This window comes from Dendrobates tinctorius, unplaced genomic scaffold, assembly GCF_039654945.1.
Source record: "Dendrobates tinctorius isolate UK_male_01 unplaced genomic scaffold, ASM3965494v1 ptg000097l, whole genome shotgun sequence".
Classification (NCBI taxonomy): Eukaryota; Metazoa; Chordata; class Amphibia; order Anura; family Dendrobatidae; genus Dendrobates; species Dendrobates tinctorius.
In genome coordinates, this window is record NW_027361765.1 from 6,983,021 (window position 1) to 7,055,109 (window position 72,089).

The window sequence follows — 72,089 nt, forward strand, 5'->3', positions numbered from 1 at the left end:
AACATGAATACTGTGAAGTAGATTTTCCTGTGCCCATCCAGTAAAGGCATATTGGTGTGCATATGACTTGGCAGCAGGGCAGGCCTTGCTGTCAATGCATAAGAAAAAAGTATGGGAGTACAAAATTAATAATGTGAAATGGATTTTCCAGTGGCCATCCAGTACGTGGCTTGAAAAGCTTATTGGGGTGCAGGTAACTTTGGGGCAGGCTAGGCCTTGCATTCAATGCAACATTTTTTCAGGAAGCCCTCCTGTACCTCTTGTGAAGGGGGTATTGGGGTGCATCGTGATTCTTGGCAGCCCATCCACTCACTGCATAGACAATAGCAGCATAGGAGACCCACTGTTTAATAATGACCCTTTCAGAAGATTAATGCTGCCTGATGCCCCTGTAAAAATAGACTCTGTGACTTTAAGAGTCCCTCCTTCATAAATGAATCAATATGTGTCTACTTATGAGTCACACACCACATGGCCAGCTAGGGTTGGTAAATGTTACAATAACATTTCCCAGTGAATGCATTTGTATTGGTTGAAAGCAATGCTAAAGTTGCAAAACTCCTCAAAAATGCTGTGCGTGAACATAGCCCAAGTGGTGGAGGAACATTTTTGTTTTGGGTTAATTATTTTGGCTTAGATAAAAGTCGTTAACCTGGAAAGGATGTTCCTTAAAGGGAATCTATCACCCTTTTTTTTTTACTATCAGCTGCCAGCATTGACATCAGGGGCTTATATACAGCATTCTGTAATGCTGTAGATAAGCCCCCAATGTAACCTGAAAGATAAGAAAAACACGTTAGATTATACTCACCGGAGGGGGTGGTCCGGTCAGATGGGTGTCGTGGTCCGGTCCGGCGCCTCCCATCTTCATGCGATACCATCCTCTTCTTCCCTTCCTGTAGTGGCTCTGGCTCTGGCGCAGGCGCACTGCTCTGCCCTGTTGAGGGCAGAGCAGAATCCTGCAGTGCACAGGCATCGGGAGAGGTCTGGCGCCTGCGCACTACAGTATTCTGCTCTGCCCTCAACAGGGCAGAGCAGTGCGCCTGTGTCAGAGCCATTACAGGAAGGGAAGAAGAGGATGGCATCGTATGAAGATGGGAGGCGTCGGACTGGACCGCGACACCCATCGGACCGGACCGCCCCCTCCGATGAGTATAATCTAACGTGTTTTTCTTATCTTTCAGGTTACATTGTGGGCTTATCTACAGCATTACAGAATGCTGTAGATAAGCCCCTGATGTCAATGCCAGCAGCTGATAGTCCAAAAAAGGGTGACAGATTCCCTTTAACATATTTCCCAGCAAAATCCATTTTGTTTTCGTTTTTGTTGGTTTTTTTGGTGCGCCTGTAAAATGGGCGTGAATCTCTGACATTGTTTAGAGCTGTGACATAGGAGTCAGGAATGCTTCCAGGGGCAGTTGCCATGATGTTCCCCTGTCATTTGAGCAGTGTTTCCATCATTATCAGATGTTTTTAGACCTTAAATGGACCCCCGGGGGGGATCGTTGCAGAAATGCTCGGGTCTCCCATAGTCTTACATTGGGCTCATTGTTCTGTCCGAGTACCCAAGTATTCCAATTTGCTCGACCCGAGCAATGAGCACCCGAGCATTTTAGTGCTCGCTCATCACTAGCTATAAACCATAATCATCAAATTAACAGAAATAATCACTTGAAATAGATCACTCTTCTTTGTGATTTGTAGTTGCCTTTTAATATGACAGATTTCATATTTTTTGTGTTCTGTCCTGAACCAGAAATATGTTTAAATAAAACATGTTGTGTCCCACAAATGGGAACAACCTGTAATGTATATTTCTCTGTGTTTAGATTTTCCTTCAATCAGCAAAATTCCCTGTTGTTGCTAGGTAGAATTAGACTGAGAAAATTGTCCCTATGTCCCTCCTGTAGTTGAGCTCTGTATTAGCTTGCTCCTCCCTTATTCTTCAGTTTAGCCTACAGCAGCCATTACTCAAGACGCATGTGTACTCCCCTGTAAAGATTACTCCCTTTTACCTACTTGCCATTGTAAACTAATACAAGATTTTGGAAGAAAACAGCATTGTCTCTCTTGGTCTTTCTACAGTTGCATTGCCAGTGGAGTTAAAACTACTGAGGACGCCTGGTGATGTGAGTACGAGTTATACAATTATCTAAGAAGCTGATAATTGGCACGCTTGGAACTTGCAGTCATCAGGAAGAGTCAGAAAAAGACAATTACTGGGCCTAGATTTATGGCACTTCCAATATCTTAACCAATCCTAAACACAAGCGGAAGCAAATGCCAAATATTTAGAAATAACTTTACATACTTTATTGAACATATGCCGTACAATACATATTAAAATATGGGGATACAAGTACAAAAAACTGCAAGCACATGGTATTAGAATATCTCACCAGATAAATGCTGTATAGGTTTTATACTCTATATAGAAAATATTTGATAATATGTAAATTACATAGAGCATGATAAATAAATAAAAAAGGGTACTACAAAGGAAAAATTAGCTGGCTCATGAGTCAATTATTCAAGTATCAATCATTGGAGTCAATCCCTTATAGGACCCTAGATACAGTATGTCAAAATTACCTCCTAAAAAATAACAAGCTCATATAGTGGCACTAAAATGCTTGATTAGCTTGTTAATGTCCCTTACTTAAAAAGTGCCAAGGTACTCAGTGTAGGTTCAAATACCAAAGCTAGAGAAGGGTAGTACAGCAATGTGCAAATAGGTGGGTATTTAACTATTTAATGTCACCATCATGTTAAAGTGCCATGTGCTTATTATCTGTTCTATACCAAGGTTGGGGAATCAGTAATGATGCAGTGTGCAATATGCTAGTATTCACATAGAGGCACTTAGATTGTTTTATTAGCTTATTTGTCCCAGGTAATAAAGTGCCAAAGCAGGGGAACAAACAATGTTGCAGTGTGCAAGTAACAGGTATTAACTAGTCATTGTCATCAAATTGCTAACGTGCCTTGAGTTCAATGGAAATTCAATAGCCTAGTTGGAGAACAATAATGCAATGTGCAAATAAGAGGTAGTACAAGAAGGAGAAAAGCTTAGGGAGATAAATAATACATGACCTGTGGGTGCAGCACGGAGCCCGACGCGCATTTCGCGCTAGCTTCTTCCTGGGGAGTTTTCTGTGTGAGGAGTGGTTGTTTGTATGGTCCTTTTATATCATGTATACTCAGTGGTGGCAGTGGCTAGGTTGCGCCACATCTCTCATAGTTGTGGTCTATCTATGATGAATTACAGGCCTCTCTCATCATTTTAAGTGGGAGAACTTGCACAATTGGTGGCTGACTAAGGCTACTTTCACACATCCGTCTTTTTAAATCCGGCATGATGCGACGAAAAGTGTGAAAACCGGATCCGGAATCGGATCCGGTTTGTCACATTGAGCGTAATGATCGCCGCATCGTGCCAGATAGACATGCGGCGCTTCATTTTTTTGCCGCAAACGGCAAACATGAGCCACCCGCCGTCAGCAAAAAACGTTCCCTGCAACGTTTTTTTGCAGCGCCAGAACGACTTTTTACACAGCGCATGCCCGGACCCTGTGAGTGTTAACCCCACAAGTGCCCATCTCTCTCTCTCTCTCGCCTGGACACTTGTGGGGTTAACACTCACAGTGTCTGGGCGAGAGAGAGAGAGATCTCTCTCTCGCCCGGACACTGAGTGTTAACCCCACATGTGTCTCTCTCTCTCCACCCCCCCTCCTCTCCCCTCCCTTTCATGGGCTGTCTCTATCATCCCCCGGTGTATATTCCTCCTGCGGCTCCTTTAAATCGTGTCGGAGCCGTATCAGACGCCGCATACACATCCCGTGTCACCGCTGCAGGCCGGATCCGGCGGCCCGGCTTTTCGCCGCACGCCGCCGGACCCCACACACCGGATGTGTGAAAGTAGCCTAAATACTTTTTTCCCCACTGTATATTTAATAAAGTATGTAATGTCTTTCTAAATATTTGGCAGTTGCTTCCGCTTGTTTGTAGGATTGGCACAAATATGTTTAGCTAGCTGCAGGTAGATAGATGAGTCTTTTTCTGTAATTTTGTGACAATGTAACCTTATTCTTGCTTTCAGCTTCTGTACTTTTTCCCCAACAAGGACACCTCAGTAGGACATTTAGTGCACAGAATTAAGATTTAGGACATGTAAATGTCCTTGGAATCTTGTACTCCTGCTGTTCATTGGCATCTGTGTTCTGTTTGTTTTCCCTATGTGAGTGCAAGTTTCACAGATCCATACATTACAAATGTAAGGTACAAGACTGGCCAGTGATTATTTCCATGTCCTAAAAAACCTTTCTATGGTAGCCCTGAAAGTGCTTTGTGGGGACTTGTTGCTTACGTTTTTCTGCCACAAGTGGTATGATGATATGGGGACCTTAACTTCATGTGACAAATCAGGGAAATCAACAACCATTTTAAAAAGTAATTTAGGCCTCCTTCACACATCCTAGTAATTACTGTACAGGAAAATCCAGTACTGGTGAAATCCGTGGTGCGTGTCCCTGTGCCATCCGTAAGTACATATGTGACATCCGTGTATCCATTTGCTGTCTGTGTTTCCATGTTTCACAGCCGTGTGCCATTCGTGTGACCTGTACCAACACCTAAGAAGAAGCAGTTTTCTCTGTTCCCAGGCATTGGCTGCTGAAGGCAGCTCTAATCATTGTCACCTGGACTCCCTTATATCAGCCCGACAAGGCGACAATGATGAGAGTTGTAATCAGCACATGCTCTGTATCTCCTGTGTAAAATACAATATTAAATTTAAAAAATGGAGTGGGCTCCCTCATAACTTTCATAACCAGCAAAGGGAGAGCCCATGGCTGATGCTAATAATCTGGTAAAAGGGACAATATTCCAAAAGGTTTCCAGGTTATTAGTAATAGCTGACAGCTGTTTGCTTAGCCTTTACTGGTGAATTTACAGAAGACCTCAGAAACCAAGTTACATAGGGTCCCCTATAAATTCAAACCAGCAAAGTCTAAGCAGACAGCTGTGGGATGATATTAATAGCCTGGGACTTAGTCTCCTTCTTCCCACTTGCCCTGTTTCATTGGAAAGTGGGGTAATAGTGATGTCACCTTTGTATTCTCAGGTGACATCAAGCCCAATTACTAGTGTTGGGGGAACCCCTGGATCTTCAAGTCCAGTGGGTTCGGATGAACATCTAAAAAAAAGTTCAGTTAACAGAACAGTACCTGAACCTGAAGCTAGTTATATAACAGCGCAACAAGAACAGTCTCTGATTGGTGGTAAGATTATTACTTCTGGTCAGAGGGATGCAGTTCCCATGCTGTCAGATGACAGCATGAGCTAGCAGCTGTTACCGGCGGTAAAAAGTTTCACAGGCTGTCCCACAACCATTACCCCACTTATCATCACCACAGGGCAAGTGAGAAGAGCAGAAGAAAGCCCCAGTATTGGCGCATCTAATAGTTGCGCCTTTTCTGGAGCTTCTTAAAAAAAATGGTATGGGACCCCTCTATTCTTGATAACCAGCCATGACAAAGCTGACAGCTGAGGGTTGCAGCCCAAAGCTGTCAGTTTTGCCTGCGCTGGTTATCTAAAATAGAACATACCACACATCATTTTGTTACTTATTTATTTAGACATAGGTTGAAGGGAGTAGTACTATCTCATCAGTCAATGCCTGTGACCTGCGCTAAACTTTTTACTGCTGGTCACAGCTGCTGGCTCACACTGTCATCTGACAGTGTGGGAGACAGAGCTCTCTGACCGGTGGTAATAATTGTAAAGCCGATCAGAGCCACCGGTGTTTCTTGCATTGTGATCGTAGCGAAGATATTGCCGCGTTAAACCTCATAACGAGTGATGTTTTCCTTCATGGTCCCAAAAAGTCTCCATTTTATTGGAGTGCTGAACCCAAACCGTCACACGAACTTCCTGGAGAAGTTCATGTTTGGTGTCTGTGCACGAACACTAGCTGTTCAGTACGGACCACCAACTTTACTGCTCAGGTTCGCCAGTTTCTACCCATTACTATCCCCATAAGTAAATTTTGAAATAAACACACAGCAAGAATAAAATCCTTTATTTCAACTAAACGCAGCACCCTGCTTTACACATTTATTTAAAAATAGATTTTAGGCATAAAGATGAGAATAACTATCAAAGCCCATGTCGCCTGAAAAAAACTAAAATAATAAACAACCATGCACTTCATCTATCCGATGTAAAGATAGTCCATACTGTCCCACGCTGTAATCCATCTCTGTGACATCTGGTTTTCAAACTGAATAGCGGCATGGTGTTGCCTGTAATGTGTGGCTCACCGCTGTCTGCCAGCTTCGTGCTTCAGAATAAGGTCTAGCAAACACTATGACCAGCAGGTCTCCAGATATTGACTTTTGTGAGTAGCGCCACACAAAAGAGCAGATCTGGATGCACATATAGTGGACGTGGGGGTATAGAGATAAATTAAGTATTGTAATCTGGAGATAGGATGATACTGCTAGCCGGAGGAGTTACTTGAAGCTACATGCAAGAGTATGATAGAAGTGCTTCATGCAGGAATACCAAATCGGGGTAACATGGAAACCTCTGGCTGTAAGTATAGTGCCTCTGTGTGATTTCTGTGGTAAAATTTTGGCTGTCATTATACTGGCAGTAGGGCCTTGTTCACATTTACGTCACTTGATAAGTGGAAAGGTTTTAAATACAAGAGTTAGGACTGTCCCACGGGGGTTGCCTTGACGTGGCGGGATGGCTTCTACATTATTTTGATCAAAATTATGTTAACTAAATACCCTTATTATTACTATTATTACTACCTTCATGCAATTTTTGCAATATATTTTTTACTTTTTTATTCCAGGATATTTGTTTTGTGTTTTGTTTTTGTTTTTTTCTGGCAGTAGGGGCTTTGCCTGTTGCTACTTTGAAGGGTGTGATGAGGGCAGGATGTCACTACTCATCAAGTGGGGAGTATGGACGTTAGAAACTGATATTCTGGCTGCAAAGTATGACCCGGTGCAAGCAACATGATTATGTGATATCAGCATTTTCAACATGCTTCTGAGGGTCTCCAAAATACTTAAAGTAGCCTTTGGCTTATGCAAGCATGTGATGAGGCAGAAGTTACAGTATATTATTCTCTTCTTTGCTACAGCTTTCAGTGATAATCATGTCCTGGGATATGCTGTTGAAAATGTTAGTAGCCTTCTTGTCAAGCTACTATTCATACCATTTATCTGGTGGCAGACACACAGAAGAGGGCTTCTCTGCAAAAACAGTATATGGGCCTATTTTTTGTGTCTCTGACAATGATGTGTCGGCACCTTTTGCACTTCTGAAATAGGATGCAAATTTTACATCAATCAACTGGGCATATACCCTAGAACTTCTCTGCAGGAGTTTGCTTTTTCTTCTTTAAAGTTGGCCAATCAAAACATGACTGTGCCCACAGAGAAATTCTGTTGTAAATGCCCAATTGGAAATGAGGGGCAAAAAGAAGAGTACAAACTGTTCTAGAATTGGAGAAGCAAAACCAATTGAAAGGAACTTAGCTTAAAATAAAAAAAAATCAGTGAGTGGTACTCTTTAAATGAAAAAAATTGTGCAATGTAAAATAATAAATGTTGTCATGTTAACGACAATGTGGTCACACAGAGGTGGTCAAGTAGAACACAATGTGAAGATAAAACACATTAATTCTACCATTAAATTGATTTCATGCATACAGCATTATTATTATTTTTTCCAATTCACATCTAGCACTTATTCCGAACAAAGATTAAATTGAACGGGCTGTATTCGTTTCTGAAGAAGGCTTTGTTTATTATTAAATCACACAATGAATAGGAGACCCTTGAAGCTTGTAAACTTAACTCGAATACAATCTGTACATACATCTTTGCCCTGCAATTGATTTAACAGCAAGTTGCACATTTATTTTGCTCAGTAGGCTCAAACAGTTCTTTAGAGTCTGAGTCTAAAGATGCTTGGTTTATGTAAATTTATTTATTTTTTCTTATATTATACAGATATTAAAACCTGTGCAGGAATTAATGTTGCTTTTTATTTGTCATTGACCGAAAACATACATTACATGTTGTATTTGTACATACAGTAAAGGTACTGTCACACTTAGCGATGTACCAGCGATCCCGACCAGCGATATGATGCGGTCAGGATCGCTGGTAAGTGGTCGCTAGTGAGCTGCCACACAGGCAGATCTCACCAGCGACATCGCTGGGGACGGGGGTCGCTACTTACCTGTCACACTAGGCGATCCTGACATCCTCCCGCCCGTGTCCACGCTCGTCACTCGCCTCTCCACAGGAAGCACCGCAGGAAGCTGACAACGAGAAGCGGTCCAGGACGTTCTCTCGCGATCAGCGATAACCAGCGGAGGAGCGGCTCGTAGGTAAGTATCAGACACAGCGATGTCGCTAGCAATATTGCTATAACATCACAAGTTATAGCGATATTGCTAGCGATATCGCTTAGTGTGACAGTACCTTAAGTCTAAATTCTTGATGAGGGCGCTAGCCTTAGTTATTTGGGACCTGAGTGGTTGCACGAGCCGCTGGATAGCAGACATCAGTAGGGATGACTACCCTTCTCCCTTTATGTCCCTGTTCACTCCTGTCAGCTTGACAGCCTGTACCAGAGAGGTAGGATGCCTGAACTGCACTGCCAAGCTGAAGATAGTGAATGATACCAAGTAGCTACTCCTTTGTGCATTAAAAGGCTTCTACATGTAGGTGTAATGTGTATGTGTGTATTATTTGTTTCATGTATTAGATGTCATATGTGTCATGTATTTAGAACCAAGAGAAAAATAGCATACGGCCCAACAAGGAATAAGTATAGTAACCTAATGTAAAGGGCTAATCTCTCCCTACAAATCGCCCTACCTGTCAGCGTAGGTTGGCACCCTGGTTGTAGATGTGATGCCACCCCCGCTCAACGTCGGTAGCCCTGAAGACCCCAGTGCGCCCTTAACATACTAGACACTGAAAAAACTCAAATCACAGATATGCATAGAAAGTTTTTCATACAAGGTACCCCTAGTATAAAGACCAAATGTTCTCATAGGAGGGTGGATAAATATCACAAAATCTTACATTGCTATAGGCCATCTAAACGGGATGTAGTCGAAGTGTGCAATCATATAAATAACTGTTGGTTAAGGCTGGTTTCACATTAGCGTTAAAACAACGCTGCGCACTGCGTCGGTAAGCCCCGCCCCGATCCGGCTCCCTGCCCTCCCCATCCGGGATCACCGCCTACTTTCGCATTTGCACGCATGCGATCGGCGCACCCTATCTTTAGCATAGGGTGCGCAGATCATGCGCTGCCAGTGTGAAAGTAGCGTGCTGCACACTTTTGATGGAACGCCATGCGTGCCGAAATGCAACATGCTGCATTTCGGCGTGCACGGCGCACCGTCAAAAGTGCGCAGCACGCTACTTTCACACTGGCAGTGCATGATCTGCGCACCCTATACTAAAGATAGGGTGCGCCGATCGCATACGTGCAAATGCGATAGTAGGCGGTGATCCCGGATGGGGAGGGCAGGGAGCCGGATCGGGGCGGGGCTTACCGACGCAGTGCGCAGCGTTGTTTTAACGCTAATGTGAAACCAGCCTATCATCAGTGATGTAACAAAAAAAGGACTTGTATAAATGGTCTAGTTAGATAATAAGTCCTATTTGTCTGAAGATTTGGCCCACTTCTAGCTGAAGTACAAATAACCATTAGATTAGCAGGGAAATAGATGTTTTCCAGGGATCAATGCGGTAGCAATCCAATAACCCTATAGCATAAGCACAAAAAATGGTTCCCTCTTTTTCCCAAACATAGAACAGCAATAATGTGGGTACAATGATAGAAATAAACATCAAATAGCCATAAAGAGGTATCCCACAAAGTTGTAGTACTTATCAGCCATTAGCTCCCTCTTGTTGCCGACGTGTTTCCACCTTAAGAGATGCAAGGGTTCATCAGAGGATCCAGGTTTGAAGGCTTCAATGTCCGTCCTTGGCCGACATCAATGCTGTGTGCGGTATATGTGTCGCGTACAGTGGATAATATATCTATGTCATGAATTATATATAACACATACAGTAGTGTATGTACAGTACAGTAGTGTGCAAAACTTTTAGGCAGATGTGAAAAAAATGCTGCAAAGTAAGAATGTTTCTCAAAAAAAGAAGTGGCAATAGTTTATTATTATCAATTAACAAAATGTTAAGTGAATGAACAAAAGGGAAATTTAAATCAAATCAGTATTTGGCTTGACCACCCTTTTCAAACCAGCATCAATTATTTCAGGTACACTTGCACAGAGTCAGCATAGACAGATTATAATTAGGACAATCTGGGCTACTGCCCTGTGCCCAAGTGTAGTGACTCGGTCCAGATTGGGTATGTCCCTTTAAGTAACCCTGGACCGTGAGTAGCTTTTGTACACTTCAACTCACCCCTAAGTTATCCTTTTACTGTTATATGGTTTAAATGAATCCATTACTCACTAATCTCATATATTCATTATTTATATATTAATCTCACAATGTGAAGTCTGACACCAGAATTGAGAGTTATCCTATTGGTCGGTGACCCTGTCACTAAGGCTCAGTGGGAGGAGCTACCTCCAGTCTTTGTGGAGACAAGACAGGGTTCTGGAAGATTCCCTGAGGAGTCTGGTTCAAGATGTAACCCAGAGCAGACCTCATGTGAGGTGTCTCCTGACCCCCCTCCAGGCTCCAAGCCTGGAGGTTCATCCTTTTCTTCATCTCAAGACTTACACAGTCAGGCCTAATGCCTTGGATCCTCCTCTGACTTCTACTGCCAAGATGGCTGAAGACTTTTAACCTTTTTTTAACCCTGGATCCCTGCTATCTGGTTTAAGGCATGCTTCTACAGCATTAGGTCGCTCTAAAGTGTGCAGAAGAACCTATTGCTCTGCATGTTGAGGAAATTGAGGGTCCCTCCGCCTCATCGCAAATTATCTGTTATTTACTTCAAGTATATTTCTGCACATACTGTGACCAGCTGAGGAAATGAATACCGGATTTCAGGTCTGTACATATTGCCATATATTCCCTCTTCTGCCTTTATGCTACCAAGAGACTTTGCGTTTCTCATAATTAGCTGCAAGTACTGCTCCTAACTAATACAGGTTCTTAAAGCTCCCGAACCTCAATTCTGTGTCAGAATCCAATCCTGAACTGTACTGGTCATGGATTCCTCACGTGAACTGTTACCATAACTCCATGTTATTTCTCCCAGTTCTGCTGAAGTAAAGCAGCTGTTATCCCCAAGACCTGTTGTCTGTGGTTATTCAATCGACTGTGGACACTGCGTTGGGGTGGATATCAGTGAACGGAATGGCCCCATACCAGGGCTGTTGCACAAGTATCCGGGGACCAGATTGCCCTCATTATAATGTTTTGTGCCCCACCATCAGCGGCACATATCTAGCTCGAGGTCACTTTCTTGAAGCTATGCTGCCAGAAGTATACAATGGCTGCGCAACTCCAGTGGAGCTCCCGTCAACTTTTTTGTGATGTGCCTTAGGTGGCACCATCATTCCTGGATATACATGCCGGCCACTAGAAAAAGCTGAACTGCAAAAGATTGTAAGGAGAGGTAAGTATTAGGCTGGAGTCACACTAACCTGCGCAAAATACGGTCCGTAGTTTACTTGCGTAATACGGATGAATACGGTCATCCGTAAGCAAGGTGAGGTCGCGTATTTTGCGCATGTCTGCATCCGTATGTAATCCGTGTGGCATCCGTATGCAATCCATATGGCGAGATTTTCTCGCAGCCTTGCAAAATGGACATTTAACGGTTTTGAGGCCTGCAAACAATTTAAATCATTAGCCTGCACCCTATTTAGACACTCAGAAACAGGTGGCTGCCTACATTCTGTCCATTTGTCACCTTGCTTTCACGAGGTGTGTTGGTGTTCTTTGTGCAGCATGGCAGAGGGTCTGAGATTCAATACAACTGAGCAGGTTCTCTTTACCTGGCTTTTGTCACGGCGCTTTGAGCAACCATATCCTGTGATAGTGGATCCGCGGAGGAGACGCATGTGGGTACATCCACTTTTGAGGCAACGACTCACAAGAGGTCATTTTCACCGCCTCTATTCTTCTCTGCGGGAGCATCCGGAGAAATTTTACCAGTACTGTCGCATGAGCATTTCCCCATTTGATCGACTCTTGGAGACAGTGCGCCCTGGGATAACCTTTCAGGACACAAGGATGCGCAAAGCGATATCTGCAGAGGAGCGACTTCTACTCACAATACGGTATGTACTACACAACCACATTCTCTATGTTCATAATGTGTGTGCTAAATTATGTTTTTTGGCCTTCTTGGACAAAGTTTAATGCCCTCAGCTTACTCCAAATATGTTTGACCTGACACACCAGAATGTTACATCTAATATGTCCTGCATATCACTTAGTCATTGTGCCACCAAATATGTGTGTGTTATTCTCTCTCATTTCTTACCAAGTTTGGTCGGCATGTAACTGATTTTTTTTTACTTTAGCCATTCTAAACTTTACTATTTCTGTTGTTCTACAGCTTCCTGTCCACTGGCCTGTCTTATGCCGCCCTCCACCATGAGTTTCTCATTGGAAAGTCAACCATTTCAGGCATAGTGAGGTCTACATGTGCAGAAATCTGGACAAGACTCCATCAAGTGGTCATGCCCGAGCCCAGGATGGAAGACTGGTTAAGGATATCAAGGGACTTTGAGGAGGACTGCCAGTTTCCAAATTGTATTGGGGCCCTAGATGGCAAACATATCAGGGTGCGTAAGCCGCCGAACTCTGGCTCCCAATTCTTCAATTATAAACAATACTTTTCTGTTGTATTATTGGCTCTGGTAGACCCTCAATACAAGTTTATAATTGTTGACATTGGGGCCTATGGAAGGACGGGAGACTCTAGAGTCTTCAATACTTCCATAATGGCTCGGCGGCTACGCACCAACCAGTTGGATCTACCACCACCACGCCAGCTACCAGGCTCCCCCGAACAATCAGTCCCTTATGTCATTGCGACAGATGAGGCCTTTCAGTTATCGCGCAATGTCATGAGGCCATATCCCCGGCGCAACCTTCACCACAGGCGCAGAATTTTTAACTTGCGCCTATCACGTGCTAGGTGACTGGTGGAGTGTTCCTTTGGGATTCTTGTGCCAAATGGCGGGTACTCCAGTCTGCCATTCAGTTGAGTGAGCAAAATGTGAATGAAGTTGTGAAAGCCTGTGTTGTTCTGCATAACTTCACCAGGATACATGATTGTTCCTCCTCTGATGGTGTTGTGCATAGGCCGGACAATGTGCGCAGGGTGTGGCCACCTATGAACCCTCAACGTAGACCGCTCTCTGGCCTAAAAGTGCGTGATATTTTCACTAATTACTTTATCTCACCAGAGGGGGCAACTTCTTGGCAAGAGCATGCTGTGTCTATGTTATAATTTGTTTCTTTAATTGTGTCTAAATATATATTACTCAAGCCCTTATGATTCTATGAGTGTTTCATTGCATTGGTTGGTGTCTGTTAGTATGTTGTGAGGGATTGTGAAAAATCACACAGAGACGTTAACTAGAGTAGACAAATTTTTAGTTTTGCCTTTTTTTTTTGTTTTGCTTAAAGGCAAACATAATATTGCCATAAGAAAAATTTGGCAATGGCCAAAATGACCCTTTGTGCCTTCTTTAACTTGTTGTAAAATTAACATTACATAACAAAACAGCAACAAAGATTAGGCAATAACAACATTGCTGCATGACTAGATTAAACTAGATTTGCCAACAAAAGGTGAGCTCCATCACCAAAATAAAGGCTACAAGATAACACTCACATTTCCTCATAATGTTATCGAATCATAGAAAGATTCCAACATGACAGGCAAGGCTACCTCACAGCTTTCACACAGATATTTCCTGTCTGTAGAACAGAGAATATTTAAGCATGCTATACTGGAAAGGATGAAAATACAAAACTCACTTGTTAAGACATAGAGAGAGCGTGATATTCTGAATGCTGGTCGCCTTGAATTTTTTTACTAGAGATTGCTAACAAAAAAGGTGACTACTTAACTAAGGCGAACACGCCTTTCCTAGGCGTTAACAAGTGAGTAGTGTATTTTCATCCTTTCATTTTACAGTATAGCGCATTTAAAAATTCTCTTTTCTACACACATGTAATATCTGTCTGAAAGGCGTGAGGTAGCGTTGCCTGTCATGATGGATTGTTTCATATGTTTGGAAAACATTGTTTAAAAATGTGAATGTTAAATTATGTTCTAAATGTTGGTGATGGAGAACACCTGTTTTTTCATGTCTATTAGGAGCACCAGTTAAAACTCACTGGACAACTCCACCCATCAGACTCATAAATCCTCATAGGTTGGGGAAGGGGAACGTGGAAGAACAGCCTGTGGGTGCTGCTGGACATTTTGGCCAACATCGCATTGTGTGGGGCCATACTGTTGCCCATGATGCTGGAATTGTCCTGCCTCCTGGGACTGTTGGGGATACTGGCCAGAGTAATGATGATGGTGAGGGGCTTCTTGTTGGCTCTGGTAGGCACGTGGCTCATACCCACCAAGATAGCCAGATCGTCCCCAACCAGATTGGGACCAGCCTCCAACACTGGGTGGGTACAAGTGGCCATATTGGTGGGGTTGGCTTGAGGAAGACATTTGGGGCTGCGGAATAGAAGGTTGGGTAGGGGGAGGAAGGGGTTGAGGTGTTGGCCCACGTATTAGGGGATGTTCGGACCCTGCTTGAGCAAGCATCTATGTGGATGGTCTCATGCGCATTAAATTTCGTGGTGAGAGCTGCCACCTCTCCAGAAATTCAAATACCTCATATGGGGTATTGGGGGGGTGCTTGCATCAAGCAGGATCTGAATACATCCCCTAATACGGAGCCGGACCTCACGGGTAAGGGCACGGAGATAAAGGGTGAGGCTACGTGCATAGGCCTCCTCCCCATCATCTGTAGTTACTCTAGACAAATAATTGAGCACCCCTGTGTCCACATTGGTCCTGCTCTCTTGAATAGTGACCTGGCGCCTTCTTCTTGTTCGCCGTGATGTTAGAGCGGCCTGTGGAGAGGACCTGATCTGGGCAGTTGGGCTGCTGCCCAAGTTGCTCGGCTCTTCCAGGATGGGTGATGTGGCAGCAGCAGACCGTCCTGGTGGTGTTGTGTGTAGGCCAGCCATTGTGTTGTCTTGTGATGCCTAATCTTCAGCCATCCTTCTTGTAGGGGGAGAAGATGGGCCAGCCACCTCATCCCCTACAGGATCTATAATGGGCTCTGCCTCTGAGGCCGTTCCTCGATCTGTATGGTTGGATTGAGTTCTGTTATGAAATAAAACAGAGGCAAAAATACATCAATATTTTTGTCCCTGTAAAGTATTTGTGTAATGTATTTGTGTAATGTGGTGTGAGGTATGTACTTACGGTCTCAGATCCAGAATTGGGGCGAGGAAGTTCAGCCGGTCATAGAATATGTATTTTCGTTTGACATATCCAGCATCCCCACTCCTGGACCGCTGCTGGCGTTCCCAGCGGAACTGGTCCCGGATGCTTCGCCAGCGTTTCATCACATCTTCCACTGCAATCTGAGAGGAAATATTGTCAAAATCACATATTTGAGAGGTCACATTTTCTAAGTGTAGTCTAGGCATGGGGCCTTCTGGGGTGTGCGTTCTACCCATGGTGGCATATGTAATTGGGCAGATACACAGGGTCTCATTAGCTACACTTAAACTAATTTTATTGGCTAGGAGGATGAGGAGCTTGTGGCCTAACCCCAAATTATGGCTGTGTGAAACCACGTGTCACATCGAAATGTAACGGCCTCATGAGGCTAATAAAAGTACATGCACAGGAAGGGGGGTGCTGATTCTAGATTCATTTTTTTGCGCGCGCTAAGGTTAATGATGTTTTTATGGTTGCACTTACGAATTTTATGCTGCTCATCACGTGGTCTGTCACCAAAGTCATGGTACATCTGGCGACAGATGCGCCTCTATGACGCCTCCTTTCTTGTCCGGTTAGCATAATTTGCATCGCGTGGGTCCCATATTTCGGGACGCTCCTGCACCAGCACAATTAGCATCTCAACATTAATGTGTGTGGACGCCATGCTGCTGCTGTACTCCATAGAGGCGTACTTCCTGGATGTCTGGAGTGCTTTTTGAGCTCATTTGCATGTCTAGGCTTCCTGATGATGGATTGGCCCATTTCCTTTCACCAGCCAAAAGACCTGCGTATTGCTCGCAGGTCACACGTGTGTTCCGTGTGTAATCCGTATTTTTTGTGCACCCATTGACTTGCATTGGCGTACTACGGACGTAGTACGCTGACAATCGCAGAATGCTGCGATTGGCACGGAGCGTAGGATACAGATGAGAAATATACGCCTGGTGCGAGTGACCCCATAGAGAATCATTTGTCTGTGTCTAATGCGTGCTTTTAGCGCCTCTCACTCACCCGTATTCCTCGCCAGTGTGACTCCGGCCTTAAAAAAAATTTTTTTCAGTAAAATAAGTGAAATGGGGGTGGAAGAGAGGAAACTATAATTCATTGAGGGTGGGGTTGGGAGAGTAATTATAATGAATTCAGGTTGGAAAAGGGAGAGACAAAATTATAATGAATTGAAGTGTGAGAGATGATATTATATCATAATGAATTGTGGATGTGGGGTGGGAGACATGAAACTATAATGAGAGAGGACATGACAATTAATTTGGGGAGAAGGGCATGTAGATATAATGAATTGGAGGAGCATGTAATTATAATGAAACAGGGGAGCCAGAAGCGAACAGTGGTGGGGGTTTGAGGACACAGAACAGTGACTGGTAATGCATTAAGAGAAAGCGTAATTTATACGGTTATTTTGTGGGGAAGAAATGAATGGACTTTTCTGAAAGTGGTGACACCACATATGTGTATTTTTTATTACTTAATTTCGTTTTTATGTTTTTTTTATATTTTTAAAAATGTATTATTACTTTTCACTGTTACCAATAGCTAGAGACGAGTGACCTTGTTCGGAAATGGTTCGCCAATCTCAAATTCGGCATGAGCCTTGCACATTCCGATTAGTGTTTGGATTCCCAAGCATTTTCCTCAAATTCGGCCAAAGTTTTGTAAATGATCGAGTTTCCACTAATGCTTTTGTTAGGATTTTGGCTAGAATATTGGTGCTGTATGATGAGTGGGAGGGACATGTTTGATGAGGAGTAAGTCGGAGGAGTGGTGGACTGCTATTCTTCTTTTTTTTTTTTATTAACTTAATGTGTGGAGATTCCGGCAGCCAATCAGGGAGCAGAAACCATTCACAACGTCCAGACACAAGGACTTGTGTCATTGGCTGCCGAAGTCAAGTGTCCCTCTCCATATAAAAAGCAGACATATGGCTTCAGCTCCATTTTGTGAGTGTAACAGCGTAGTGAGGCTGTTGCTGCAAGTAGTCAGATAGTTAGCTAGGAGGTTTATTCTCAGCTTGTTGAGATAGGATTCAGTGTCAAATCGTCCATCCAACATATAGACCTGGATTGCTAATTCTATCGTTCAGCCACAAGTCACCACTTCAGCATATATCCACAGTGCTGCTGATTCTGAGCTAAAGTGACCAGTTGCCACTTCAGCATATAAATCCTAGTGCTGTTGATTCTGTGGTACAGCGAATAGTTGCCACTTCAGTATATAAATCCATTGTGCTGCTGATTCTGTGGTACAGCGACCAGTTGCCATTTCAGAATATAAATCCTTTGTGCTAATTGTGTGGTCCCGCCACCAGTCCTCATTTCAGCATATAAATCCTTTGTGCTAATTGTGTGGTCCCGCCACCGGTCCTCATTACAGCATATAAATCCTTTGTGCTAATTGTGTGGTCCAGCTACAAGTCTACATTTCAGCATCTAAATACTTTGTGTCAGAGGCGTATCTAGGCTTTCTGGCACCTGGGGCAAGAATTCGGTTCGGCGCCCCCCCCCCCCCGCCCAAGTACATATGCGACTTGCACACTTAGCCATGTACCTGCGAGCTGCTCCTCCTAATGCTCTCAATGTTCAGTAAAAAACTGAGAGAAGCAGGAAGAGAAGCTCGTTGTCACAGGACCATACCTATGCAAATCGCATATGAGTGAAGTGTCCATGTGATGACTACGGCAACCTGCAGAGCTGAATCCTGACATTGCAGCTTCTGAATTCTCACAACAAATGCACTGCACACTTTTAGGATTCTCCCTTGCCGATGTACAGCCATGTCAGCACAAGCATGTGATTTATATACTTCTGGCCACATTCCGACTAGACGTGCCCAGCCTCGCTCTGTTCATTTTCATTGAGTGAGGCCACACATGTCTAGTCAGCATGTGACCGCATGTATGTAAATTACCGGCATGAGAGAATCCTAACAGCGTTCAGTGAGCACTGTGAGAATTCAGAAGTCTGCAATCACATAGAATGTCTGCAGACTCAGCACAAACCTGGACAACCCCTATAATGCTCCTAACAAAAACATGAGAATTAGTCAGTATCACAAATAACATTTACATCCAGGTACCTTATAGATGACGTCGTCTCTGCAGTCAGTCACCTTTTCTTCTAGACCCCATGATGAGTTTTCTCATCCACATCTCGTCTCTGTAGACATCCATCTTCTCCGGTCTTCTGCAGCAAATCTCCACACGACGCCCTTAAAGATAGAAGTGTCATTATAATGCTCCTAAATAAAAATATCTGCAATATACTGTCTCCTCACACTATTCCCCTCTAGCTTCCCACCTGTTCACCATACTGTCTCCTCATATATTTACCCCCTCACTCTCTATACTGTCTGCTCACACATATCCCAGACTACCCATACTGTGTCTACTTACATTAACCCATTCGCTCCCCATACTGTCTGCACCAATCCCCCATACTGTTTCCTCATACATACTCTTTATTTTGTGTCCTCAAATCTCCCCACACATTAAATCCCCCATCCCCAATCCCCCACATACATTAAGCACCCCCATCCCCATTCCAAATCCCCCCCACACATTAACACAATCCCCACTCATTAACCCCCATCAGCACTCCAAATACCCCCACACATTAACCCCAACCCCACTCATTAACCCCCGCACACATTAACCCAATCCCCACTCATTAACCCCATCACATTAAATAACCCCCATCTCCACTCCAAATCCCCCCACACATTAACCCCATGGCATCCCCACTCATTAACCCCCACACACATTAACCCCCATCCCCACTCTAAATACCCACACACATTAACCGCCATCCCCTCTACAAATCCCCCCCATCTCCACTCATTAACACCCCCCCATCTCCCATCTTCGGTGGTTTCTTCAGCTCCACAGAGGAGCACACTTACCACCAGCGTTTGCTTTGGCGCCGGGGAGTGACGTCAGCAGCGTGATCACATGACCTGATCACGCTGCTGACGTCGCTCTGGCCCGGCGGTCAGAGCTTCAATTGTACTGGCGTCTGTATAGACGCCAGTACAATTGCTCCCTGGGAGCCGGCACGGCCTCCTTCTCTGCGCCGGCTGTCAGTTTGACAGCTGACACAGAGAACCGCCGACTCTCAGGCGGGGGGCGGCAGAACGCAGCCTCCAGGGAGGACACTGCGGACCGCTGCATTAGGCGGCCCGACTGCGCCCCCCTGCTGGCTGCGCCCGGGGCAACTGCCCCGGCTGCCCCCCCCTAGATACGCCACTGCTTTGTGTTAATTGTGAGGTCCAGCCACTGGTCCACATTTTAACATATAAATCTTTTGTGCTAATTCTGTGGTCCAGCCACACTATCTCAGCAAATAAATACTAATTGTTAATTTAGTGACAGGTGACTGACAGGGTTGTGAAACAGGGTTATGAAACAGCTGGTTAACAGAAGGGAAGGGTACATCCAACATGAATGGGGAAAAAGCAAGGTTATGGTGGAATGGGGAATAGATGAGCTGTTTGAAGGGTAGGTGGGAATTTACTGAAAGCTCCAAACAAACATCTGTGTTTGCCTATCCAAAGACAACTGGCAACTTCTGTTACTCGATGGGCTACCTAACTCCCTTTTATTGGCAGCAGCACAGTGGTATTCCTTGTAGATAATTTTTTGTAATGTGGAGACTCCAATTTGGGTCTCCATCTGGTGGGTTGCCTGAAAGGAAAGGGGTCTCATAGCCCCAGGCCTACACCTGTCATTCATCCCCCTCTTACTGATCAATTTGTAAGCTAGGCCCTGTCCCATCCATCTATACTGTGCCGTTATAACATTTCTACTGTGGGTTAATTAATACCACTTTTCCTGGTGTCTGACCCTAATTTTTTTTAAATGTTTGGACTCCAAGTTCGGTCTCCTTTATGTGCGTTGCATGAGCTTGGCAATGCTCCCAGCACAGCAAGCCTATACTGATCCATCACCCACCTCTTAATTTCAACTTAAATTCAAAGCTGTAAATGCTGGCCCACATCCTGTTTCATTAGTGGCCCATGCCTGACTGCTGCACCATTGTAAAATTTCTACTGTGGGTCAATTAATTCTATTTTTCCTGGTGTCTGCCACTGATTTTTGGAAATGTTTGAACGCCAAGTTGGGACTCCTTCATGTGTGTTGCCTGAATTTTGCGGGGTTCTCAGAGCAGCAGGCCTTCACCTGACACTCATCTACCTGTTACTGATCAATGTTTAAGCTAGAATTGCTGGTCCAAGCACTGTCCCATGCATCCATGCTTTTAAATTATACTATTTCTACTCTGAGTCCACTTTCATGGTGTTTGCCCCCATTTTGAGCTGTTTTGTCAGCCCCCCTGAAGGTGTTGTCTATGTGTTTGTTTTTGCATCCCCATGAATTAAATGGGGTTCCGATAAGTGAATTGCTCGACGAACATCAGAAAGGTTGCCGATCCAAGCGAAGCCAAACCTTAAAACCTTAAAAGTTTTGCTAATCTCTATTAATAGCCCATTTAGGGGACTTAAAGATACAATCATATGTTCACTAGTGCCATTTTTACAGCCAGGCCACAGGCAGAGTTTCAAATGACAAGCATGGAAGTCTTCAATAGACCCCCCCAGTTGTCATAGCAACCCATTGGAGACCTGCCATCATGCTTAAGAGCTATATATTAATGGTGGGTGCGCGTCTATATTCAACAATGCAGTGTGGGGGATTTTCTATTCAGGAAACATGTGTACATGTATGTGACTTTTTTTATTTTCAGGTGTGTAATGATCAGTGCAGTAAATGCGGAGGAAGTTGACATGAATGTTTGAGAAAAGATGAAGAAGAATAAGGCTGTAATCAGAGGAGATGTTCCTTGGTAACTTACTGGATGTACAAATTTACTCTGTGAAGGGTTACTGTATTGGAATACTGTATAGGGGTATGTTTACGTGGACAGACCGGCGGCACTAAACGACCATCAATAGGTAAACTAATAAGAATCAGAAGTTGCTTACTGCTGTCTGACTGCTTAAACAGGATATTAAATTATGTGCACTGACTCTGAGCTATCCCATATTACATACCATCCCCTGTTGTTATATATAGTGTTGTCCCTAATTACATAGCACTCCCTTTTGTTATATATACCTTTGTCACGTATTATACAGAGTCCTCTGGTAATATATAGCACTGTTTCTTATTACATGGTATCCTCTATTATGTACATAAGGGAACAAAAATTTGCACGCTGTGTGCGCCACTGTCTAAGTCCTTTTGCGTTAGCTGATGTGCACCAGAACACCTGTGTTTTAATCACATGACCTATCACATGATCTCTCATGGGATACATTGAGTGCTGGGGAAGGCACATCCTCTAAACTGCCCAGGGCCTTGGCTGCACTTCATCTGCCCCTGAGAATTATGGATATTGTATGACTATAGTCAGGTGTATAAGTAACCAATTATACCAAACATGTGATGTGGTTCATCAATTTCATAAGTTGAACACTGCTATGACCTGAAACAGAAACAGCTGTGTAGGCGGCTAAAGACTGAGTTAAGAGCATCGAAACTCTTCTACAGAGGTGAGTTTGTGGAGGACAGTTTCATGTCACAGGTTATACACCATGGCAAGACTGAGCACATCAAATAGACATAATGTAGTTATACAACATCAGCAAAATATCTCTCAGACAAAGACTTAAAACTAGCCTGGGGTTTCAAGATGTGTTATTCTAGTTCTTTTGAAGAAACTCCAAAAAATGCACAACACTGCAGACAACAGATGCAAAGTATGCCAAGTAAATCTAGAGTAGTATATGAGAGATTCATCATGCTTATTTCCAATGCATCACATGCCAATACTATGCAAATCATTTCCATGTTGTAGGCATGGCTTTTTGGCTACAATTATTCCATGAGGATCACCTCTGGTCAGACTATTGCAAATAGTAGCTCGGCTGGTTGCTGCCATTTCGGAGTGGATGGTACTGCTGGACATCTGATCTTGAAAGGAAGTAAGCATGAGGTATCTTTATTATCCCAAATCCATAACTTTTTTCAAGTGTACCTAAAAGAATTAATGTTGTTTTAAAGAAAAGGGAAGGACTGATGACAACCATTGATTTGATTTTTATTTCTCCTCTTTTTCACACCTGCCTAAAACTTTTGCACACTACTGTATATATACCACAAGCATTATATATACATATATATAAAAATATATATATCGTATATACTCGAGTATAAGCCGACCCGAGTATAAGCTGAGGCCCCCTAATTTTACAAGAAAAAAATGGGAAAGCTTATTGGGAAATGCAGCAGCTACTGGTAAATTTCAAAAATAAAAATAGATATCAATAAAAGTAAAATTAATTGAGACATCAGTAGGTTAAATGTTTTGAATATCCATATTGAATCAGGAGCCCCATATAATGATCCATAAAGTTCATGATGGGCCCCATAGGATGCTCCATAAAGTTCATGATGGGTCCCATAAGATGCTCCATACAAAATATGCCCTATATAATGCTGCACAAAGGTTAATAATGGCCCCATAAGATGCTCCATATTAAAATATGCCCCATATAATGGTGCACAAAGGTTAATGATGGCCCCATAAGATGCTCTATATTAATATATGCCCCATATAATGCTGCATAAAAGGTTAATGATGGCCCCATAAGATGATCCATAGAATAATATGCCCCATATAATGCTCCATAAAGGTTGGTGGCCCCATAAGATGCTCCATAGAATAATATGCCCCATATAATGTGCCTCAAAAGTTGATGGCCCCACAAGATGTTCCATATAATAATATGCCCCATATGCTGCTGCGATTAAAAAAATTACATATTCACCTCTCGTCGTTGGGGGCCAGGTGCCGGTGTCCTGAGCAGGTGGGGACACTGGCGCTCTATGGGGGCCAGGTGCCGGTGTCACCGCTCGCTCAGACCCCAGGTAATTGCGATATTCACCTGTCCCCATTCCCGCCGCATGCCGCTGTGTCTTCCAGGTCTCTGCAGTGACTGTTCAGGCAGAGGGCACACACTAAACACGTCATCATGCCCTCTGGCCTGAATGTCATAGCCAGAGGACGTGGAAGACACAGCCCGGCAGTGGAATGGGGACAGGTGAATATCGCATGGCTTACCCTCCCCCATCATACTCACCATCCTGGCACAATCTCTGCACTTCCCTGCATCTCCGTCATCTCGGGGCCGGCAGCTCCTTCCAGTGCTGAGTGGTTACATGGAACCGCTCATTAAAGTAATGAGTATGCGCTCCACACCTATGGGAGTGGAATCACGTGCATATTCATTACTTTAATGAGCAGTACCACGTGACTGGAAGAGCTGCCGGTGCCAGAGACCATTGGAGAAGCAGGGAAGTGCAGAGACTGCGCCAGGAGGGGGTATGATTTGACAGCCGCCGGCTCCTGCCGCTCCCCCTCCCCTGCTGACTGCCTGGGACAATGACTTGAGTATAAGCCGAGAGGGGCACTTTCAGCCTAAAATATTGGGCTGAAATTCTCAGCTTATACTCGAGTATATATGGTATATATACAGCTCTGGCAAAAATTAAGAGACCACCACTTCAAAACCCTGTCATGGGCAGCCCATTCTCCAGACCTGAACCCCATTGAAAACTTCTGGAATCTCAAGAGGATGATGGATAGTCTCAAATCATCACACAAAGAGGAACTGCTTACATTTTTGCACCAGGAGCAGTGTGAAAGATTGGTGGCAAGCATGCCAAGATGCATGAAAGTTGTTTTTAAAAATCATGGTTATTCCACAAAATATTGATTTCTGAACTCTTCCTGAGTTTAAAAATTAGTATTGTTGTTTCTAAATGATTATGAACTTGTTTTATTTGCATTATTTGAGGTCTGAAAGCACTGTTTGTTTTTTTTTATTTATGACCAATTCTCCTTTTCAGAAAAAAAAGCTAAATTTATTGCTTGGAAATTCGGAGATTTGTTGTCAGAAGTTTATAGACTAAAAGAACAATTTACATTTTACTCAAAAATATACCTATAAAGAGAAAAATCAGACAAACTGAACATTTGGAAGTGGTCTCTCAATTTTTGCCAGAGCTGTATACAGTATATATATATATTTTAGATGTAACATTTGTTGCTAATATTGATGAAAATAGGGTATTGGTACTTCCTTACTGAAAACCAACTGCTTCAAACAGTATACTGGCAGCTACATCTTGCCATCCCCAAAATGTCATCATAAACTTACCTGTTGGTGAGCTCATCAGGATTAAACGCAATAGTTCTGATGACGCTACATATATAAGTGAGAGTAAAAAAGTTTGTAGCAGATTACAAAATCATGGTTACCCCAAGTGGTGTTTCGAAAGAGCCCAATCTATTGTTGGTAACATCAGCAGAGATTCTTTACTTCAACATAAATGTAAGGAAAATTAAACCAAAAATAATATCATTACATTCACCACGGGGTACAGCCCACAATTCAATCAGATCACTAATATCATACGGAAATATTTACCTATTTTACAACAAGATATAATTCTCAGAAAGATCTTGGACAATTACATAGTCCGATTTGTGCCAAAAAGAGCGACTACATTAAAAAACCTTTTGTCTCCTAGCTTATTTGTGGACTTAGAACGAGATCAAAAGAAAAACTGGCTCAGTACCGTCGGTTTCCACAAATGTGGAGCTAATGTGTGCAAATGTTGCCAATATGCCACAAAAGATAAAAAATTTGTCTCCTTTAAAAATAGAAAAGAGTTTCCAATACGCAGTTTTATAAATTGTAATACTGATAATGTCATTTATCTAATTCAATGTAATATTTGTCAACTTCAATATGTAGGTTGTACTATGAACCCTCTGAAAAAATGTATCGGTAAACACTTGTCCGATGCGGTTAACTTACCGCTGGCAGGTTACTCTGCAGTTTCTTGTCATTTTGCTAACAAACATAAAGGAGATCTAAAATCTTTCTCCTTTAAAGGAATAGAGAAAGTGTCCAAACCCACAAACCCACTGGGGGGGGTGCAGTTTACATGAAAAAATCCTGGCAAGGGAAAGTAAGTGGATTTTTTTACTGGAAACTCGAGTGCAGTGCGGTTTGAATAGCTGCATGGACTTGATAACGCAATATTAAACATAAATGGTGATACTACAATAATGGTTTCACAGTAACAGTAATTGATCCAGTATCAAATAATTCCAATATTAACTATTCTTGTGCTGTGGAATATCTGAATGTTTCATATAAATTTCTGTATCTTATAGGTATCGATTGATTTTATTTGTTTTTAATATTGATTTTAATTATTTGTTCTTTTCATGTTAGTGAAGTCCTTGGGGATGGAACAACACCGCAAAGGGTTTCTGCTGGTTATAGGGTTAATTTGGCTGAACTAAATCCACTTGGAATCTCCTATACACACCAGCTAGTTTCTAGAAAGGGTAACACCCAGAAATTCAGTGGTATTTTTCCCTGGCTTCATACTATATATGCGGTTTTGATTCATTCCTCACTTGGACCTGGAGGAAGACACATTTAGTGTTGAATCATGTCGTGCAAAAGGGATTGACTATATGCAAAATTGTTACTGAAGAAACATGGAACCTTTTAAATGGAAAAATAAAAGCTGTATTTTACCCCACCATTGGACTGAATGCTGGAGAAACCATTTCTTTTACATGCAAGGATTTATCCCAATCCGTTTTCCATGTGAACTGCTACCACAGGCTGGCCTTATTCCTGGTTTTCTTCAAAGCGGTGAGCTGGCTGTGCCAAAATTTTTTATATATGTATATATATATATATATATATATATATACTTACATTGTCCTTGGCTTTAATTGCTGCTCCAGATGTCTAGAGTGCAGTTCACTTTGGAGCTCAAAGACAAGTACAGAGAGTGAATTACGCTCTTCTGCATGAGAAAACAAAGATTGGGTTATAATGGTGGCTGGGCATCTTCCAGCAAGGCTCAGTGCAGTCCATTTTTTTCAAAAGCCAGTAAAATCACAAGATAATAAAGCAATGACTGCACCACCACCAACTTGACAAGGGGGGAATTTAGTTGGCAAACCAGCGAATGATAGGAAGCGTGTGATTATTACCTCAATGCAGAATCAGGGATTTGTATTTACCTTTGCGGTAGAAAAGGATTAGGCTGCTTTCATACTTGCGTTTTTTTGCACTGCGCTGCGCATCATGCGTTTTTTAATGAGTTTCCTTGTTTTTTACGCATGGTATTTACAAAAAAAGCATGCGTTTTTAAACGCTGATGTGCGCATGACCATGCGCATGTCAGCGTTCCCATAGACTTCAATGTGTGTTTGGGTGAATTCCGTGCGCATTGCGTGCGCATGCATTTTTTTGAGACAGGTCGGACGCACCAAAAATGCAACAGGTTGCATTTTGTGCGCCTGGGCGCACACTACAAAGAAAGCATGTGCGTACAAACGCATGTCAATGTGCACCCATGTTAAATATGGGGAAAAAACGTATGCGCAAATTTGTTGTAGACTCCCCAGAGAATATATCATTAACAAGGAATGTCCTAACAAACTATTTTAAAGAGAATAACTCCCAGGAGATCACACCTGAAACATTATGGCTGGCACACAAATGTGTCATCAGAGGCCACTTAATTCAGATGGCCTCGAGACAGAAGAGGGCAAGAGAGAGCCAACAGAAAACATTGCTAGAGCAAATCCAAAAATTAGAACACCAAGCCAAGGCAGATAAAAATTTTGCTAAATATAACGAACTATACTCCCTTAGACTAGAACTCAGAAATCTCCTCATAAACTTATATGAGAAAAAGACTCTGTTTAATAGAGCAGGGTTTTATGTAAATAATAATAAACCCTCAAAAAATATGGCAAATAGGTTCAAACCTATAAACAAAAAACATTTAATCAAAAAAATAATCCAAAACTCAAGGAATATAGAAAAGCCAAAAGATATAGCCCTGGCCTTTGAGAATTATTATTCAAAGTTATACAACATAGGAGAAAATGGAGCTAATTCCTCTCCTACAGCAGAGATGATAAATAATTTCCTGGGAAAGGTAAAATTGGGATCTTTGTCTCTAGAGCAGAGGGAATCAAGTGATGCACCCTTTTCTGAAGGTGAGGTCTCTTTTGCAGTAAGCAACCTTAAAAGTGATAAAGCTCCAGGCCCGGACGGCTTTCCCATAGAGTACTATAAAGAATTTCAAAAGGATCTTATCCCACACTTAACAAATGCCCTGAATTTTATAAAATCAAAAGGAACGTGCAATGCAGACATGCTGAGAGCCACAATAGTGGTGATTCCCAAGCCAGACAAGGACCCGACCAAAATTGAAAATTATAGGCCCATTTCCCTCCTAAATGCAGACATCAAGGTTTATGCAAAAATACTGGCAGAAAGAGTGCAGGATGTTATTCCATACCTCATACATCCCGATCAAGTCGGTTTTGTAAAATCTAGACAAACTTCAGATAGTTCTAGAAGTGTTCTGCACCATATACATTCATGTAACAAAAATAAAATTCCCAGCTTGTTTGTGGCTCTTGATGCTGAGAAGGCCTTTGACCGTATTAATTGGGCCTATGCATTCACAGTATTAGAGAGGATGGGCTTTGGTGAGGAGATGTTGAGGAGTATTCGAGCTTTGTACTCTCGGCCGTCTGCCTCTGTACTGGTCAACAGCACGATGTCAGACAAATTCTCCATAACAAATGGGACAAGACAGGGATGTCCTCTGTCCCCAATTATTTTTATCCTGAGTCTGGAGCCTTTGGCTCAATTGATAAGGGACTCTGATGAGGTACACGGTGTACAGCTGAGAGGCTCAGAGCATAAGATAAATCTTTATGCAGATGACATCATACTTACACTAACAAATCCAGTTGACTCACTGAAAAAGATCTGGGACATTATAGATTTGTTTGGCTCTGTCTCATACTACAAACTTAATGCAAAGAAAACTAACGTCTTATCACTTTTTATTTCAGCTTCCATTAAACAGCAATTAAGAGACAAGTATCCCTTTAACTGGGACAGTGCTAAGATCCCATATTTAGGAATTTGGCTTACAGGTAACCCCACACATATTAGTGAGACAAATATAGATCATCTTTTGCAGTCTCTCGACCTTAAGTTGAGGGAACTGTCAAAAACCCCGGTCACATGGATGTGTAAAATAATGTTATACAAAATGTTCTGCCTTCCTAAAGTCCTGTTCCTATATAGGAATGTCCCTCTGCCCATATCCATACAATCCATACAAAAATTAACCCACCAGATGAATAAGTTTATTTGGAATAACCGGAAACCTAGAGTGAAGAAACGTACATTACTCAAATCTAAAGAAAATGGGGGAATAGCTCTTCCAGATCTGGAGGCATACTATTTTGCCACTGTGACTGAATTAACAAAAAGTTGGTTCACGGAACAGACTGAACTGGAATGGCCAAAAATTGAAAGGGATATGATGCCCAACAGGGAACCAATTTTGTTTATATCATACTTTCTTTTGCACAGAAAAGAGATTGTGAATATAGATAATCCAATACTCAGAGCCTCTATGTTGTGTTGGTCACACTTGTGTAAAGGAAAATCTAATGTTTCCCCTTTTTCAACTGAAAAATTGAGACTCCCCTTTTTGTCTCCTGTCAGGACTTCCTTAAGACCTATGTTCGACAGTTGGGCAAAGTTTCCAATCACTTTTGTGGAAGACTTGTTGGATAACAACAGAGTCATGCCCTTTGAGCTGGTTAAGACCAGATTTGGAATTCCTAATACGGAATACATGAAATATCTTTTGCTCAAGGAGGAATACAATAAATATAAGAAATACTTCTGCAGAGTGGTTTTGATTAACCACACTATTTATAATTTTTTATTTAGCATGTCCCCCAGACATGGGAGCTATCTCAGACCTCTGTATAACAGCTTGACTGGCAAGGACACCTTCACTAATGAGGGATGCTTTGAGAAATGGGAAACCACTCTGCAGAGACAGATATATATCCCTCAATGGACTTCATCTCTTAAAATTGCGGTTAAATCTACGAGGTGCATGAACATACTTGAAACACACTACAAGTTAGTTCACAGATATTACCTCACCACAAATAGACTCAGGCACTTTGGAGGGGGGGGTTCTGGAACGTGTTGGCGTGGTTGTGGATCTCAAGCAGATTTACTTCATGTCTTTTGGGGATGTCCTATATTGAAGCTATATTGGCTTAAAGTTTTTGACTTACTTTCACTCATATGTAATTGGCGTATTCAGCCACAGCCTGCTTTAGCTTTGCTACTCATAGACATACAAAGACTTAAAAAGGAAAAGTTCCTGGCCGCTTACATTCTTATGTCCGCAGCTTTCCTCATAGCGAAAGGTTGGAACAGTAAGCAACCTCCAGATATTGTCACGCTTATTATGCTGGTAGATAAACACTGTGTTTATGAGAGGATTCACTACATTAACAATATATCAATAAAGTTATTTGATGAAAGGTGGTATAGATGGGTGGAACTCAAGCCCAAAATAGAAGAAGATTTCATATCCTGAACTTTTATTTTCTTTTTTTTTTTGATTCATGATGTGCCAAAATTTCATATATCTAGGTGCCTAGTGTACTTTTGTAAAGGTTCTTTATTTTTCTTCCTTTTTTTTTTTTTTTTTTGTATTATTATGTTTATTGTTTACCGCACTTATTTCAAGTGTTGATAAGATTGTAATGTCATTACACTGTGATGTCTTGCATTACATCACTCAAAATTCATTTGGATGTGATTGTATAAATGTATGCCTTACATTTTTGCTTATTACTCTGAAACCCTCAATAAAAATATTGTTTAAGAAAAAACGTATGCGCAAAAACGCAGTGCAAAAAAACGCAAGTGTGAAACCAGCCTTAGAAGGAGTCCTCTGAGTACTAAATGCTGAAGTAGTAAATGATAATGATGATGGTAGTGATCATGAAATCAACCAGGTACTACTTTAGAATAAAAAAAAGAACAAACATCAGCTCACTGGTATGAGGAGCACCCTTGTTGAAAGTGCTGTGCACAGAGGTGTCAGGCTTGCTCCTGAGCTAGGAAACTGTGAAAAAGAGAAAATCTAGCAACTGCTAAAAATATATCTGAAATGTTACATTTATTAGAACTATTTAAAAAACAGGAAGAATGGAGAAAATATTAAAATAGTATAGTAACGCTGAGTCTACGCGTTTCAAGCTTTCACAGACTTGATTAAGACTTTTCTCAAGACTAAGACCTGTGAAAGCTCAAAATGAGTAGACTTAGCGTAACTATGTGATTTTAATACTTTCCCCATTCTTCCTGTTTTTTAAATAGTTTAAAAAAAGTGATATTTTTTATTTAGTTTTGGAGTTGCTGAATTTTCTCTTTTTCAATACTTTAGAGTTACGCCTACAGAAATAAAAACATGGTGGGAGGGGGAGGAGGACAAATTGAGATTTTTTTTTATTGCTGTCTGTCCTTGGCCAAATGAGCAAGTGATGTTGCTTCATGTGCTGATGGGAAACCATACTTACTAGTTTATATATGACAGAACATCCACAGCTTATTTTCTTCTTTAATTTACTGATTGGCTGCAGTGGTTGCTTGACATTGTCTTTGTCATGAGACCAGCAAGGGACACGGGGCTTTCAGTAAAGGAGTGGTGGCAAGTGTAGATTTTGTTTATTTTAATTTTTTTGCTGCAAGTAAACCAAACATTTTCTATTAGGATGGAGCCAAGCCATACTCTAGAAAAACATGATATTTTGTGAAAAATGCACAATATGCATACTTGTGGTTAAAGTCTGATCCAAGAAGAGCCTGAGATGTGTGATATGCATAAGAAGACACCATTATACAATCTCTACTTCTTTCAAAAAGGTATGCCTGCCCCATGCTGAGGTCTTGTAGGTTGTCTCTCCTTTTTATAGGAAGAGTTGACATTTTTTGACCTGAAATAACAAAGGTATAAGCCTGCTAGATAAATTACAGAATGCCCACCCCTACCTACATACCCTTTCCTTTCTATGTTTATACCCGAATTATGGATCACTTTGCTGTCCATACTTTAATTAATCTGGTAATAATAAGACAGACTGTCATAGCCTTGGAGAACCGATATCGAGCTTCAGCTATGATATTGTGGATGGTGTCTATAATAATGGAGTCCTTGTCAGTGCATAATGCATGGAGTGGTGTCAGATAAAACAAGGAGCACATATTATTGTTTTAAGCAAACATGACAGTAATTTTAGACATGACTCGGTGTTTGCTGGTAGCAGGTCTTTGGCATCTTTCCCTCCATCTCTACCTTTTTGTTTCCTTGGTAACATCTAAGCTGAAAGGGAACTTGACAATTACTTCTCTGCTCTGTGCTGGGAGCTTCCTTTTCCAGCCGCCTTGTCTTCTATGCATATTTTTCTCATTAGATGACATTTCCTCACTTTGTCCTTCTTCATCAAGTTAAAATAAATCTTTCTGACTGACTGTCATTGTGCATATGTGTCTATCCGGAATTCGGTAATACAATATAACACTGATATTTATAAATTCGTAGACTTATACAGCTTTATTAGTAAGTGCTCAGCAATTTTCCTAAATAGATAGAACAGAAAAATTAACAAGACCAGCACTGTTCACAAATGATAAATAGTAACTGAATTTAGTATGTATTCGCAGTCTGGCTCCAGGAAACTGTAATGTATCAGTTCATTTGACCTGGATTGTTGCTCATAAAATGTAATGGCAAATAGGCTATGGGTAACACTGTTGGATGCCATTAGAGATGAGAGGATCGATCCTTGAAGAATCAAGTTCAAATTTCCTAAAACTCGTGGTTAAAACCAAATTCCGAACACTTTGATATTCAATTCGCAGATTGGGTTAATGTCATTTTAGGTTGCTGTGTGAGGTTATTATACCTTTGTGAGAATCATGTGGGAATAGTGGATGAGGGCAGGTATATCTCGCCCAGATTCCTCTCCTATGTGGCCTAGTCTGGTCAGTATCGCACCTGCTTACTAATGGATAATGGGAGGTGGATATACAGTATAAGGATGCCAGGTGGTTGTGTGAGTGTCTCAGTCTGGGAACACAGAGAGCCTGTCTGTGTGAGAGACTCACACGTGAGTGGAAGCAGTGCCCACTGCAACTGTGGTTTGGCTGGACGGGAGAAGCCCGCCAGTTGGTAGTTAGGTTGTCCATTGTTTAGTTAGTGCCGGACAGGCAAGGATTTGTTTTATGTTTTATTTCCTTTTGCATTGCTTTCACCGTTAATAAACCTGACCCAGGGTCAGTTATACACGAATCCCCGCTCTGCGCCTGAGTTTCATGCTGAATGCACGTGACCTTTGACCCCAGCAAAGGCGATCCCGGAGTGTTTTATCACATTGTGGTGGAGAACGCGGGCATCACGTTGCAAGCATGAGCATGGAGGACGTGGTGAAAGCGCTGGTACAGTCCACCGCCGTCCAGCAAGAAGCAAATCGGGTGATGATGGCCCAGCTGAAGGAGTTGGTGGACATGACAGCTACCGATCGTTCGCTTCTCCAGCAGGTGGCGCAGCGCTTGGCAAGCTTACCTGAGTTTAACCTGGAAGCCGAGTCGAGAGTGATTCACGTGAGTCGGTACTGGCAGAAAATGACGCCTGATGATGACGTCGAGGCATACCTGACCACGTTTGAACGGACGGCGGTGCGAGAAAAATTGCCGAAGGCACGGTGGGCCGGCCTGATTGCCCCGTTTCTTTCCGGTGAGGCCCAAAAGGCGTATTATGACCTGGAACCTGAAGCTGCGCGGGACTTTGACAAATTGAAAGCCGAGATCTTGGCCCGGCTGGGAGTGACGACCGCTGTCCGGGCACAGAGAGTGCATCAATGGACTTATCAGCCGGATAAACCACCGCGGTCCCAGATGTTCGACCTGATCCACGTGACGAAGAAGTGGCTACAACCCGAGGTGTTGACAGCGCCAGAGATAATCCAGAGAGTCGTCCTGGACAAGTACCTGAGAGCTCTAACGCCAGCCCTGAGGAAGTGGGTAAGCCATGGAAATCCTACGACGGCAGATCAACTGGTGGATCTGGTTGAACGTTACTCCGTGGCGGAAGGACTCCGAGACGACGCTACCCCACCTCGTTCTTCATCGTCTCCACGTGGAACCGGTAAGACTGTTCCAGGGAGTAGGGGAGATGGAAAAATCCCTAAGACAGTGGGGGAGGAAAACGGGACTGCCCGCACTGCGAGGCCGAGAGTTACGAACTATGGTCTAAGCAAGGGGCCCGTTAGGTGTTTCCGCTGCCAAGATATGGGACATATTGCTGCGAACTGTCCGGTCACTACTGAACCCATGCAGTGCGACATCACAGACTCTAAAAACCGCATGTCTATGGTTGCACGGGTAGTGAGTGTGAATGCCGGTCAAAAGGATGTGGAAAAACACTTGTGTGATTTAACTGTTGATGGCAAAAATGTGGTGGCATTGTTAGACTAGGGAAGTGTGGTGACTCTGGTGAAGGCCAGTCTGGTGCCAGCCCCGACTGGGCCATCAGACAAATTCTCTGTAACGTGTGTGCATGGAGACACCTGTTCGTACCTCACCACAGTCATATGCATTACAACTTCCTATGGGTCGGGGCAACATAAAGTGGGACTCGTCCCGGCGTTATTGCATGATGTTATCCTGGGCCAGGATTTTCCCCACTTCTGGCAATTGTGGGAGAATCAGTTGATGCCCTCGGGTAATAGTGTACATGATTCTTCTCCCAGGGAGCGTGTGGGTCCCGAACCCCTGGAAGAGGTCTCCCTGGAAGACTCGGGGGAAGAGTCTGCGGGAAATGACCTGCAGTTCCCGTTTTCAGTCATGGCGGGTGATAATGAGGAGACCGGGGAAGAGGAGGAGGCTGACAGCCGTCCACCTCCCCGTTTGCCGGATTTAGAAGTTCAGAAAGATGACTTCCAAAGTGAGCAAATAAAGGATCCTACCCTTTCTCAGGCTAGGACAAATGTGAAAGTGATAAATGGGGTGCCCGTAGAACCTGGCTCTAGGCTGGCATATCCTTAGATGGTTCTGGAGAATGAATTACTCTATCAGATAGAGAAAAAGGGGGAAGATACGGTGCAACTATTAGTCGTGCCAAAACCCTACTGGCGGCAGGTCCTGGACCTGGCCCACGGACATGTGATGGGAGGTCACCTGGGAGTCCAGAAAACCACCGAAAGGATATTACACTGTTTTGTTTGGCCAGGCATGCATCACGATATTCATGTATATTGTGAGTCTTGTCCTGACTGCCAAGCCTCTGCACCTAAGCCCCGGTTCTGTAGCCCTTTGGTACCCCTACCTATTATTGAAGTCCCGTTTGAGAGGATTGGGATGGATTTAGTTGGGCCCCTTCCACGGTCTGCACGTGGACACCAACATATCCTGGTCATCTTGGATTATGCCACTCGTTACCCGGAGGCCATCCCTTTGCGTAACACGGCCACCAAGACGATTGCCAAGGAGCTGGTGCATTTGTTTAGTCGGGTCGGTATACCAAAACAGATACTCACCGACCAGGGGACCCCCTTTATGTCCAGGATAATGAAGGAGCTCTGCCGATTGTTACAAATCGAACCGTTACGCACATCTGTGTATCACCCTCAAACAGACGGGTTGGTCGAACGGTTCAATAAAACTCTGAAGCAGATGCTGAGAAAGGTAATAGACAAGGATGGGAAGAACTGGGACTATTTACTTCCGTATTTGCTTTTTGCCATCAGGGAAGTACCCCAGTCTTCCACGGGATTCTCGCCTTTCGAGTTATTGTACGCCCGACGTCCTCGCGGACTGTTAGACGTTGCAAAAGAAACCTGGGAGGGTCAGGTCACTCCGTTTAAAACGGTGATAGATCACGTCACACAAATGCAGGACCGTATTGCGGCTGTTATGCCTATCGTCAAAGAACACATGACACAGGCTCAAGGAGCCCAAAAAAGAATCTATGATAGGGGCGACAAGATCCGTACGTTTGCACCCGGAGATAGGGTGTTGATCCTGGTCCCCACGGTGGACAGTAAGCTCCTGGCAAAGTGGCAGGGCCCCTTTGAGATCAAGGAAAGAGTTGGTGAAGTAAACTACAAAGTATACCAGGCAGGTAAACGGAAACCTGAGCAGATTTATCATGTAAATCTGATAAAGCCCTGGAAGGATCGGTCTGCCTTGTCAGCGGAGCTGGCCCGTCCTGTCTGCTCGCATACCGTACCGGAGGTACGGGTTGCAGAGACTCTCTCGGAGCGGCAAAAGACGGAAGTCAGGCAGTTTCTACTTCACAACCAAAAGTTTTTCTCAGAAAAACCCGGGCAGACTATGCATAGAAACATGACATCATAACGGAACCTGGTGTCACAGTTCACGTAAAGCCCTACCGAATCCCGGAAGCGCGCCGTGAAGCCGTTTCCCGAGAAGTGAAGGCAATGTTAGAGTTAGGAGTCATTGAGGAATCGCACAGTGCGTGGTCCAGCCCGATTGTGCTAATTCCTAAACCGGACGGCACCATCCGGTTCTGCAATGACTTCAGGAAACTGAATGCGGTCTCAAAATTTGATGCCTACCCTATGCCCCGGGTCGACGAGTTAATAGATCGGTTAGGAAAAGCCCGGTATATTACGACCCTAGACATAACAAAGGGGTATTGGCAGATCCCTCTGGCGGAGGCTGCCAGAGAAAAGACGGCATTTGCTACCCCAGAAGGTCTATTTCAGTATGTGTATATGCCGTTTGGACTGCACGGAGCACCAGCGACCTTCCAGAGACTGATGGATCGAGTCCTGAGGCCACATAGGCGGTACGCTTCGGCCTATTTGGACGACATTGTCATTTACAGCTTGGACTGGGAGACTCATCTTCAGAAAGTACAAGCTGTGATTGACGACCTGTGGGAGGCAGGTCTAACTGCGAACCCCAAGAAATGTCACATCGGGCTAGAAGAAGCCCGGTATTTGGGGTATGTAATTGGGAGGGGTGTTGTTAAACCCCAGGTTGATAAGATTCAGGCGGTTCAGGACTGGCCACAACCTGTCAACAAGAAGCAGGTGCAAGCCTTCCTGGGGATCACCGGTTATTATCGCCGGTTCATACCCAATTTTGCAGCCATCGCTACCCCCCTGACGGATCTTACAAAAGGGAAAGACTCCGTCATGATTAAATGGAGTTTAGTGGCTGAAGAAGCCTTCCATAGCCTAAAACGGGCACTTTGCTCTCAGCCTGTACTGGTGACTCCAGACTTCCGCAGCGAGTTTGTGGTACAAACGGATGCCTCTGATACCGGTATCGGGGCCGTACTCTCACAAGTGAGGGACGGAGTGGAACACCCAGTCCTCTATCTCAGCAGGAAGCTGAATAAACACGAGCAAAGGTATGCAGTCGTGGAAAAAGAGTGCCTAGCCATTAAGTGGGCTCTAGAGGCCCTCAAATATTACCTGGTGGGCCGAAAGTTCAGGCTGATCACTGACCATGCCCCTCTCAAGTGGATGCACTTGAACAAGGAACGGAATAGCCGGGTGACCCGGTGGTTCCTTGCCCTGCAGGCCTACACTTTTACGGTGGAGCACCGCCCAGGGGTACAGATGGGGAATGCAGATGCCCTGTCCCGAGTGCACTGTTTGGCGGGTGTCATTGCTCGACCAGAGTGGTCTGAGCAGAAGGGGGGGATATGTGAGAATCATGTGGGAATAGTGGATGAGGGCAGGTATATCTCGCCCAGATTCCTCTCCTATGTGGCCTAGTCTGGTCAGTATCGCACCTGCTTACTAATGGATAATGGGAGGTGGATATATAAGGATGCCAGGTGGTTGTGTGAGTGTCTCAGTCTGGGAACACAGAGAGCCTGTCTGTGTGAGAGACTCACACGTGAGTGGAAGCAGTGCCCACTGCAACTGTGGTTTGGCTGGACGGGAGAAGCCCGCCAGTTGGTAGTTAGGTTGTCCATTGTTTAGTTAGTGCCGGACAGGCAAGGATTTGTTTTATGCTTTATTTCCTTTTGCATTGCTTTCACCGTTAATAAACCTGACCCAGGGTCAGTTATACACGAATCCCCGCTCTGCGCCTGAGTTTCATGCTGAATGCACGTGACCTTTGACCCCAGCAAAGGCGATCCCGGAGTGTTTTATCACACCTTGTACAGTACAGGGGTGCTCCGTACATGGGCCATCACAGATCACTGGTTCCCAGATGAGAAAAGTTTATACAATAGAGTTGTTATCCATCTCCAAAGTCACTGGGTGAGTCTCTGTTCTAAAGAGTGTAATCTGTTATGGTCAGCAGGGTTCACGCTCTCTCTCTACTCTTCCCAACATGTATTTTTCAAGCAACCACAAGCTTTGCAGTATTAAGATTTGCACACATTTATTTGCCACAAATCAAATTTTAAGGGAAAATTCAGCAAAGTCAGCAAATTCGACCTTCAAAAGATTTTCTCATATCTAGCTTCTTAGAGCAAAAATCCCAACTTTTTTGTTTGTAATGGTACACAAGGTAGCAAATATCAGTTTAATAGATCCCACTTTCTGAAATAATTAACATAACTTAATACACTAGAAGGACAACACTAAATATTAATGATGATTATATGCTTACACCCTTAAAAGGAGTTGTATGATCTCATGATATGGATGACCTATCCATCTTTATGAGATTATTGGAGGTCTGACAACCGGCACCACCACAGATCAGCTGCTGTTTGCTCTGGCAGCTCCCAGATGTAATCATTATGAGACTAATCCCTCAAGACCGGTACAGCGCACAATCATGCTACGCTTATCTTGCTGAAATAGAAGGTGCCAAATTCATTAAGAGGCTCAAGTTTGGTGTCCCTTTTCAGTGGTGTGAGCCTCCATTTGCTGTGCCAGAAATGTTACTTGAGTCACAGATTGGAGTATCATTTCTGGCATAGAGAACGCCTGCATTTTTAATGAAACTGATGGACTGATGCTGTCACATCCCTTCCTTCCCTGCTCCTCCAAATCTCTTTCCGTTCTGGTGGAGTTCAATCAAACTGGCAAAAACTGCCAAAAACTGCCAAAAGTAGAAAAAAATTGCACAACTCCTTGTTAAGCAAAAAATTGTGGATTTTCAAAGCTTATATGACAGTTTTTGGTGTAAAAGCTTTGTTAAATCGGCGCCTTTGAATGGAGCTGCAAAGCGCAGCTCTGTTCAAAGTGTAGTGCTCACTGCTTCGTGTATGTATGGAGTAGGAGCTTTTCTGCAGTGACCATGACCGATGTACAAATGAAGCAATATGTACTTACCTACCCAACCAACACTGCTTCTCCTCTCCAGGCCCTGTGTCCTTAAACAAAGTCATGTGACCGCTGCATAGGTTATCAATATAGGTTGAATGAATAACCCCTTTAAAATTTATTAAAAGTGTAAGCCTTTCTGACAATAAATACCATACTGTGTAATTATAATTACTGTAAGTAATATACAGTACTCGTATTAGCGGAATTGGCTCCACTACAAACAGTTGTGATTTTGCCTCTGGATGGAGAGAAGATAGTTTAGCTGATGTTCTTTATGGAGGTCTTTAGTTTGTTTATAGACTACACGCTAACATTACAAAACAGTCTGTAACCTATTGACAGATGCAGTAAAGAATTCATTTATCTTGCAATCAGCCATCCTGCTCTAGCTGCGGAATGCTTCTAAATGTAGATAGAAAAATTATGTTAGAGATGTTATCTTAGGGAACTTCAGATGATTGAATTAGACAGGTTGTCTACTTTGAAAAGTATAATTGTAGAAACTTGTAGGTTAAACATAGGTGGTTCTAAACTGATAAAAGATCATTATTTTGTATGATTTTTGTTTTAAAGAAAGTAATGTGTAAATTTGTTCTTCTTACTGCAACACTTGTGTAAAACATGGGCATAGCTGGGTACTGGCCAATGAGTTAAAGCATTACGAATAGTGATGAGCGAGTATGCTCGTTACTGGATATTTCCGAGCATGCCCGAGTGTTCTCTGAGTATTTTGGGCTTGCTCGGAGATTTTTTTTGTGTCGCCGCAGCTGCATGATTTGCGGCTGCTAGACACCCTGAATACATGTGAGGATTTCCTAACAAACAGGCATTCCCCACATGTATTCAGGCTGGCTAACAGCCGCAAATCATGCAGCTGCAGCGACACAAACTAAATCTCCAAGCACGCCCAAAATATTCAGAGAACACCCGAGCATGCTCGGAAATCTCGAGTAACGAGCATACTCGCTTATCACTAATCATAATGCTTTAACTTATTGGCCAGCACCCAGCATACTTGCTCATCACTATTTACGATACATGATTTCTATATCCATATTCCATTATCACATGCCAAACAGCACTGGTAGCAAGTATAACAGTAACTTACTTAGAGTCAAAATTTCAACTTTTTTCTAAGAATTTCCACGGTTTTGAGATTAACTTTTTGAACAAGTGTCTTGTATGGGTAAAACAAATCGTTTAAATGCATAAGGTGTACAAGCCATGATGCCACAAATTCCATCACAAAGCCAAAGTAAAAAGGTGCTGGTATTGCTGCTTGGTAATTGGCCAAGTAGTACAATATTGGTGCCATATGACACATCCTAAACTAAAAAAAAAAAATATAAGAAAACATATAATTTTATGTGCTTGTCCTTAAATATAAGTAACTGACTTTTTCCACAGCAGCCAAGTAAAGATGTTGTCCTTCTGATTAGGCATATGATACTTTTGGTAGGTTTTATAATTACTACTGTAGAGGTAATGCATCTAAAATCTAATATTCTTATCTGTAATGAATAAAAAGAAGGAGGACGACCATTCTCTAAGCTGGAAACTGGTCTCAATATTGACAATTACATACGAAAATATCAAATAGGCTTAAAAGGAACCTATCGTTGGATTCATGCTGCCCAAAGCAAGGGCACCATGAATCAGATCCTGGCGGCATGATTACAGGCAGGTATATTTCTCTCTTAATTCTTTCTGAAATGCTCTAGCATTTCAGATGAAATAAACTTTAATGATCCAGCCAGGGACCATAGCTGGAGACAAGATTAATCCTGCTGCTCCCCAGCCACCTGTTCCCTAGGCTTCTGTAGATGATTAACAGCTCTCACCTTTGTGTATACTGTATACAAAGGGAGAGACCTGTCAATCACCTGTAGCAGTGCTGGAAAGAGCTGTCTCGGTGCAGAGCCAGTCTATGCTTGACTCTGGCTCTAGTCCCCGGAAAGATCTTTAAAATCTGTTTTCTCTGAAACGCCGGTGCATTTCAGAGAAGAATATACCTGACTGCAATCGTCCTGCCAGGATCTGATTTACTCTGCCTGTGGTTTGGGCAACATGAATCAAATGACAATTTTCATTAACGTGAAGAACAAGAGCTTCCATTGAAACATGTCAGTGAAAGGATTTTAATGTATTGTTTGCCATGCACTTGGATTAATAAAGTCATAAAGTTGTGAATGCATTGTGCGCTGGAAAATGTTCTATTTTACTACTTACAAGTTACGTGGAAAGCCTGTCTTGTTTGCTGCCTCCATACATCGGATTGCTGCAGTCTTAAGAGAAGTAAAACCTAAAGCCTGGTGAAACGACCATTATTTTTGGGTGCAAAATTACAAACTTGGACCATGGATTTAACTTTAACAATTGCAATGGTGCTCAGGGATACAAGATCTGCTCAAATGGAATGCTTCCTGCTTACAAGAGGAAAACGTAATGGTTTACTTTATAAGGTCTTCATTGTCTAATCTTTCTCTGACACTTCCTGGTAAATTATAGATTAAATGGAATTATACTGTTGTGTGCATTGCTATAGGTCAGTTTCATGTCAACAGTGTATGTAAGTTGTGGGAGGGCTTCCTGACTTTGTATGGAATCCAATGAATTCTTTAATGATCTGTATTTGTGGTGATCCGCCATCTTTGATTCTCTTTAAGTTTGATTTGCTGCTGAAAATATAATTGTGTGTAATTATAAGCCAGAGAGATGTAAAATGCCCTCGACTCACCATAACTCTACACAATAACCAGTGGGTAGCTTTGCAGTGCCGTTGCCCTTGGTTCAAGTGCCACAAGACGCCCACCTGTGCTTGCATTTTCTCTTGGTACTCTAATTTCCTCCCATACTACACATACATGAAATGGCTCTGATGTAGCTCTGATGTCAGTAACCCCTCCCTTCTTCCTCATTCAGTGTATGTCAGCCATGTTACAAGGCTCATGTCTTTCCATCTCTGGTTAGAAATGACTTTTTTTACCTCCTGTGATCATGCATAACTGCAAGAATTCAGCCTGAAAACCTTCTTCTTGATATCTTCATTCATGCCACCTGCAGTCGAGCTAAGCTAATGTGAGTACTGGTTGATAGAGACATCCATAGAAAGTGTCACAAGAGCATCAAACTCACAACCTGATTATGGAGTCAGAATAGGCAGAATGGTGCACTGAGCCTCTTGGCCAAGCCAATTCACGGAGCGCTCTAATTAGTATATTTGAATCAACTTCAATTTCTGTTGAATGGAGGCAGCGATTAGAAAACTAGAGATATGATTTTCATAGCGGCTATACCTCCTACAAGGGTCTGTGCTTAGTTGTTTACGTTGACAATATCCCTTTGAGATTTATGCCATGTAAATAAAGGTAGACTAAGGAAATATTTAATCATGCATTTCAATGAATTTTTATGGCACCTGCCATAGCCTTTAGATAACCAATAAATCCATTTCATTTTAGAGATGTGGAGAAGAGAGAAAAAGCACATTTAATGTTTTTCCTCTGATTTCTGTATTCTTACAGATCCATTTCCGAGAGAAAGCTCTGCTGCATTGGTAATAAAAATGTCATTTTTAATTTACAAAGAATAAAACACAAGGTTATGAGAGCCAGGGAACACTGCATACAGAGCATATAAACATGATATGAGCAGCAGGGGGTTATATTGCTAGATCTCAGCATGGACTAAACATTGCCAGAGTCTGTGTAGTTCCTCAAACAAGTTTCATTTATATGAAGCATATTGTACACAGTAGTCCATGGTGTTAGCGCAATTTACTAATTATTTGTAATGAATTCTCTGAAAAAGGGCCCACTATTAATTAAATTTATGGAACAGCAGTTGGCGGTTTATTACATTGGTCTTCCGAGATTATACCTTTTTAGTTTAAAGAGAAGTCCAAAATAGTCAATGATAATTGAATTATGCATTATTATACTGTGGAGTAAAACTTACAGTACATATATTACTGGGGTCTTTTTATGAAAATTACAGCATGTCTTGATGGTTAACATTGCTACCTTGCAGAGCTGGGGTCCAAGTATAACTTCTAAATGTTTTTCCTGTATCTGTATGGGTATCTTCCAAGTAGTCCTGTAGAAAATCTCAAAAAAATTGACTGTCATAGAGATGTAATTCCAACACAGTTATTGATGGCTGAGAATGAAATAACTTCGTACAAGTGCAAACCACAAGAGGTGGGACAACATGAACGGCTGAGTGCATCTGATCTATATTGTTTCCTTAACTCCCATGCAAATATTTGGGAATGGTATAAACAGCATAACGCACTGAGCTATGCTGTTCTTACATCTCCAGAGTTACAGAAATAGTCTGGCATGCTGTGCTGCCTCATTTCTATTAATTGCATTTATTTCAATGAGAATAACATAACCGCATGTTCTGTAGTCCTTGTTAGCATTAGAGTAAAGCCCCCGTTACACACTGCGATATCGCTAGCAATATCGCTCTAAAGTCACCGATTTTGTGACGTTACAGCGATATTGCTAGCGATATCGCTGCATGTGATACTTACCTCCGACCGGCTCCCCCGCTGGTAATCGCTGATCGTGCGAGAAGCTGCTGGACCATTCCTCGTCGGTCACTTCCTGCGGCGCTTCCTGCTGTGGAGACGAGCGACGCGTGGACGCGGGCAGAGGACGCAGGATCGCCGCGTCTGAAAGGTAAGTAGCGATCCCCGTCCCCAGCAATGTCGCTGGTGAGATCTGCCTGAGTGGCAGCTCACTAGCGACCACCTAGCGATGCACCAGCGATCCTGACCGCGTCATATCGCTAGTCGGGATCGCTGGTGCATCGCTAGGTGTAACGGTCCCCTTAATGCTTTTTCACCCATTTGTAATTTGTATTCTCAGCCCCTGCCCCAGTTATAGGAGTTAATTTAGCTCCAGATACTATATACGTGATTAGATTATGTATTATATTTCATTTCACTCTTTGCTAAAGGTACTGTCACACTTAGCGATGTACCAGCGATCCCGACAAGCGATATGACGCGGTCAGGATCACTGGTACATCGCTAAGTGGTCGCTAGTGAGCTGCCACACAGGCAGATCTCACCAGCGACATCGCTGGGGATGGGGGTCGCTACTTACCTGTCACTCTAGGCGATCCTGACGTCCTCCCGCCCGGCTCCACGCTCGTCGCTCGTCTCTCCACAGGAAGCGCCGCAGGAAGCTGACGACGAGAAACAGTCCTGGACGTTCTCGCGCGATCAGCGATAACCAGCGGGGGAGTGGGTTGTAGGTAAGTATCACAAACAGCGATATCGCTAGCAATATCGCTATAACGTCACAAGTTATAGCGATATTGCTAATGATATCGCTTAGTGTGACAGGCCCTTAAGTCCTTGGATTGATTTGACCTTAGACTGATTAACGTCGCTCATGTCTTTGGATTCAGAGAGCTATATTTTTAACGTCTCTATTGTCTGCTGATTTTGTAACTGTCTTTCTCTTTGTTTGTTTGGTTTACCTGGTTTCATGACCATTATGCTGCCACAATCACTCCATCAGGCAGGAGCTACTCTGTAGACTCCACCCAAGAGCCTTCAGCAAAGGCCAGATGCCTGTACAGGTGTGAAAGGGTAAAAACTGAAGTGTTCCTTTGGGCTTGGTAAGCAAAGTGCAAAGCACAAAGTCTGTCCATGGAAGCCTTGTTAGTAGTTGCTTGATCTCAACAGTCTCAACACAAGTATATGTGTTTGAAAGGTACAACAGGAAGAAGCAAATGCAAGAAATTCTTTTGGGCCCAATGGCTTTGCTTAACACACCATTAACTATCCTTAATGAGAAAAGGCTATGAATAAAAGAAAATGTAAGAATACATTTGTGGAAAATGTGTCTTGTGTATTTTGCATATTTAAATTTTTGCTTTTCAGTGCTATAAGTGGTGATTTTTATGCACAATTATTTAGAGTGAATACATAAAATTTAAGTAAAGCATTTAAAACCTTTTTCATGAACCTTCTTGCAAACTGTTCAATTAAAGTGTAGAATGCAAATGGATTACAATCTGTGTTTTGTTATACATGAATGACAGTGAGCTATTGCACTGTGTATCAGGGCTTAAAAACATACAATTCAATTTCCATTACAAAGAAAACAGAAGGACTCTGTTTAAAATGTTATCTCGACAACTTGACTACATGTTTTACTTTATTGGAATGTCATGATGAAGCTCAATCTCCCCAGTAGTGTCCCTAGAAATTGCTCTCATTCTAACATTCTAAATGCTAGGAGCGGAAAGAACATCTTCTATTGAGAGCTACAATGAAGTTCATCTATTTGGAACCGACATTTGGTGAGTCAAATTGTTCAATTTGCATGTTTATTTCTTTCATTGATTTTTAGTTGATCGAAAGGCAATCACACAGCATAGGCTCAGCCTTCTTGTTGGTTGTAAATATCAAAGTATTTACATGGACTTTTCTACTAGAAAGGACATAAATAAAAGGCAGGGGTAACCAATGCATTTTGGAAAACTCCAGTATGGGGTTACACAATCTAACACTTCTTTCAAAAATCTATTTATTCTCATATGTGAAAAAAATAACTGGATCAGATTTTCACCGACATGTGAATTGCCCCATAGACTATAATGTCTACTAATAATGAGCAAAAGTGCTTGGATAACGTCTTATCCGAGCACGCTCAGGTGTTATCCGAGCAACTGGGAGTGGTTGTTTATTATGTTCAAGTCCCTGCGACTGCATGATTTGGGCCTGATAGTCATCCTGAACACATTGGTTGGGTAACACCAGAGCATGCTCTGATAAGGCATTATCCGAGCAGGTTCACTCATCACTAATGTCTATGTGTAATATCTGTGAAAAACATGGTTAGAATATGTATGTGAATACTGGATATCTAAATGAGGACAAAAACATCCTGGCAACAAATTGCTAAATAAACGTTGGCCCCTAAAGAAAATGTGCCAAAAATTTGATACTACAAATTTGTACTAATGTAATGTAATATTTAGCAATTGGAATTTGGGAATTGTTAAAAGACACAAGCAGTGCTGTCCGGTAATCTTGATGCTGAGCTCAGTTACTGGTAACTATTGGTAAAGCATATTTCGAGACAAAACTAGGATTGGGAAATAAACTTGTCCAGAGAACAGCTGAAAAGCAACAATCTAATGTAGAGAAGAGATAGTGGTACTCAGGTCTAAGCAGCCTTTATTCGGAGACAACGGGAGAGCAAATACCCTTTACTTATAATCAAACTAGTTGTATATGTTAAAAAGTACTTTGTACTTCATTGAAGGCTACAAATTATGTAGTGTCTGCTCCTTATAATCCAATCTATCATTGATTAAAATTTACTTTCTACAGTAGTCTCCTTTTAGCCAATTATCTGGACTCTACTACTGCAATAAATGTTAAGATTTGACATGCACAGTATCTGGTTTCCACACTAGATTTAACTTCCAGGATTGAGATGATGTATTTTCGCTTCCATTTAAAACATTACATTTGTTCATCTTTTTTTCAGGTCACCTGCTGTCACTGGAGATTTTCTTAATCTCCCAACTTTAGCCATCTTACTGATCCACGCTGCATACCAATGAACTGTGAAATAAAGACAACATAATTGAAAGAGATGGACTTGGAAAGGCTGCAATGAATTTATGGAAACCACTGCACAGCTCTGCAGATACAAAGTTATGATACATTTGTTTTTAGGCACAAATAAACCATCCTAAACAAAAACAATTAGTTATATCCACAAAGGCCAAATAGTAGAAAAATGGATAATTCACTGCCTGGTGTGCAATAAATAATCATATTTATGATGTCTTAAAATTTTCAACCCCTCAAATTCTGATTAAAAAATCATGTTAGCCCTCATTCGCACATTTGTTTTTCACGTGTGTTCTGTCTGTTATTTTTCACAAATAAATCCCATGACCCTTTATATATCTTATGGGGCTTTAGCTGACTTTGGTTTTCTTCTAGACCATGTGTAAACAAAAAATTTAGGAGACATGTCCATTTCTAATCTGAGGCAAAGATCAAAAATTATATATGCAAGTATGTGGGACCCAAGAATCAAAGTGTCACGTCGTTCTGTCTGTATCTGCTTGTCGGCGTGACAATTCATGTTTTTTGCTCTAACCCCTTACTCCTTTCCCCCTAATTGAGCGGGGATACTGCTGACTGTTACCTGTATGGAGCCTGCTCGGTTCCCTGCTCTGCTGTGTAGCTGCACATGTGGTGTTGGGTCTTTGCTCTGCTGCTTGACCATTCGCATGTGCAGTCCCTGGTCACCGCTGTGGAAGCTGTCCACAGGTTGTCAGGTCATTTGCAGCTGGTGCATGACTTTCCACGTGTGTCTTGGCTGGCAGCCATGGCCAGGTGCTCTAAGCTGCAGTTCCTGCACTGATTGTGCTGCAATGGTTTCTGTGTGTGCTTAGGGCGTGCGCAGCCACACCTCCCCTGCTTTTATCAGGGTTAGTGTGTGTACTTGAAATGCTTTCCCCAGCCAATTGCTGAAGGGCAGCTCCTTTATAAACTTACTCTGCCCTATGGGCGGGGCCAGAGCTACTCACAATGCTCCTGGACTTTGCTATGTGTGTCTTGTGTCTGTGGACCTCGTCTGTCTCGGTCATGATATCAAATTCCCTGCCTCGATTCCAGCTTTGTCCTGTTCCCTCGCCCTGCCCCGGAGGGGGTATATCCGGGCCTGAATCCCTGATCCTGTACCTGTCCTGTACCTGACCCCGTCTAAATTCACCCTGGCCTGGAGGCGGTGTAGCCAGGCTTGAATCCTTGATCCTGTACCTATCCTGTACCTGACTATGTCTGAACTGTCTGCTATGTTTGTGTTCCTGGAATCCCTCTGTGTTTGGAGCCCTGCACCCAGTGACTCTGAGACTCTTGTAACCGGTGTTCCTGCTGAGCATCTACTATGCTGTGCTCTGACTACCATGCGGTGCTAGTTCCATGCAGGCCCAGCAATCCTGCGGTGTTAGCACCATCACACTTAAGTTTCTTCCTAGGTCCAATGCCCGGAGCCTGACGACCGCATTCTGGAACCAGATGACTGCTGCTTGGAGCCTGGATGACTGCAGTGGTGCCTGTAGGTTGTGTTGGATGTCCGGAACCAAACGACTCCCGTCTGATGTCTGCTGGTGACTCTGATGTCCTGTGGGTGACCCTGATGTCCTGCCTGCGTCTGGATGACCTTGTGTATCCTGATGACCTTGTGTGTCCTGATGTCCTGATGACCTCGTGTGTCCTGATGACCTCGTGTGTCCGGGTTTTGTCTATGTACTGTGACTTTACTGTAAGTAAACTTTACTTTACTCATGCCTGAAGTTGTGTGGTGTCATCAAGTCCTACATGTCCTTGTCCACATGCTCAGCTGCCACAGTATCCCGGTCGCTGCCCTTCCCTAGTTTGGGTAGGCCCGGGTCCCCCTCTGTGGTATAGAGGGTCCATATTGCATCTCCGGGGGACGCACACCCCCTCGCCATGGCGTGGAGGTGCCTGCTGGGCCGCATCTGCGGCTACAGTCATGACACAAAGCTTTCATGCCAAAATTCTCATTTGAAAAGTTGCAAACTTTAGCTGCACCTAAATTTTGTGACTTCTGGAGTCTTCAAGGCCAAATGGGTGGAGCTCGGCAGGGACAATGGCGGTGTTTGCTATGCCAGAAATCTTAGTCCAGCAGGATCTAGAGTACAAGTTGGCGTGAGGTGCAATTGGAGGTGTACTCCACTTGTCCTGTGCTCCTAATTCCTAATACTTCTTGAATCAGGAGCATCTGACTCCAGCACTTCTGCTCATCAAGACCTACCGTATGAGAACAACGCCTGCCCTGATGAATCGGGTCCTGTAAGTCTGTGAAAATTCCATCAGCACACAGATGGTATACAGTATGTCTGCAATCTGTGTACTGTCCATGATTGCAATTGTAATGGCTAGCTGAAGTGTTGTAATTTAATTATTATATCATATGAGAAAATTATTGATGAAACTAATGGAAAAAAGTTGACATGCTAACCAAACATTGATGAAAATCAGATCAAACACTGATGAAACCCAGACAGTTTTTTATGTACCAGAAATTTCACTGCACTGATGTCTGAATGAGTCCTAATTCCGCAAAGCCATAGCCAAGGCTACAATTTTAAACTCTGAAGAGCAAGGGTGATAAGATTAAGATTTTGACCAAAAGGATGATCACATTATATAGCAAATAAATTCAATGTGCAACGTAAAACAATTTAATCAGATGAATACCTTAAAAAAGCAAATTACCATTTCTCAAATACAATGTAAGGTAATAGAATTTGCCATTGTTTGCCCTGGGAATGGCGGTTACCTATGAAATATGAATACACTCAGGCAGAACCCATCTAGTGGCCGTCTAGTGTTTCGAGCGTGGTGGCACCCACTAGACAGTTTCTGCCTGGGAGCATGCATATCGCAAATGTGACCGCAGTTCCCGAAGCAGACAATGGCAGATCCTTGCAGCGCACAGTACAGGCGCTGAGAGGATACATACATCTGCAGTCACACAGAGTGACTGCAGATTTTTCATTTTAGACCTGTAGACCCCTTTAATGTGAATTTGCACAATGTTAAAGAGGAGCAGTCATATTTCGTTTTACTTTTCAGAAATCAATAGTAGGAATGAAAATAGGAAACTTTGTAATATATCTTATCAAAGAAATCTGCTTCTTTCGACTCAAGAATTCAGACACGTACTGAACACAGCATGCAATATACTTACAGTATATCTGTAATCATAAAAGATAGTAAAGTAAGTATCTTGGAAAGTGAGTGATATATAGCTGCTGTACAAGGGAGAATTGAAGACCATTCGGGAATTGTGAAGACCAAAAAGAGGGAAGCCGAACATATAGTCAAAGAAAAAGTGGGACAATAGAAATAAGACTAAAATACCTTTATTAATGAGGGTAGTAAGAAGTAGCACTATATGCATAAAGAGGTGCCGGCACAAGTTAATAAAAATGAAAATGAAACATAAGGTAATGGATGGAAAGATAATTTATAAATATATAAGCATAAATAGCAGAGTAAATAGCAATTATAAGAAATAGCAAAGCCCACAAGGAAAAGTGGCTCACAATAGTGGGGTAACAGAAAATGACTCACAGTATTATTTGTGTGAAGTAGGACAGTTATCTGGATGTAAGAGTGTCAGAGGAAAAAATAACCATTCTATATACAATGAGAGAAAAGTAGATACTACACGGATGTAAATTCATATAGAGGCACAAACAATATGTCACTATATGGTTGTGTAGCATGCCCAAAGTTGGGGAGAGCAAGTGAATAGTAGCAAGAGATGCAAAACCCACAAAAGAGTAGTTGTATTGCAATATATAGATAGGGCAAGTAGCTACAAGGAGGAGGAGGTGCAAAACCTGTGGGGAACAATTAATCTAGAGAGAGATGGAATACTGTTACCATGGACACAATTGAATACCTGTATGGTTTACGGTCCTGGTGTGGCACACACCCGATGTGCGTTTTGGAACATGTCCTTCGTCACCCCATGAGGAGAGAGACTTACTCAGTGACTCTGCAGATGGAAAATGACTGCTGTACAAACTGTGCTACATGGGGAATCGGTGATCTGTGATGTCCCATGTAATGACCACCACTATACAAGGCATCCGTTAGATGTCCCTCATTGGACTTCTTAACTGCACACTTGATTTTAAACCTCAATAAATGTATATTAAATTTCTATATGTGATTTATTAGGTATATCTTAAGAATATGAAAAACGGACTAAGAACTAGCTAATACAAAGCTTGCACTATAAATAATGAATTTATATCAATTGCGCATGTATCCTCAAAAAAGGCTTGTGCCTCATGCAAATGAACAGGTGAAAAGAGCAATGCTAGTTCCCATAATGGTAAAATACCCAGGGAAAGCCGTGCAGATCTCAGATACCATCCCATGCATATGGGGAAAAAGCAAATTAAGTCACATAATAATTACCAAGGGAGACCACTCAGCCCACAGATGCATGGTAATTATTAAGTGACTTAATTTGTTCTCTCTCTCTTTTTTCCTCATATGCATGGGATGGTATCTGAGATCTGCACGGCTTTCCCTGGGTATTTTACCATTACGTGAACTAGCATTGCTCTTTTCACCTGTTCATTTGCATGAGACATAAGCCTTTTTTAAGGATGCATGCGCAATTGATATAAATTCATTATTTATAGTGCAAGCTATTTATTAGCTAGTTCTTAGTCCGCTTTTCATATTATTAAGATATACCTAATAAATCGAAATAGAAATTGAATATACATTTATTGTTATTAGAGAAGAGCGACTTTGGCAAAAGTCGGGTTGAACGAAATCGGCGGATTATCGTGAAAAGTCGGAGGCCGACTGAAACACGAAACCCAATGCAAGTCAATGGGGAAGCAAAGTCGGCAGGGAGAGGAGGACAGGAAACACACCTACAGTGCCCTTTTGAATGCCAAAAACATCAATTCTGATTACTGAAGCTTTTCAACCTTAATTTACTTCATAATACTAGTTACGCACTGAAAAATGGGGGTTATTTGGCTAAATTTGTGGGGGGGTAGGGCTGGCTCCAGGTTTTCATGTGCCCTGGGCCAAAGAGCGCCCCTTTAACACATACCACAACTCATGATGCTCCGATACGGCAGAGAAATAGCGGTATAGTACAATGAAAAATACTTCACTTTTTACATCTCATGACTGATATCCATATTTAACCCCTTTCTGACATCAGACGTACTATCCGTCCATGGGACCAGGGCCCCTATGCCCATGGACGGGATAGTACGTCTAGCGCGATCAGCGGCGCCCACGTGGTGAGCGCCGCTGATCGCGGCCGGGTGTCAGCTGATCATCACAGCTGACACCAGGCACAATGTGTCAGGGGTGGTCACGGACCGCCCCCGACACGTTAACTCCTTGCACACCACGATCAAACATGATCGCGGTGTACCGGGGTTAAAAGGAAGCATCGGCAGGGAGGGGGCTCCCTCCGTGCTTCCCTGAGCCCCCCACAGCAGCGCAATGTGCAGCGCTGCTGCTGGGGGCTCTTTCCCTGCAGGGCCCCGAATCCAAGATGGCGACAGGGGCCTTCGGGGGCCTGCAGGGAGCTGACTTCCTCAGTGCCTGCAAAGCGCAGGCACGAGGAAGTCTACAGCAGTGCCTGTGACAGATCGCTGATCTGTCACAGTGATCTGTGATGTGACAGATCAGCGATCTGACACAGTACAGTGATGTCCCACCTGGGACTATGTAATAAAGTTAAAAAAGAAAGTGTTAAAATAATTTTTAAAAAATCGCCAAATAAATTAGAAAAAAAAAAAAATTCCCCCACTAAATCCATTTTTTGGAAATAAAAAAAAAAACAATAAAAGTACACATATTAGGTATCGCCGCGTCCGTAACGACCCACCCTATAAAACTGTCCCATTAGTTAACCACTTTAGCCAACCCCTTAAAAAATAAAAATAAAAAATGAAGCAAAAAATAATGATTTATTATCATACTGCCAAACAAAAAGTGCAATGACGCGCGATCCAAAAGACGCCTATAAATATCCATGGTACCGCTGAATACGTCATCTTGTCCCGCAAAAAACGAGCTGCCATACAGCATCATCAGTGAAAAAATTAAAAAGTTATAGCTCACAGAATAAAGCGATGCAAAAATAATTATTTTTTATATAAAATAGTTTTCATTGCATAAAACCGCCAAAACATAAAAAAATGACCTAAATGAGGTATTGCTGTAACCATACTGACCCGAAGAATAAAACCGCTTTATCAATTTTACTGCACGTGGAACGGTGTAAATGCACCCCCCAAAAGAAATTCATGAAACGCTGGTTTTTGTTCATTCTGCGTCCCAAAAATTGGAATAAAAAGCGATCAAAAAATGTCACATGCCCGAAAATGGTACTAATAAAAACATCAACTCGTCTCGCAAAAAATAAGACCTAACATGACTCAGTGTGTCAAAATATGGAAAAATTATAGCTCTCAATATGTGGTGATGCAAAAACTATTTTGACAATAAAAAGCGTCTTTTAGCGTATGACAGCTGCCAAAAATAAAACCCGCCATAAATAGTAAATCAAATCCCCCGATATCACCCCCTTAGTTAGGGAAAAATAATAAAATGAAAAGAAAATGTATTTATTTCCATTTTCCCATTAGGGTTAGGGTTAGGGTTAGGGCTAGGGTTAGGACCAGGGCTAGGGCTAGGGTTAGGGCTAGGGCTAGGGTTAGGGCTAGGGTTAGGGTTAGGGTTAGGGCTAGGGTTAGGGCTGAGATTAGGGTTAGGGGTGTGTTGGGGTTCGGGTTGGAGTTAGAATTGGGTGTTTCCACTGTTTGGGCACATCAGGTGCTCTCCAAATGCAACATGGCGTCTGATCTCAATTCCAGCCAATTCTTAGTTGAAAAAGTCAAATGGTGCTCCTTCCCTTCCAAGCTCTGCCATGCGCCCAAACTGTGTTTTACCCCCACATGTAGGGTATCAGCCTACTCAGGACAAATTGCAAAACAACTTTTGGGGTCCAATTTCTCCTGTTACCCTTAGGAAAATAAAAAATTGGGGGCAAAAATAACATTTTTGTGGAAAAAATGATTTTTTTATTTTCATGCCCGAGCGTTATAAACTTCTGTGACGCACTTGGGGGTTCAAAGTGCTCACCACACATCTAGATAAGTTCCGTGGGGGGACTAGTGCCAAAATGGGGTCACTTGTGGGGAGTTTCAATAGTTTAGGTACATCAGGGGCTCTCCTAGCGCACATGACACCCGCAGACGATTCCATCAAAGTCTGCATTCCAAAACGTCACTGCTTCCCTTCCGAGCCCGGACGTATGTCCATACAGTAGTTTTCTCCCACATATGGGGTGTCAGCGTACTCAGGACAAATTGGACAACAACTTTTGGTGTTCAATTTCTCTTGTTACCCTTGGGAAAATAAAAAAATTGGGGACTATTTGATCATGTTTGTGGAAAAAATACAATTTTTTTATTTTCATGCCCGGGCATTATAAACTTCTGTGAAGCCCTTGGGGGTTCAAAGTGCTTACCACACATCCAGATAAGTTCTGTGGGGGGTCTAGTGTCCAAAATGGGGTCATTTGTGGGGAGTTTCAATAGTTTAGGTACATCAGGGGCTCTCCAAACGCACATGACACCCGCAGACCATTCCATCAAAGTCTGCATTCCAAAACGTCACTACTTCCCTTCCGAGCCCCGACGTGTGCCCATACAATAGTTTTCTCCCACATATGGGGTATCAGTGTACTCAGGACAAATTGGACAACAACTTTTGCTGTCCAATTTCTCCTGTTACCCTTGGAAAAATAAAAAAATTGGGGACTAATTGATCATGTTTGTGGAAAAAATACAATTTTTTTATTTTCATGCCCGGGCATTGTAAACTTCTGTGAAGCCCTTGGGGGTTCAAAGTGCTCAATACACATCTAGATATGTTCCTTAGGGGGTCTAGTTTCCAAAATGGGGTCATTTGTGGGGGGTTTCCACTGTTTAGGTACATTAGGGGCTCTCCAAAGGCAACATGACACCCGCAGACCATTCCATCAAAGTCTGCATTCCAAAACATCATTACTTCCCTTTCGAGCCCCGACGTGTGCCCATACAGTAGTTTTCTCCCACATATGGGGTGTCAGCGTACTCAGGACAAATTGGACAACAACTTTTGGGGTTCAATTTCTCCTGTTACCCTTGAGAAAATAAAAAAAATTGGGGACTAATTGATCATGTTTGTGGAAAAAATGAGATTTTTTATTTTCATGCCCGGGCATTATAAACTTCTGTGAAGCTCTTGGGGGTTCAAAGTGCTCACCACACATCTAGATAAGTTCCTTAGGGGGTCTAGTTTCCAAAATGGGGTCATTTGTGGGGGGTTTCCACTGTTTAGGTACATTAGGGGCTCTCCAAAGGCAACATGACACCCGCAGACCATTCCATCAAAGTCTGCATTCCAAAACGTCACTACTTTCCTTCCGAGCCCCGACATGTGCCCATACAGTAGTTTTTTCCCACATATGGGGTATCAGCGTACTCAGGACAAATTGGACAACAAATTTTGGGTTCCAATTTCTCCTGGTACCCTTGGGAAAATAAAAAAAATTGGTGACTTAAAGATCATGTTTGTGGAAAAAATACAAATTTTTTATTTTCACGCCCGGGCGTTATAAACTTCTGTGAAGCACTGGGGGGTTCAAAGTGCTCACCACACACCTAGATAAGTTCCTTGGGGGTCAAGTTTCCAAAATGGTGTCTTCTGTGGGGTGTTTTTACTGTTTTGGTACATCAGGGGCTTTCCAATCGCGACATGGTGTCCGATCTCAATTCCAGCCAAAAACGCCAAATGGCGCTGCTTCCCTTCTGAGCTCTGCCATGCGCCCAAATAGTGGTTTACCCCCACATGTGTAGTATCAGCGTACTCAGGACAAATTGCACAATAACTTTTAGAGTCCTGTTACCCTTGGGAAATTAAAAATTGGGGGTGAAAAGATTTTTGTGGAAAAAATATGATTTTTTAATTGTACCGCTGTACGTTATAAACTTCTGTGAAGCCCTTGTGGGTTCAAAGTTCTTGCCACATATCTAGATAAGTTCCTTAGGGGGTCTAGTTTCCAAAATGGTGTCATTTGTGGGGGGTTTCCACTGTTTTGGTACATCAGGGGTTTTCCAATCGCGACATAGTGTCCGATCTCAGTTCCAGCCAAAAACGTCAAATGGCGCTGCTTCCCTTCCGAGCTCTGCCATGCACCCAAATAGTGGTTTACTCCCACATGTGGGGTATCAGCGTACTCAGGACAAATTGCACAATAACTTTTAGGGTCCTGTTACCCTTGAGAAAATAAAAATTGGGGGTGAAAAGATCATTTTTGTGGAAAAAATATGATTTTTTAATTGTACCGCTGTACGTTATAAACTTCTGTGAAGCTCTTGTGGGTTCAAAGTTCTCACCACATATCTAGATAAGTTCCTTGGGGGGTCACTTGTGGGGGTTTCCACTGTGTAGGTACATCAGGGGCTCTCCAAACGTGACATAGCGTCCGATCTGAATTCCAGCCAATTTTGCATTGAAAAAGTCAAACGGCGCTCCTTCCCTTCTGAGCTCTGCCATGCGCCGAAACAGTGGTTCCCCCCACATATCAGGTATCAGCGTACTCAGGACAAATTGCACAATAACTTTTGCAGTCCAATTTCTCCTGTTACCCTTGGTAAAAGAAAAAAAATTGAACCTGAAGTATTTTTTTTGTGAAAAAAAGTTAGATGTTCATTTTTTTTAAATATTCAAAAAATTCCTGTGACTCACCTAAAGGGTTAATAAACTTCTTGAATGTGGTTTTGAGCACCTTAAGGGGTGCAGTTTTTAGAATGGTGTCACCTTTGGGTATTTTCTATCATATAGACCCCTCAAAGTGGCTTCAAATGTGATGTGGTCCGTAAAAATAAAATGGTGTTGCTAAAATGAGAAATCGCTGGTCAATTTTTAACCCTTATAAATTCCTTACAAAAAATTTTGGTTCCAAAATTGTGCTGATGTAAAGTAAACATGTGGGAAATGTTAGTTATCAAGTTTTTTGTGTGCCGTATCTCTGTGACTTAAGGGCATAAAAATTCAAAGTTGGAAAATTGTGAAAATTTTTTTCACAAATAAACACAAGTTATTTGAATTAAATTTTACCACTATCATGAAGTACAATATGTCCCGAGAAAACACTGTCAGAATCACCGGGATCCATGGAAGCGTTCCAGAGTTATGACCTCATAAAGGGACAGTGGTCAGAATTGTAAATAATTGGCCTGGTCATGAACATGCAAACCACCCTTGGGGGTGAAGGTGTTAATAGCTCCAAAAAAGGACAGTATATTACTCCATACAGTATTATGGACACCGCATAGTGCGCTATACAGAGTAATGAGGCCCATATATTTCTCCATACAGAATCATTGGTCCCATATAATGTTTGAAACAGTATATGATGAGCTCCACATAATGCTACAGTATATGTTGGTCCCCATGGATGAAGCTCCACTGTTTTATGGGCCCAAATAATGCTTCATACATAATGGGCCCCATTTCTAATGCTCTAGTGTATAATATGCCCTGTAAATGCTGCTCCAGTGTCTGATGTCCACCTTTGGAATGCTCCAGTGTATGGTGGGCCCCATATATCATTCTCCAGAGTATAGTGCTCCCCAAAAATAGCTGTCCGAACATTGAAAACAATTAAATAAGTCTCCTCGCTATGGAATCCCTGTACTAGTCTGGACTACTCGTCATCCCCATCGTCCATCTCACTGCACTTGGCTGTTTAGGCAGAGGGCGTACAGACGTGATGTCATTGCGCTCTCTGATCAGACTATCACTGTCAGGAAATGCGGAAGACGTCATGACGGTGGAGCAGGGAGAGGTAAGTATTTCAACTTTGCAAGTGCTGTGATCCTGAGCAAGCAGGGGGGGCCCACTCGTTGGCGACGGCAGTGGCACAGGGCCCCTCTAATAGTACGGCGGTGTGTGGCGGTGTGTCTGACGGCGGGTGGGGGTGGGAGTGGGCCCTCGCACCGGCAGAGACACTTTTGTGTACTATGAGGGGCCCTGTGCCAGTGCTGTCGCCCATGAGTATGCCCCCCCAACCAGCTCAAGGAACCTGCACTTTCATCTGCACCTTCCTCTTTGTCACCGTGTAAGGTGGTATAGTATGCGGGAAGGGGAACCTGAGTTTCCTCTGGGTCAGATTCTGACTGTGTAGAGTGTGAGGGGAATGTAGTGGTCTGGGTCAAAGTACCAGCAGAATCATCTAGCAGTGGCTGGGCATCAGTGCACTTGTGGCGTCCCCAGGAGTACGGTCGCCACAGTGGCATTACCTTCCTCCTAGGGAGTGTGATGTCATGCTTGGGAGCAGCGAAGGATCTCTCTAGCAGTTAAACCAACACACAACACATTTCCCACTCCACGCCAGCAGGGAGACCTCTGAACATGACTGCTGAGGAGCTGCTCTCTGTGGTCAGGAGGAGGTAAGTTAGGCCATTCTGTGCAGGGAAGGGGAAGTGTGTGGATGTGAAAAGGGGAGCTGGAGGATGAGCAGAGTTAAGGCTCACTCCTAGCTGGAGCGCATGGTCAGGATTCCGGTCTCCGAGTTTGTAGGGACACTGACGTTCCTGCAGCAGAATCCAGAGGAAGTAGCAGCTGTAAATGCTCTGTACCCAAATGAGGCTCGGAGGCCCAAGCATCGACGTGTGTGAGCCAGAAGGAAAAGGCTACGGCTGCCAGCCATATGTGTTATGATGAGTCACCGAAGGAGGAAAAAACAAAATACCAGCTAAGTCCAGAAAAACCAGAGAGTTTGGCAGCTATCGGATTGCAGACCCCTGAACCTATCCACAACAACTAGCAGTAGCCGTGGGGGGTTCCTACGGTGCCCTAGACCCCTTGATCACAGCCGGAGAACTATATAGCCTAAAGACAGAAAGGGGAAAAACTAAACTGCCCCAGAGCAGACCCCAAAGCAATAGGCAGCCCCCAACATATAATGACGGTGAAGCAAGATGAAAACACTAACACAGATAGAAAGATAGGTTGAGCAAATGATGGGGCCCAAGCTAACTACATAGGACAGGATAGGAAAGCTGCTGTCTGCCATCCGCAAAAACCCTATAAAAATGAGCCAACCGACTGATAGGAAAAACAGGCCCTGAAGTCGCTAGGCTTCAAAAGACTATATCAGCACTCAGGTATATTCTGAAGACAGAGCAAAAGATCAACAGATCAGAGACAAAAATGGAATTCAGCTCACCCCCGGCCGGGGATGGCAGAACTCCCAAAAAGCAAGGCAAAACAAAAACAAACTGAAGAGTACAAAGCAGAGCAGAAAAACTTAGCTTTGAGATGCAGGAATCAGACTGGTCTCCAAGAATCCAGCAGGAAAATCAGCAGCCAGGAGGAAGGGTGTCGGCAGCCTTATATCCAGTCCTCAATTCCATCCACCCAGTCATCATTTAGCTGCCCAGGTGTCTGATAATCAGCCTCACTACCTTCCTTCACCAGAGGAGGGAGTTCATCAGACCTCAATAGTGAAGGGAAAAATGAACTTACAACAGTACCTCCCCCTTGAGGAGGGTTCACCGAACCCTCATCCATGCCACCAGGGCGATCCGGGTGAGCCCGATGAAAGGCATGCATCAATCTTTCGGCATGAATATCAGAGGCAGAGACCCAGGAATTATCCTCCTGACCATAACCCTTCCACTTAACCAAATACTGGAGTCTCCGTCTAGCCAGACGGGAATCCAGTATCTTCTCTACCTCATATTCCATGTTACCTTCAACCAATATAGGGTCAGGAGGTGCTGCCACAGGAACTACTGGTTCAACAAACCTCTTCAACAAGGACTTATGAAACACATTATGAATTTTAAATGTGACAGGAAGAGCCAACCGAAAAGAGACCGGATTAATAATCTCCAAAATCTTGTAAGGTCCAATAAATCTAGGCTTAAACTTAGGAGAAGCCACCTTCATAGCGATATTTTTTGATGACAACCCAACCAGATCACCCACCTTAAACTGGGGACCAACGGTCCTACGCCGGTTGGAAAACCGCTGGGCCTTTTCCTGGGAGAGAGACAACTTATCCACAACTTGGTCCCAGATCTGGTGCATTCTCTCCACCACAGTGTCAACACCTGGGCAGGCAGAAGGCTCCACCTGCCCTGAAGAAAATCGAGGGTGAAAACCAAAGTTACAAAAAAAAGGTGACATCAAAGTGGCAGAACTAGCTCTATTATTTAAAGCAAATTCGGCCAAGATCAAAAATGAAACCCAATCATCCTGATCGGCAGAAATAAAACATCTCAAATACGACTCCAAAGTCTGGTTTGTTCTCTCCGTCTGCCCATTGGTCTGAGGGTGAAATGCAGAGGAGAAGGACAACTGAATTCCCAGCTTGGAACAGAAAGTCCTCCAAAATCTAGACACAAACTGAACTCCTCTGTCAGATACAATGTTCTCAGGAATCCCGTGCAAGCGAACCACCTGTTGCAAAAACAAGGGCACCAACTCAGAAGAAGATGGCAACTTAGGGAGTGGTACAAGATGGACCATCTTAGAGAATATATCACAAATCACCCAAATAACAGTCATTCTCTGAGAGACAGGCATATCAGAGATAAAATCCATTGAAATATGGGTCCATGGCCTCCTGGGCACCGGCAAAGGCATCAACAAGCCACTAGAGCGAGAACAAGGTTTAGACCGGGAGCAAGTCCCACAGGACTGCACAAAATTCCTGACATCATGAGACAAGGCGGGCCACCAAGAAGACTGACTCACCAGATCTCTAGTACCAAAAATACCTGGATGACCAGCCAATGCAGAACAATGAACTTCAGACATCACTCTCTTCCTCCACTGGTCAGGAACATACAACTTTCCACTGGGACAACGCTCAGGATTGTCCTCCTGAAACTCTTCCAGAGCATGTCTCAAATCGGGCGAGATGGCAGAAAGAACTACCCCCTCGCCTAAGATGGTAGCAGGCTTAGTCACCACAGGAGAATCAGCAAGGAAACTCCTAGAGAGGGCGTCTGCCTGGACATTCTTAGTGCCCGGAAGAAAAGAGACCACAAAATCAAAACGTGTGAAAAACAAGGCCCACCTAGCCTGTCTAGGATTCAAGCGCTTGGCCGACTCCAGGTAAATCAAATTCTTGTGGTCAGTAAGGACCACAACTTGGTGTTTGGCTCCCTCCAACCAATGTCTCCACTACTCAAATGCCCATTTCATGGCCAACAGTTCCCGATTCCCCACACCATAGTTACGTTCAGATGGAGAGAACTTTCGGGAAAAGAAAGCACAAGGATTCATTTTAGATGTCACAGGATCTTTTTGGGACAACACCGCTCCTGCACCAATCTGAGAAGCGTCCACCTCCACCTGAAACGGGAGTGAGACATCAGGTTGCCGCAAAACCGGAGCAGAAGTGAATCTTCGCTTCAGCTCCTGAAAGGAAGAAACGGCCTCCGGAGACCAATTCAGCACATCAGCACCCTTCCTAGTCAAATCCGTCAATGGCTTGGCAATACCAGAAAAATTAGCTATAAATTTCCGATAAAAATTAGCAAAACCCAAAAACTTATGGAGGGCCTTCAAAGAAGTGGGCTGAACCCAATCATAAATGGCCTGTACCTTGGCCGGGTCCATTTCAATAGTTGACGGAGACAAAATAAATCCCAAAAATGAAATCCTCTGTACCCCAAAAAGGCATTTCGATCCCTTGACATACATGCCCTAGACCCCTCGATCACAGCCGGAGAACTATATAGCGTAAAGACAGAAAGGGGAAAAACTAAACTGCCCCAGAGCAGACCCCAAAGCAATAGGCAACCCCCAACATATAATGACGGTGAAGCAAGATGAAAACACTAACACAGATAGAAAGATAGGTTGAGCAAATGATGGGGCCCAAGCTAACTACATAGGACAGGATAGGAAAGCTGCTGTCTGCCATCCGCAAAAACCCTATAAAAATGAGCCAACCGACTGATAGGAAAAACAGGCCCTGAAGTCGCTAGGCTTCAAAAGACTATAGCAGCACTCAGGTATATTCTGAAGACAGAGCAAAAGATCAACAGATCAGAGACAAAAATGGAATTCAGCTCACCCCCGGCCGGGGATGGCAGAACTCCCAAAAAGCAAGGCAAAACAAAAACAAACTGAAGAGTACAAAGCAGAGCAGAAAAACTTAGCTTTGAGATGCAGGAATCAGACTGGTCTCCAAGAATCCAGCAGGAAAATCACCAGCCAGGAAGAAGGGCGTCGGCAGCCTTATATCCAGTCCTCAATTCCATCCACCCAGTCATCATCTAGCTGCCCAGGTGTCTGATAATCAGCCTCACTACCTTCCTTCACCAGAGGAGGGAGTTCATCAGACCTCAATAGTGAAGGAAAAAATGAACTTACAACACATACGAGAAAGTTGCAAAAGAGAGTCAACAGGGGGAACTTAATTGAACTCAGCACTGCGAGTACCTCAGATAAGCGCTAGAACAGAGGCCACACTACCTATCTGCAGAGAGAGAAATCCAAATTGGCTTCCAGGCTGACCAACTCCTTCTCCATCTGTACTCTTGGTCCTGGACAACACCTACCAAGTACAGGTAAAGGAACTGCACGACTGTGTCTGTCATCTTTCTCCTGCGCCTGGCGCACGGCTCAGCTAAATCCTGCACTGCACACCATCTCCCAACTCTTTCATCTGCCCTGCGACTACGGCCCTACCTGTGCAGCTCTTCTACATCTTAGCTGCACCACAACATCTGTCCCACAGAAGTGCCACTGCAGCGCTGGTCAATCTAATCAGAAACCAGAGGTGGCGTCACGTATCATTCACCTATAAACGTAATTCACCCCTTTCCATGGACGCCCAGGGCCACGGAATGGGTCACCACCACCGTGACACATCCCTTTGAGACAATGGCCCGGTACCAATTAACCCCACTGCCCTGGCTGGCCACCCACACTCCATGTCAGATTCATCTTGGACTGGGGAATTCACGATTTGACTTTATAACCCAGGCATGGTATGATAGAAAGAGCTACATGGACTAATGTGAAGTGTGGCCTGCTGTCTCATTCAGTTTGGGTGGGGGTGCTGGACACAAGGAAAGGGGTTCTTCCTGACCAGGAGCCAGCACTTGACCACTCAGTGCTTGCATTTTTTGAAACTTCAGAAGAGGCGGGCATATTTGATGGAGTCTGTTTCGGCAATGTAAGCCAAAACCAGTTCCTCATGCTCCACCTTTAAAAGCGGTTAACCTACTCCCAGAAAAGGTATCATTACAGGCTTCCGGAATGACGCAGGCTCAATACCTCCTGCCTTAGCTGCTATTGTGCTTTTGCCACTACCAGCAGATGCACCACCACCTTCATCACCAGCTGCCCCCCCGTGCCCACGTCCGCGGCCTCTTCCACCAAACTTCAAAATTTTGCACAAAATAGACACAAAATAACATCAGATATATGGCACTGTATCAGAAATGTGCAGATCTATTCAGTCAAAGGATAATTGTCAATCTCCATATATATTCCATCAGTCACACAGAGACGCTCACAGGCTCAGTATGGATTAGACAAGAATATAAAAAGTAGACAAAGTGCACAGTATCATCAGATAGCAGGTATATATAGCATAGTTTAAACATTAACAATGTACGTCTATATATCAGGAGTAGTGTTGAGCAACCACGCTAGTGTTTTGGTTCGTCACACAGGAGGCAAGTTCGTCAAATGTTCGTCGAACCCCATTGAAAACAATGGCAGGCAAACACAAACACATACAAACACATAGGAAACAACTACAAAACACCTTAAAAGGTGTCCCAAAGCAGAGAAAATGCTCAGAAGACAAAAATTACATATGGAAAAGGGCAACTACATTTAGAAAAGAGGTGGAGGAGTAAAAAGAGGAGATGGAGGAGACACAGATATAGGCTTGTCATTCCCTTATGAAGTCAAGAAAGGCTGGAATAAAAATATAAAATACCAACCAAAAAAAAAAAATTCTGAAATCGAACACGATCATATACCGTCAGACTTCCCACCAATAAATTATGCCAACTGGCGATCGGGCGGCGTTATTCCTACGAACCTCCAAACAGCGTCCATGAAGGCAAAGTGTTTGCTTTCCGATGGCAGTATGATTGCAAAGCTGAACCTTAAAGGAATGTCCAAAAGGGCACCACCAGGAGTGGAGCCTGCGGCTTAATTGGACTCCATCCGGGAAACCACAACCTTGCCACCTCAACAAAAGATGCACATATTGAAAGCTTTGTCGATTGTGTGTGTGGTGTGGTATGTCCGTTTGTAGCTGTGCTAGCAATTTGTCAGCTTTATTCCGTTAACGAACGAGACTCCGACATGCCCCCGCGGTATGCGTCAAGCTTACTAGAGGGATATGCGAGGCTCTGGCACTATCATGGTCTATCAAGGCATTCCTGAATTAGGCCTAACCGGCATTCCTGAAAAAATGAAAAAAATTACGTGTCCAAACCACAGTTGCTGTAGCTTGCTTAACAGCTCGGAAGCCGTTCTCAGGCCCAGTATGGATTCGACAAGATTCTAGAAAGTTGATAAAGGGTACAGTTTCACCGGGTAACACGTTTATATGTAGCATAGTTTACACATTAAAAACCTATGTCTATATATCAGGAGGCAGGCTCAAACGGTCTCAGGCCCAGTATGGATTAGACGTGATTGGACAAAGGTGAGAAAGGGTACCGTATCACTGGATAACAGGTATGTATAGCATAGTTTACACATTAAAAACGTAGGTCTATATAACAGGAGGCAGGCTCAGACGGTCTCAGGCCCAGTATGGATTAGACGTGATTGGACAAAGGTGAGAAAGGGTACCGTATCACTGGATAACATGTATGTATAGCATAGTTTATACATTAAAAACCTATGTCTATATAACAGGAGGCAGGCTCAGATGGTCTCAGGCCCAGTATGGATTAGACGTGATGGGACAAAGGTGAGAAAGGGTAACGTATCACCGAATTACAGGTATGTATAGCATAGTTTATACATTAAAAACCTATGTCTATAGATCAGGAGGCAGGCTCAGATGGTCTCAGGCTCAGTATGGATTTGACCAGCTTGTACAAAGTTGAGAAAGGGTATATTATCACTGGATAGCAGGTATATGTAGCATAGTTTAAATATTTAAAATCTCCATGTTCTCAGTATGGATTAGACAACAATCTAAAAAGTAGAAAAAAGGAAATATATTTGAAGCGTACACCAGTATACACTTTTGGTGGTATTTTTAAATCTTCATATATATTTCTGTCTCAGTAAGACAGTCCAGACTCTCCGCAATAGGAAATGAGATGCATACAATTACTGACATAAATTCTAGTGATTGCAGAAATCTAGGAATTCCTATTCACGGGATAATCTTCCGTCACAATTCTCAGAGGCGATGCAGACCCTCAATTAATTAGTGTGTGGAGACAGCGAAAACCTTTCTTTGTGAAGAAAGTGTTGCTGTATCACAGTACCGTTGATCCCATCGCCATTACTCATATCCATATAATTTTGATCACAGGGAGAGATGTAAACATGGTGCTCACTGCCTATCATGCTCTGTCAAGTAACTTTGGAGTGCAAAAGACAGAAGCCACAGGCCGTAGGCGATTCTATTTGGATTGGCATGAGAGGGCACATTTAAAAATGTGCGCTGGAATGTCACACGTCTGTGGGTAGGAAAACTGTGAAAGCTGATGCGAAACCATCACTGTATCTCATTGTGAGTCGACGTCCATAAGAAATAGAAGCCATTGATCATCTGAAGCTAGAGCCCGGCCAGCGGGACAGGGCATAGCTACGTCTTAACCAACATCTTCTATCAGTTCACCAAATTTGTAGTGGCAGTCCCAGTGAAGGATTTGACAGCCCAGACTACAGAGCGAAGGAGCAGGGAGAGGTAAACATTGCAAATTCTGGGGCCCTGCCCAAGCAAGGGGGGCCCACTTGTGGGCATCGGTACTGGCACTGGGCTCCTCATAGTATGGCGGTGTGTCTGATGGCGGGTGTGCACCCCCACCATCAGAGACACTTGATTGCACTATGAGGGACCCTGTGCCAGTGCCCAAGAGTCTGCCCACCCACCTGTCCAGGGCAACGGCACTCGCACGGCTGCATGCGCTAGGTGGTGACCCCGGCCATGGGGGCAGGAGGCAACCCATTTAGGGAGGTTTACAAAATGGCATATGTTGATGTGGGACATTCACCTGCTGCTAAAGGCGAAATTGGTCAAGTCCCAGGAAGAGGCGGACCAAAGAAAGCCATTTTTCTGTCAACCTATGTGTCATCAGGGTAAAGTGTGACAAAATCTTTGGAAACCCCTGCATGGTTCATTTTAATGAAGGTTAGATCATCCACATTTTGGGTCGACAGACGGGTCCTTTTTTCTGTCAGGATTGATCCAGCAGCACTGAAGACTCTTTCCGATAGGACACTTGCAGCTGGGCAAGCAAGCTCCTGTAAGGCATATTGTGCCAATTCAGGCCAGGTGTCCAGTTTAGCTGCCCAATAGTCAAATGGGAATGACCTGTGAGGGAGAACATCGACATGGGAGGAAAAGTATTTTGTAACCATAGTTAACAAGTGCTGTCTCCTGTCACTTTCAATTGATGCAGTATTACCAGTCGTGTGAGCGGGACTTGAAAAATCAGTCCACAACATGTTCATGAAACCCCTGTCTCCAACGCCACTTCTGATGTGTGCACCACCAACACCTCTTCCAAGTTGCCCCCGGCCCCTACGGCTCGTGTGACAACCATCACCGCCGCTGTGTGCTGGGAATGCCTCAACCAACCGGTTTACCAGAGTTGCTTGTTTTTTAGCAAATATTAGGTCAAGGTTCTCCTGTGGCATGATATTTTGGAATTTGCCTTTATAGCGTGGATCCAGGATGCTGGCCAACCAGTAGTCATCATCGTTCATCATTTTGGCAATGCGGGGGTCCCTTTTTAGGATCTGCAAAGCATAATCTGACATGTGGGCCAATGTTCCTGGTGTCAATGATGCACTGCGAGTGCTGGGTGGAGGAGCACTTTCAGGCAAATCCACATCCCTCCAGTCATGCACAAACCCAGTAGCAGACCTTGCCATGCCAACATTTTCTCTTGCCCCACGAGAAGCATCCTCCTCCCCTAAATAATCATCCCCATAATCATCCTCCTCCTCCTCTTTTTCCTCCACCTCATCCAGGACAGTTCCCTGAACAGACAATGGCTGACTGTCAGAAAGGCTTCCCTCCTCCTCTTCCTCATCATCCTCGGCTGCAGACGCCTGCTCCTTGATGTGCTCCAAAGTTTGCATGAGCAGACGCATAAGTGGAATGCTCATGCTCATGATGGCGTCGTCTGCGCTTACCAGCCGTGTGCATTCCTCAAAACATTGAAGGACTTTACAGAGGTCTTTCAGCTTCGACCACTGCACACTTGTCAACTCCATGTCTGCCCTCAAAGTGCCTGCCCATGTATCCTCCCACAAATGCATTACGGCCTGCCTCTGTTCGCACAGCCGCTCAACCATGTGTAGAGTGGAGTTCCACCTTGTTGCAACGTCGATAATTAGGCGGTGCTTGGGAAGGTGGAGCAATCGCTACAGCTTCTGCATACGACTGGAGTGTATGGGCGAGCGCGCCGATGTGCGAGCACAGTCTTCGGACCTTCTGGAACAGCCCTGTTAACGCCGGATAATTATTGAGGAAGCACTGCACCACCAGGTTCAAGGTGTGAGTCAGGCAAGGTATGTGTCGGAGTTTTGAAAGGGCTATGACTGCCACAAAATTCTGGCCATTATCACTAACTACCTTGCCTGCCTCAAGATGTAGACTGCCCAGCCATGACTCAGTTTGTCGCTGAAAGTAGTAGGCCAGTACCTCCGCCGTGTGTCTGTCGCCCAAACACATCATCTGCAACACAGCCTGCTGACGCTTTCCACTAGCTGATCGATAGTGGGACACATCGTGTGCACCACTGTCAGCTGCAGATGCAGTGCTCGTGCGACTGCACTCTGTGGACGAGCTTTCGCTTCTGGAGGAGGCGGAGAAGGGTCAAACGCCTACAGCCAACTGTTTCCTATACCGTGGGCTAGGCAGCACTGTGCCATCACAGCTGTCCCCTGTGGACCCTGCATCCACCACATTAACCCAGTGCGCAGTGATGGACACGTAACGGCCCTGGCCATGCCTACTGGACCATGCATCAGTTGTGAGGTGCACCTTTCCACTCACAAATTGCTTGAGTGCATGGACAATGCGGTCTTTCACATGAAGGTGGAGGGCTGGGATGGCTTTGCGAGAAAAGAAGTGGCGACTGGGTAGGTCATAGCATGGTACTGCGTAGGCCATGAGTTCGCGGAAAGCTGCGCTTTCAACCAACTGATAGGGCGTCATCTCTAACGAGATTAGTTTGGCAATTTGGGCGTTCAAACACAGTGTACGCGGATGAGAGGATGAGTACTTTCTTGTCCTACTCATAGTCTCTGGTAGGGTGAGCTGGACTTGAGAGCTGCATATGGTGGAACTAGCGGTGGACATGGCGGACTGAGAGAGAGTTGATGATGGTGATGGAGTTGGTGTTCTTTCTGATGGCATAGATTCAGTCTTTCGTTGCAATAACAGTGTGATTCCCTGACTGATTTGCCCTTGCGACGACAATTCAACATTTGCTGCTGGTGATGTGCTAACCCGTGGACTTACAGTGGGGGAAACAATGTAGCATTGCTGACTACCTTGTTTGGGAGCAGTAGCACATATGGTACGTGAGTTTTGGTAGCCCGTCCACGCTTGCAAGTGCATGGTGGTTAAATGTCTTAGCATGCAACTGGTATTCAAATTTCTCAGATTTTTCCCTCGGCTAAAGGTCTTTGCGCACTTCTTACAGATAATCTTTGCCTGATCATTAGGATTTTGTTCAAAAAATTGCCACACTGCACTCTTCCTACTATGGAAGACATTTTGAGGCCTTGCACTCTGTGCTATTTTGACCATCTGGCCAAGCTGTCTTGCAACTCTTTTGGTTTTTGTAACCCGTTTTTGGACTGCTCCAGGCCTGCCAGATAACAGCTGTTGCAATGTTGATGCCCGCTGCGGATGCTCCTCCTCCTCTTCTGATCTATTGGCAGCGGCACCCTCTACCCCCAATGGATGCCAATCTGGGTCAACAACTGGGTCATCCATCACCTCCTCTTCAATGTCATGTGCACCTTCCTCTGTGTCACCGTGTATGGTGGCATAGTATGCGGGAAGGGGCACCTGAGTTTCATCTGGGTCAGATTCTGGCTCAGTACACTGCGAGGACAATGTAGTGCTCTGAGTGAATGTACCAGCAGAAACATCAATCAGTGGCTGTGCATCAGTGCACTCCATGTCAGATTCATCTTTGCCTGGGTAATTCACGATTTGACTTGATAACCCAGGCATGGTATGTGAAAACAGCTCCATGGAGTAATCTGTAGTGTGGCCTGCCGCATCCTTCAATTTTGGTTGGAGTGAAGGACACAAGGAAAGGTGTGGTTCATGAACATGAGCCTCCAATGATGACTCAGTGCTTTTATTTTTTAAAACTTCAGAAGAGGAGGCGATAGAGCTGGAGGCTGAGTCAGCAATGTAAGCCAAAACTTGTTCTTGAAGCTCCGGCTTTAAAAGCGGTTTACCTACTCCCAAAAAAGGGAGCCTTCGAGGCCTTGTGGAGCCAGACGATGACACAGGCTCAACACCTCCTGCATTAGGTGCTAGTTTGCTTTTGCCACTACCAGCAGATCCACCACCAACGCCAACACCATCATTACCAGCTGCCAACCCCCGCCCACTTCCACAGACTCTTCCACCACACTTTCTCATTTTTGGGGAAAATGTACCCAAAAAACCACCAACTATATGGTACTGTAAAACAAGGTACAAGGTGTATATAGTAGTGGGGAGAATTGGAATCTCTGTCGACTTCAGGACACAGTTGGATTCTGTCAGGCCCTGTTTATTTTACACTGCAATGTGACAGGCAGATTCTGGATGGTGTAGTAAAGGTGGATAGAGGACTGTGGAGAATTGGAATCTCTGTAGACTTCAGGACACAGTAGGATTCTGTCAGGCCCTGTTTATTTTACACCGCAATGTGACAGGCAGATTCTGGATGTTGTAAGAAAGGTGGATAGATGACTGTGGATAATTCAGGACACAGTTGGATTCTGTCAGGCCCTGTGTCTATAACACCGCAATGTGACCGGCAGAAATTGCCTAGTGTATGACAAACTACAAGGTGTATATAGAATTGGGCAGAATTGGAATCTCCATAGAGTGTAGGTCTGTAAGAACGGACAAACTCCTCGGCTTTTCCTTACAGAGTCACACACTTAGATAGATTCAATTTGGCCGTGATAACAGCCTTTACATGGTACTGAGAGAGGAACGTGAACGTACACCGCTGTACGGTGTTTGTAAAATTGTCAAGCTCCGTGTTTTTGAATACGGACTGACACATGCTGTCTCTCTCTAGTTTTGAATGTAATCAAACAGCAAATATACTAAACTGTTTGAAAAATGGACAAAGCTATAAGGTGTAGGTCTGTAAGAACAGACAAACTCCTCGGCTTTTCCTTACAGAGTCACACACTTAGATAGTTTCAATTTGGCAGTGATAACAGCCGTTACACCGTACTGAGAGAGGAGCGTGCACGTACACCGCTCTACGGTGTATGTAAAATTGTCAAGCTCCGTGTTTTTGTATACGGACTGACACACGCTGTCTCTCTCTAGTTTTGAATGTAATCAAACAGCAAATATACTAAACTGTTTGAAAAACGGACAAAACTATAAGGTGTAGGTCTGTAAGAATGGACAAACTCCTCGGCTTTCCTTACAGCGTCACACACTTAGATAGCTTCAATTTGGCAGTGATAACAGCCGTTACACGGTACTGTGTGAGGAGCGTACACCGCTGTACAGTGTGTGAAAAAATGAATGCTCACTACCTCACCAGGACAAAACAACACTGCTTTTAAAAAAGCAGTTTGAACACCAGTGTGCACACAGCAATGCAGCTAGCCTTAAAAGGCAGGCTAATCACCACCAGCGCTGCTGCACAAAAGCAAAAATCTTCACCTTTCACTGCACAGTAACTACAGTGAAAAGCGCTAGCAGCAGAAGCAGTTTTTTTTTCTTTTTGCCTTCCTAACGCTCTCCCTACAGAATCAGCAGCTGCAGCAGCTCTCCCTATTCTGAGATCAGCATGAGTAACATGGCGGTCGGCGTCCCCGCCCTTTTATACCCCCTGTGATGCCACACAAAACAAGCCAATCACTTGCATGCCCTTCTCCAAGATGGTGGTGACCGCTGCCTTTGTCATCACGTTGCCCACTTCTTCCTGATTGGCTGAAGAAGGGCGCTAAAGCATCTTTTGAAACGCGACTTTGGAGCTAAAGTCGCCGACCTCGTGGCCGACCTCACGCTAAGGTCGGGCTTCGTTTCATGAAACCCGACTTTGGCGAAAGTCGGCGACTTTTGAATTTTTTTGACCCGTTTCGCTCAACTCTAATTGTTATCTTTTATCCACTGGGAGAAAAAGAGCATTGCTGCAAATTTATGCTATTTGAATATATGTGATTGCTATATCATGTATAGTTTGCATGTATGTGTATGCTCACATCCACTTGCCCACATTGTTTTCATTGGTGTTTTTAAACTGTTTTTATTGTGCACTTGGTTTTCTTGGCATTGTATGAACAATAAAAGTCTTTTTGCATATTGTTATTCAGCTGTGAGTGCGCTCCATTCTGTGCTTCTTTTTCCTGTTTTTCTCTTGGTATTTTCGGCACTGTGCTGCACCCAGCTATCATTTATGTGCTACATGTTGTGGTGCCCACCTTTACATACATACATTGTTTGATTTTAAACCTATCATTCAGGACAACAGAAGAATTTCTCATGCCATCTGTGGAATATCTATACTGATTTTACAGGACCAACAGTTTGCAGTTTATGAAACCACATTATTTTAGTTTTTCCTTTTTATTTCTCCACTTGAAAAGATTTTAGTGCGCGTTTTTCAATTGAATTGTACAGCTAATAGGTGACATTAAAGGTGTAAAAAGTTCTTAAATTATTCTTTTTGGTATAAATTTTTCTATATGATAAAAACCTGGCATGTTTAGAATTTTTATATCCATTGCAAATATGAGAGACAGGGAACACATGTAAATTTAAAAGTAAGTATAAATTAGAAAGTCACTTGCTTTTTCAGCTGTAAACCCAACCAGATCCATTTAAGGGTGGTTTCACATTTGCGTTTCCAACTGCAGCATCGGCCTGCCCACGGCCGCCGCTAAGCCCCGCCCCCAGCCACGCCTCCTCCGGTAGCTCTGCCTAGCGGCGCATGACGCTGCATGCGACCTGCGTCCCCTATCTTTAGCACTGTGGACGCAGGCCGTGCGCAGGTATGCGTTTGGCGGTGCATGCGTCCTTTTGACAGTGCGCCGAGCACACCAAATTGCAACAGGTTGCGTTTGGCGCCGGTCGGAACATCGTCAAAAGGGCGCATGCACCGCCAAGCGCATACCTGCGCACGGCCTGCGTCCACAGTGCTAAAGATAGGGGACTCAGGTCGCATGCAGCGTCATGCGCCCCTAGGTGGAGCTACCGGAGGAGGCACAGCAGGGGGTGGGGCTTAGCGGCGGCC

At 43.6% G+C, this 72,089-nt stretch overlaps 1 long non-coding RNA gene across 1 annotated transcript; it reads left to right on the plus strand.

Moving 5' to 3' along the window:
* Window positions 1-26,009: 26,009 nt before the first annotated feature.
* On the plus strand, window positions 26,010-46,738 carry LOC141098992 (uncharacterized). The gene is made up of 4 exons (XR_012234399.1): window positions 26,010-26,259; window positions 31,238-31,389; window positions 45,047-45,110; window positions 46,307-46,738. It is a non-coding gene; the product is annotated as an uncharacterized lncRNA (long non-coding RNA).
* Window positions 46,739-72,089: the final 25,351 nt, after the last annotated feature.